This window comes from Buteo buteo, chromosome 7, assembly GCF_964188355.1.
Source record: "Buteo buteo chromosome 7, bButBut1.hap1.1, whole genome shotgun sequence".
In the NCBI taxonomy this organism is placed as follows: domain Eukaryota; kingdom Metazoa; phylum Chordata; class Aves; order Accipitriformes; family Accipitridae; genus Buteo; species Buteo buteo.
Genome location: NC_134177.1, coordinates 19,922,814 through 19,978,099, shown reverse-complemented (window position 1 = coordinate 19,978,099; position 55,286 = coordinate 19,922,814). Strand labels below are relative to the sequence as shown.

Sequence of the window (55,286 nt, the reverse complement as noted above, 5' to 3'; positions counted from 1 at the left end):
TGAAATCAGGGCTCAACTGTATCTGTAATCTATTGTAAACAAGGAGTACAAAGAATACTGCCTCTTAATGCACAATAGAGCAACAGATTTCACCAGCTAAAGATAAAGAGGTCTCTTTAGTGAAAGAATTGTTGGCCTTCAGTGTGACTTTTTAAAAAAGGATCTCGGAGGACGTTGTGTTCTCTTCCAAGGTCAAACTGACATGAACAAAAAAAGTCTAGATGAGTTACAGAAAAAAACCTATTGTGCTTTCTGTACAGACTCCTTAAAGGAGCATGCCAGGTTTGACATCATGGAATTGAAAACAAAATCTGACTCTTACTAACTGTAATTAAAATGTTATTTGTGTCAGCTAAGTACATAATGCCCTTAAAAGATCATTATCTTGGGATCTGTCAGGTTGAACTGTCTCTGTAGCAAAACCTGAGAGCATATTTCAAAACTTATTAGAACCCACTGAAAACCTAATAAATCCTAGCATATCCAACATATCCTGATAGTCAAATTACACTTAAAACAGGTATTTATTTCTCTAAAATTATTATAGTCTATCCAGCAGGAGTAGTATGCTCTGGTTTAATTTGTGACTACCTTAACTCTGTATTTGATATCTACATGTAGGATGGTCATACAGGCTACAGAACAGTCTTATTTTAGTGTGTTTCTCTAAGGGTGGATTTAAACAAACTTACCAAGAAAGCTAGTGTGGCCCCAGCTGTTCCCCCTCAGCAGGGTGATGTGAGTTCTGTGGACCCTGGCAGGGTTTGCTCCCTTTTCTTTGTGGTGCCTGCAAGATGGAACCCAGTGTTGCGAAAGCAGAGACAGCAGCAGTTGCCATTCCCAAGGACGTGCTGTGAGCCTTTCTGCTGCATCATGTGTATAGCATGTACAGTCCTTGATACCTCAGGGCATGGCTGGGGACAAACAAGGTTCAGAGGTGGATAGGGCCTGCTTTTTGGGTCTAGGACTGCCTTGGCTGCTGGACATCGGCACAGCCTGGATGAGTCCCTGCCAATGATTGCATTGTGCTCGGATTATGTTTCTTGACAGGAGAGAGAAACCTGGAGAAATCCAGATGGGCAGCACCAGTAACACCACAGGTGTGATGAGGTATGATAGTGCTTGACAACTGCATCATGCCTGTCGGTACTCAAGGGTGCATTTGAGCTGTTCTTGTCCTGACTGCTGCAGGTGTGAGTAGCTTCTAACATGGTTCCCATTGTTACTTGGCTTGGTTTTATAAACAAGGGTAAAATTATTCAGTCCTAAATAATTCCTGGTTCTTCAGGCTGATCTGTAATCTGGAGCTAATCTCAATCAAAGCTGAGACCAATTTATATCTATTTAAGGCTAATTCTAAGTGCATTCCTAGCACAATTTTCTTTCACTTCCTTCAAGAACCACTGTGAAATTGTCTGTAACTAATTTAAAAGCAATAACTGCATTGCTAGATGGTGTTCAAATGTTCTTGAAAAGCTTGGGAACAGAGACCAATTCCTGCTGCAACGTTAGAACATTGGCCAGGGCTTTTTATTGAAAAACACAGTGTATTCTTGGACTGGACTGTGGCATGCTCATTTATTTCATGATGGAACGTGGCATTTGAGAATGGAGACCAGTGCTGCAAAAGACAGGTTTCCTAATTAACCCTCGTCTCTAAACCCTACAGTAGGATCCTAGTCACAGCTTGTGGCAGCACTCTAATGTGTGGTTTTGGCATGCTAAAGTTGTCTATGGGAACAGTCAGAAAAGTAGTTTTACTCTGGATGAGCCCTTTTGCTGTAGGAAGGAAATGATCTGTAAGTATCAAGTCAATAAGAAGAACTTACAGGTGGTTTTATGTTCTTAAAGTATTCTCAGCGCACTTTTGAAGTTTTCAGTGAAAACTTTTTTAATAATGTACAGTCTCTTTCTTATTTTCTTTTAAAATCCTGGTTAAGCATTGCAAGAATTGTAACAAGTTAAAGGATTGAAATTGTATTTGAAAAGCTGGCTAATGGGGATTTGATGTCTTTTCTTGTAACTAAAATAGTTACCTGCAGATAGTGACAAGTGTTCAGAAATGCAAACCAGATTGAGGCAAATAAAGCATCATTGTGGAATTTGAGGTAAATAGAATGACATTTGGCATAAATGAGCTATTTCTAGAAAAAGCAATTATTCAGCTTCTCTTTTTCTAATAACTTTTTATTAAACTCATTCTTATACATGGAAATAATCTTTGCATAGTATATAATCATTCTCAGAAGAGATTATATCACAAGCATATTTAATAATGCTTATTGTTGCATTACACATTTGGAGGACAAATGGTCCTTTGTAATGAGTTTCCACAACATCTAGGGCAGCAAGACAGGGCAGATTTGCAATGTTAAAGTGAGCGAAGGTGAAAGACATAATTAAACAAAAAATTACTTGATCAGTGAGTATATGATCCTTGGTACCACACTTAATTATGTTCATGATCGCTTCCTTTACCTGTTTTATGGAGACGTGGTGGGGAGGAACAATTACATTTTCTCTTCCAAAATGGTTGTCAAACAGGTAATCATATTACCTCTTGTCACTGACAAACTTCTGCCATAATGGGGCTCAGTGCCCACTTTAAAGAAACAAACCAAATGCATGGGTTAGTTTAGCAGCTTGAAAGATAAAGCTCCTGACAAAATAAGGACTGAAATGAAATGTAATGGAATCTAGTTTAAGAAACAATCTGTACAAACAGACTTACAGCCACTGAAGCCAAGGGCAGCATATCAGTTTTATCTCTGCAGAAAGATCAGGCAGCTAGTCTTTAGATGCAAAAGGTTAATTCTGCATTACTGTGGTTATGTAGAAATTTGAGAATAAGATAAAGATTTGGGCTGCCAATTTAAACAGAGCAGACATCCAAAAGATGTCATTGTTACTTTAAGTTATTTACTACCTTTTTAAAATAGTTCAATGCTTTGCTTGATGACTGAGAAGGAATGTTCCCACTTAGCATCTATACCCATGTGTACAATTTATCTTTAGTTTAATGTTGAGAGGAATAAATCTTCTCATTTGAAAGCTTCAATGTAAATTAAGCTAAAAATAATGATTAAAAAAAGTTTCCTATTTAGCAAATGTTTTACATGGTGTTGCATAACTGGGCAGTAGGAAGAATAAAAGTATTACCCACATCTACTTTTATTTCACCTCAAACTTTTTTCCATCAAGAGTGAAACTTGTGGCATTCCTATACAGCCTGAGTAATTTGGCTGCATTGTGAAATCGGAACACTGTATGGTTGTTACTGGGGCAGAAGGTAATTGCATATACAGCTTTCAGAGACGTGGTAAGGGCAAAGGTCTGTCTTTAAAGGACTTCACCAGACTGCAGGTTAGCACTTTCAGAAAGGGATGATAAGACCAAGGAACATGATCTTTTTCTTTAAATATAAATGAAAAAAAGCACATTTAAAGAAATAGACAAGTGAGAATTTTGTTTCTTTTTTAAACTCATTTAGCTGTGTAATCTGATTAGGCACTTTCAAAAGCTGTTTCATCTAGGCATGTGCATCTTAACACTTCAAAATACTGAAGTCTTGCTTGGATGATTTGGGTTCCTTGTTTTTTGTCTCCTAAATGCTAAAGTCCTGTTTGAAAATAGGACACAGGTATGATGTAGGAATTATCTGCAAATTCTACTTGTGACACTTAAAAGAAAATGGGGGTTTTATTATTCTTTGCATGATCATTGTTTTTAAAACTAAATTTTAAAACAGCTGGGGAGTGTTGGTTTCTTTCTTTGTCCAGACAGGACATTGTGTGTGCATATCTGTGGATATGTCCCATAAATCATGTCTTCCAGCTCTGATATCCCTCTACTTAATAGTAATTTTCGTATAAAGATAATATCTACCAGAACATCTCCTGGCAGTCTCTTAGTCTCCTAATTATTCTTTAGATGAATTTGAGGCTTGCATGAATATACACTATGAATTGAATAATGATTGCTATGGAAAGTTCTTATGTTCTTTCTTTCTGAAGTAGCTCACAAGGCAACAGCTGAAATGTTTTGTATAATTAGACCAACCAGAAATCAGCATGGGGAGGGAGGAATCTCTCTCATGGTTCCTCACTGTTTGTAATCTTGCAGATCAATACTTTGTAGCTAAACATGCTGTTGTTTTCAGGCCAGTAATGAGCAATTGCACACTGTATTCTGTAAGGTGAAGTAGAAAACATAAGGAGTTGGTGTTCAAGCAGTAGAGGAATGAAAGTCTTCAAAAGAGTTGGTGAGGAAATATCAATAAGTACCTACCTGAGGTCTAATTTTCAGAACAGCAGCAGAAACACAAGACGAGTAGTACTAAAAACTCACCCTCTCTATAGGACATGTGTTTAATGATCTGCAAGATCCACCCTCCTTTCCCAAGGTGGGTTCCGCTGTTTCCGTCTGTGTTTCTTTGCTGTAAAACCTTTCAGTGAAGGCCACTTCAGTCCCTGCTGGCTGCCCAGTCCTGCACTTCTGAACTCTGCCTTTGGACAGCTTTTCCTTGTGTTTTTTTGGTGTTGTGTCCATCAGCTGAAGTCTTTTAGCCCCTAAATCTATCTACTATGGGAAAGGAAAGATTTCTTTTCTTGTCACAGTTCACCATGTCTGCCCTTCAGCTCTTTTTTTTTTTTAAGAGTAACAATTCCAGTTCACTCATTCTTTCCTCATATGCTGTATTTTCTAGGCCTCGATTATTTCTTATTGCTTTCCCCTGCTCCTTCTAATTGGCCTAGGTAATTCTTATAGTCTGGTGGCCACAGTGGAGCTAGTCCTGCCCCTGTGGCACCTGCATGATCAATAGAGCAAAGGGATTATTTTGTGTAATTCATACTTGCAATCTGCTATAACTCCCTGGTTCTTTTCTATACATCAGCTACTTGTACAATCCTATGTTGTTAATTTTTTTTGCTTAAGAAGAATAATCAGTCTGTTCACCTATTGGCTTGTATCTATCATTTTACTTTTGGAGGGTTTTTTTGTTTAGAATTCAAATTAATTTTGACCATCCAACTTCCAATACAGTGAGTAGTACCAGAACCAGTATGGACTCTTGCAGATCTCTGCTTTGATATCCCGTTCTTTCCTGAGAGTGAGCAACTGACAGCTGCTCTCTGGATATGATTTTCCAACCACCTTCAGAATCCTTACTAAATTCAGGGTATGACATCTACTGCTTCTCTTCTGTCCATAGCACCTGTAACCTAAAACAAATCATGTCAAGTCAATCCAGTTCCCTTCTGTTACAGGGTAATGTACAATGTGGATGTGTCAATTGCCATGTTATCCTCTAAGTATTTCTAAAGGGTCCAAGTATTTTGCTGGATATTGATGTTAAGCAAGCTGGTATGTTTTCTTTCAGCATCCTGACTCTGTTAAAACATCTGTTGATATAACTGACTCCACTTGCAATAGCATTCATGTTAGAAAGTATCTAGAATTTTACAGCTAATGATATGAATCTTTAGACACAGTGATGGATGGTTTTGACAGCAGCATTCACTTACTGTGACTGACTTACTGTAAGTCCTTACTGTAAGGACAAAGCAGTCCTTACAGCCACTTCCTGTGTATAACTTTATGCAAGGGCCTGAACTTTCTGAAACCAAGAGGAGAGTTTAACCTTCCTCTAAAGCAGCAGGTGCTAGCTTACAACTAGGAGGTGTGAAGCAAAGCCTAAGCAATAGTTTAATGTGAGTCAGTAAAAGCCATTTACAACATGGTAGGTTTTGCTACTGCCTACTGCAAATTTTTAATTGCACAAATAAATCATCTCATCTAAGAGTGTTTCTTTAGGGCTTTCTTTTCCCCTAACTTTTAGTTTAGTAAGTAAAAATAGTCCAGTATGCTAAACACAATTTCAAAGGCTACCCATTTCTGAATGAGTTGCTATGAGTTTCTAAAATAAAGGGCAAAACCATAGTAAGAATTGAAGTCAGAGTGTAAATGTTGTCTCCCATGTTAAAGTAAAAATACGTTCTTGGACTCAAAATATTCAGTTCCACAAACTAACAGCTGTAGCTTATGTTATACACAGACAGGTTGATTGTGTATACTTATCTAAAAGATTTCCATGTGTTTATGTAGAGTGAGGTGATAGAAGTGCCTGGAAATATATTACCAAGCTATAAGAGGAGGGGAATCTAATAACACCACCTAAATGTTCCTACACTTGGCAAACGGGTATTGTATTATAGATTAAATTTGCTAGAAAGCTTACATAACTCATGTAATTTGGCTTCCTAATTGAAGGGATTTTAAAAATTGCACTGATGTGTGAGAAGAACTGGATTCTGTTCAGCTACCAAGAATATTGTATCAAATAACCTGCTTCACACTAAATTTAAAAACATCAAATCTGAGTAATGTTAAATTCAGTAAAGGTGCTGCTAGATATGTACACATGTCTGTTAAAATCTGCCTCTAAAATGGCTTAAATCATTTAAGGAAAATGAAACAGATGTAGTCCAAAAAAACAAAAGATATGACAGGCTGCAGGTGAATAGCTAGAGCCAATTCCAATCCTTGGATATGCTTTTGACTTCCGATCATGAACATTAGAGAGCAGAATCTGGGCCAAATAGTAAGTATTGAACTAGAAAATAGGGTATAGAGAGGTATGAAAATAACAAAAGAACATCTGGCAAACACATTCTGTAAAACAATTGAGAATGAAGTTGAAGACAATGCACTTGAACAAAAAACCCCCGAGTTCTTGCATTCATTCCTTGAGTCTGTTTTTAAAGGAAATTTGAGCGCAGTGGAAAAATAATATACCTTTAAACACTTTCAGGGGGAGGGTGATGTCATTATTGCCATTCAGCTATATCAGTATAGCTGATTCAAATAGCAAGCTTCCAGGATGTAAAGTGCACTGTGAGAATAGGCTTACAGGACAGGAAGAAGTCGAGAAGAAATTGGAAATGAAAAACAAAAGTCAGATATGTAAATGGCTTGCACAGTTTACTTATTATAAAAGCAAGCATTCATTGCTTAACAGCAATAAAATACAGTAGTATTGTTACAAATTGTTATAGATGTTATAGGATGAAAAGGAAGATAAGTCAGCTGACAGTAGTATATAAAATGGTTTGAACAATGGTTTTAGGAGAGGTCAATTACCCTGACAATACTAAAAAGGGAAGAAGAACCCAGGATTGAAAAGGATTAGTGCAAAGATGCCCCATTTTTGTCAACCAATGAGGCTACATAAATAATTTATTTTTGGTCACTTTCACAGAGAATTTAGCAGTCAGTGCTTTAGGACAAAATGGAAGATTGTTAGTCTCGATTGGTCTCCTTGTGTTCAAAACCTTCTGAAAATCAGAGTAGATCTATGTTTTGATTGTTCTTTCTGTGCTTTTAACCAAGAAGGCAAAATAGGCCCAAGGAAATACAAAGATTTTACTATCATTGATTCTGTACAAACCAAGGTTTGTGCAGAGCAGTAGTATCTCTTATTAGACCAACTTATTCAGTATACAGGGATGTTCTATTCTGAGCAATTTGCAAAGTGAGGTTATTCTGTTGGTCTCCTGCACTTGCATCCAGTCAACTTGGACATATCACAATAAATCTGTCCTAAAGCCTAGCAACAACTTTGTAAGTGAAAGGATATGCCGCTTTTTCCTACTTTATTTTCCTGCTTTGGCACACTGAGTGCTAGAGATACACCCTCACAGATAACTTGTGCTGGTGTCCATGTGGCTTATGCAAGGCTTATGCATGTCCCAAGAAAGTCTAGATAACATCTAATCATGTATCAGACTCCTGCCTTCTGATGATAGTCATTGACTACTCAGGAATAAAACACTCTGTTGTGTTCATGTATAGAACAGGTCCTGTATTTGTAATTTGTCCACTAGAAGACTAGTGCCTGATACCCGTTAAAGACATTCCTTGTCTTAGTGGCGTTTAGCCCTTCACTATCTTCAAAGTCAATTCCTTGGGAAAATGGAGCACTAGTATTTCTTTCTGAGGCATTCCGCTACTTTGCTGCTTAACCAGGAGACTTGTTTGTGTATCATGAAGGACACGTGTGGCTTTCATTGAACTCCTTGCTGTTGGTAAGCAAAGGGGACAGATGTTGCATGTATCCTTTAGGGGAAAAAGAACACGCTTGTGCCTTAGGAACACTCCAAGTCAAAAGCCTGAACTTGGATTCCTCTTTCCACATGGAATCACGTAACAGAACTTCTGAGATTTCTGTGCTTCCCCCCAAGAACCTGGGTCCCACAGCCTCTTGGGAGAAACTCAATAGTACTCACAAAGCCTCTTTTGCAGACTATTTTCTTATAATCTTCACAAAGCTATTAAGTTATGTATTTTCTAAAATTATTATTTGAAGCTGAGATGGTGCTAGTTTTTCTTTTTAATATGCAACAGTTTAGTTGGAAAATTTCATGGTGGAAAGGTGCATAACCGTTAAAATGACTGGATCAAAGAAGAAGGGAGAAATTAATATGCAGTAGTGATGTATTTGTGGTGGTGTTTGGTTGGTTTTTAAACGCTATGATAATCTTTTCATTATGGGACACAGACTCTTGAAACTTTTGCATAATGTGAGGGTGTGATTGAAGAGGTTAAGGGATTTGCCTGAATGAGAAGGAAATTCAAATTACTGAAGGTTAAAAACAAGAGAAATATTCCATGAATCTGCTTTATTGCCATTTGAATAATTTTAAAGTGTGAATGTTCAAAACTTATAGCACCTACTTCATATGTCCTTTTGACCTGGCTGAATCCAGAACAGCCCTACTGGTTTAGGTTAATGGTCCCTCTGAACTAATATCTTGCCTTTGGCAGCAGCCAGCCAGCTGCACATGCTGACGCAAGGAATATAAAAATAGGGCAAACATATAATGAACCTTGCTGTAGACTACTAGTTTTTGGCAATATGTAGTCTTCTTAAGAATAAGACTTCATTTGCACCAATGTTTTCAATAGCCCTTTGAGGCTCTTTTTCCCATGAACTTACATAAATGATGTAGAAGTTAAAGCTCATTTGTTTCTCTCTTGACATTCGGTGCTTCTGATAGGGGTGTTTTGCAACTTTAGCTGCATTGCATGGAAAAGGTGCTCCCTTTGGTTTTATTTCTGAGCTTACCACTTAGTATTTTCATGGCTAACTCCTGGTAGTCAGGTGTTAACTTTGTCTATCCCTTATTATCCATCCCTTATTATTTGAAAATTCCATTACATCCATGGAACTCTCTTCTAGCTGTTTCAACAGAGTCCTAAGTTTTTTAATCTCTCTTCACATGGAAGCTGTTATGGATTTCTTATATTAGCCTCATCACTTTTTTCTAGTCTTTTTCCCTCTTCTGAGGTGAGGTGACCATAACTACACAAAATATCAAGGAGTGGCTGCACCATAGATTAGCATAGCAATGCAATAGCATTTTCTGTTTAGGCTCATTACACTTCTAATTGTGCTTTCACATCCTTTTGCCTTCTTGAGTGCTGCTGAGCATCAAGGTGCGTTTTCCACACAACTGTCTACATAGAATCCAATGTAATTTTCATGTTATAGCTAATTAAGCAATGATGAATTCTAATATATTTAGGGTCATTTTCCTTGCACATGCAATTTTACTTTGCATTCCACTTGTGACTTTATTACTTGTTTGTTATCACAAAATCCCTCTGCAATTTTTCAGTCATTTTAATACCTGCTCAATTATTTTGTAGAGTAACTTTTCTCACTGTTGAACAATTTATTTTTTTTTTCCTGAGAGGATTTTGCACAAATCCTCTGGCCGTTCAGCTTCCTAGTTTCCTTTAGAGCCCTTAATGTTTCTTGCAGTTTCAAGAGTACTGTGAGATGATGATTTGATATGTCACTTGCTCAATACCATCTTCAGGTAACTTGTACATTTGGGCAGTATGATATTTCTTTGTAAAAAGCATTCTCAGCTCTTGCCCATTACATTAGTGTGTTAACTAATTTTATCCTCTATTATTGTTTCGACCACTTGGACACATGCCAAAGATTAGATTTCCTGTTCTGGATGGATATTTCTGGGTCATGCCTGAAGCCTTCCTGAAAAGTGGTGTTTCACTACTGCTTCTGGCTGTAGTGTGGATTTAGGTGACAGGTGAGGAACAACAGGGTGTTGATGCTGTACCATCAACACTAGTTAAGTATTAAATCTTGCCTCAGTAATTCAGCATAAAGGAATCAGCACTTAAGCTTCTTTTGCAAGATAGAATGTGATGGAGGGAAACTAAGAGTCTTTGGGATTTCCAGCCTTCTTACCTTACTTCTGTTATCCCTTTTCATTCACTGGTGAGCTTTGCTATACATTAAAGACCCCCCTCAAAGACATGCAGGAGGACATTGGCTGTCTGAGAACCAGTATACTGTGCAGACAACAGAGGCAAGCAGTGCATCAGCAGGCCTTGATGTTCAGAGTAGGAACAAATTGGAAGGATGGACACATGGAGTCTAGTGATGACTTTATTTGTGTGGGAATGGTTATTTCTATAAGTCACCTGAATATGAATTTTCATGCTTTCAGAGAGCACATGTATTTTATAGTTTCTTGCTTAAAGAACTGAAAGCATAGGTCACATGCATAATTATTATTTTTTTTTTAAACCTCAGGAACATGATTTATCTTGTCCTTGGATTTTTTTTTTTTAGCATTTTCACATTCAAAGATGCTCATACTCACCCTTTAAGTAACCCTTCCTCTGGTTTGGTAAGAAATATCTCTGCTTTATTTCTTTCTTGACACAAATTTTCAAATGTTGAAGTCTTACAAACTCAGATGTCACTCTGAAGCACTGTAAAAAGGACCACCAAAATGATCACTGCATTTTATTACTCTGTTAAATGTCCAGCAGCAGAATAACACTTCCCCTGTGAGCACCTGGAATCGGATTTGTTTCTTTTAGGAAGTAAGTGAATTTTCATCAGATGGAGCTCCATTTATATTTGTTACCTTCATGCAAACTGAAATTAGAAACTCATCACCTTTATAAAGGTATATTGTTTTTAATTTGTCTATCAGCATATATACTTGCATTGTATTAATAAATATCAATTTTCCATGCTTTCTACATGCAATGTAACAAGTTAAACTAATTAGCAAGTAATAAAAGTTTTATCCGTGTTAGTGTTTTCTTGTAACTATCTTATCTCATTCGGTAGTAAAAAAAAAGTTAATGACTAATCATCTTAATATGACTTGTGAAGGTAGGAACTCAGCAGCATCTGTTTTTAATCCTAGATTTTGCAGTGGGAGAAACTTGCTTTGAGCCATGGCTTTTGGCAGGGAAGGATGCCTCCCTAATACAGATGTAACTCAATCTGATTAAACTCAGGAGGAAAATAGTTGCATTTGCAAATCCAGATTAGGCAACGGCTCTTTGGTGTCAGGCTGGCACGGGAGTGCTGCAGGACTGGTTGCAGATGGTAACTCCTGACACGTGTGGTCCAAGACACCCTCCCTTCTTTGCTGCTCTCTGCTTTCTCAGCCACTAGAACTTGGCAGGAGGTTGAAGGCTGGTGGCATGCAGTCCCCTCAGTTGCAGCAAGGAGCGACGCAGCAGCAAGCCTCTCCAAAGAACTGAGCCACAACAGTGCCCTGGGCACATGCTGGCCTCCTTGTAAGGAAACTTTTATGCAGAGCAACATGAAATGTTGCTTGTGAAAGAACCTAGCTCTTGGTGCCTTCGGGATGTCACCAGCACCCAGCTAAATTCTCATCTCTCAGGTTAAGATCTGTGCACTGTAAAAATCAAAAGGCTGTGGCACTGAATGCCTAGTTAGAGTCCATGGTATAGAGTGGAAATTTGGCTATTGGGTTTCTGTGGAAAAATCACTTAAAGATGTGAAAAAGTGGAAAAAAATATGTCTTAGGAGAAAAAAAGAAAAGTAAGGAAGTTTTTTTAAATAGACTTTAATTCTTTCTTGTTTTATTAAATCTGATTCTGTAATTAAAAACATATATAGTTGAGAAATGAAGGGGGCGATACCTTCCCCTGCTTTGCTTCCCCCCCCCCCCCCCCCCCCCCCCATTGTAGCCCTGTTGGAAGGAAAGTCTATGGGCTAGGAGACTTTTTGCATTTTGCTTTAAGAGAGTATTTGTTCAACTTGAATTTGGCCATGAAAATGGCTACAAGTGACTTTAGATTTAGGGGGGGGGAAAAATGTTTAACAAAGAGCAGAGATGTGACATGCATGCAGCTGCTTCTGGAGAAGTGACCCCGACTTGCTTAAACACATAGATATGGTGGATCCAACGTTTCAGAAAAACTGGAAAACACCGGTTACATTCTGTTAACTTTAGCTTCCCAATTGTCTAGCTTTAACGGTGCTAAGACTGGCACTGTCTGTAGTTTAGTTACCTGTAAAGTCTGTTTTGCTGCACCCTCTGTGGATGTATATGGTATTGCACCAGGTCCATCAGCAAGATACTTAACGTAGTAACCATAACTAGATTTACTATTTTATCTGTACAGCTATGCAAATAATAGAAAACTGTTTGCAGCAGCTCTTGTTGACCAGTACTAGTGATGCTGCTCACTTCAGAAGTTTTCAGTAATCCAAAGCAGAAGCAGAAACGATGTCATGGTATGTTTACAGCACACTTAGCCAAATAAACAGAGGTATAGCTAACAGATGGGTTTTGTTGACAAACTGCTTGAGGATCTGTAAATATGAGGCATACAAAAAATGAGCCTCTCTTTCTGGAAAGAGATTAAAATAATGGAAGAATTCATCGAAAGACAATGTGATCAGTTTTGATAGTTAATAATAAAAGGTAGTATGATAGTTCCAATATATAAAGTACTAGCTGAAACCTGCCTTGTAAGGTTGATATGTTGATACTTGGGAACGAAATTATTTTCAATAAAAAAGTTTGAGCCAGCTTTGTCTCAGTTGAAGTCCATAGTTGAGCATTCAACTGGAGAGAAGATATACAGAGCCCTTCTCTTCCCCTTCCATCCTCAAGCTCTAAAGGATTAAAGTAATCTCCACTATGGTGGTGTGTGTAGAGAACATGAAACTGTTGGTAATTTCCCTATACCCCCTTCTTGAGGTCCCAGGGGAAAGCACGCTCCTCACAGAAATAAGGCACTTCAGTTCTGGCAGTTCCCCTCCAGCCTCTCTCCTGAACACTTAAGCTCCTATGAGCCATACTTGGTTCCATAATGAATTCAAAGGTAAAATCAAAGTTTATCAGGCATAATGTTTCCTTTAATGTACTTGGAAACACCTACTGTCATGTAGTGTAGTCAGCATCACTACTCTTGCTTTATACTTTTGCAACTGAGAGAATTGTGCATTTTACTTTTTAAATTTTTGTTTTACATAAGCTGTAAAAGTTCAAGCAGATGTTAAGTGAAAATTCCTCCCTGGGATGCTGGGAAAACCAAAGTGCTCTTTACTATGCAGACTGTTAAATAGCTACATTATAAACAAAGTAACATTTTTTATTTTTTTTTTAAGCAAGCATGTTTTACAAATAACTGATGAGAACATTATTTCAGAAAAAACCCTATAGCTAGTCAGCAGCAATATTTTCAGTTGCATAGCCTATTTTGGTTTTGGCCATATTACTGCCATTTGGCTATCAAACAATCTATGTTTAAAAATTTGTTCCAGTTCAGCCCATGTTTACATATGTACCATTCTCAGTCAGCAGTCGGTTGTAACTTATGCAAGTTCAAAGTAAGTTTAGATGCTAAGATGAAAATGCTGCCTGTAAATAGAAGAATTAACCTCTGTCACCTAGGTCATTACTTTATAAATCTGTTCTATTTTGGAAAAAAGAAATATTTTTGAGCATTGTCTTCTTCAGTCTTATAAATCAGTGCTTAGTTGTACCACTTAATACATACTTTGTGTAATAATTATTTGGGCTAAATACTGTTTTCTTATTGCTGTCAACATAAGAGGCTGCTTGGACCACCTGGAATCTACAAACACACTCTCTTCTTTTGCATTAATTGCATGCAGCTGAAGGTACAACTTGATTCAGTGGGATTTTTGCTGAGGTCCTGAACTAAGTCATCAAGACATGCATGAAGTACCTACAACATAGATTTTTAAAGATCTATTTTATTCTGTTTCTTAAGCTAAAGCTCTAATTTCTAATATTTAATAGAACCAATTAATTAGGAAATGTACTGAGAGTTAAATGGCCATGCTGAAGATGTGCAATGTCATTCAAATAGAAATTTTGTATGTACACACAGATGTAAGATACTTGCATACTGTTCATACATACATAACATTATCACCCTGCTCTTCAGAATGAAGTCCCTGCCTCTTTGTAGATTTCAGCTGCAAGTTCAGAGCAGCAACAATTGCTTTGAAAGTAGCACTTGGCATATGAAAACTGTATGCTAGGTGTGCTCTTGAATGTTACAAGCTCTCAGGGCGGCATCCACAGGAAACACTACAAGGCTAAGAGTGGACAAGCTACCCTAGAGTATCTGGGCAGAAACTATACTGTGGTAAAATATTACTGTTCTTTATGGCAGCTGTATTAGGATTGTTTAGTTTTCTCTCCTGATGATGATAAGTGAAAGATTTGACTTTGGTCTGAATCACAGTCCTACGTACAATATCCTGTGCTACCTGGATGATACTTGGGTGTTTTTCACTTACAAATAGTTGCATGATTGAAGGCTAATTTTATACTAAAAAATCCCAACTTTTCTGGGAGCCCCCCCAAATATTATGACGGGAAGTATAATTTCATAAGTAAATTAACTGATATTCTACCTTGAATTCACACTCATTTTACCTACAGCACTGTGTGCCAAGAAAACTTTGAAACAAAACATAGTCTGGAGTGATGCAGAAGATCTTGTCCCCACTTGCACAAGTCAGTCATCAAGCCCCCAGTTAAACAGTGTTTTAGCTGTGCAAGTACAATTCCCATGTGTTTCAACAGGAAAAGCAGAACTTGGTTTTGTGTTCTTCAGTGAAGATAGAGTCCAAACCTACCATGAGTGAAGCCTAAAGCAAGAGGTTTTGGTTTGGGTTTTTTTTGGGGTGGGGTTTTTTTTGTTTTGTTTTGGTGTTGTTTTTTTTTTTAACTGGAGTAATGCAAATTCAAAGCCATAGAAGTATGGCCATGTATTCCTATGTAAAATGTTTTCACCATGCAATAATGGCAAAGGTCTGAAAACTAATAAAAAATTGACTCAAGAGAATAAAATAAAAAAGACATCTTACAACCATGATTTGTACATTGCCAATTTGTCCCTGGGCACAGAATGCAAAAATTGTATGTGAATCTTTTGGGGGGAGCTTAAAGAATTCTGTGTTCATAAGTAGTTAACTGTGTGCAATACAATTCTGTGGCAAACTTTGCCCTTGAATTTTTAACATATTAGCATTCATCATAGCATTTGTGTGTGAGACCATAGCTCTCGATCCTACCAAAGATGGAGAGTTCCAGTTGTTCTAAGCAAGGAGCTGTGTTTACAGCAGACAAAACCTATGGCTAATGCAAGAAGTGTGGCAGAGCTGAAGACCCATTAGATACCTGGCATCTGAGGGTGGGAAATGGGGAGGCAGCTGGAGCAGTTTCAGAAATGTACTGTTGCCTCCTTCCTGCAAAATAACCTGCTTCATGGCTGGCTGATTAAGGGGTGGAAAAAATTGTTGTTGGCCAATGAATATGAACAGCTAAAAGCTAATCTTGAGTCAATTTCTATTATAAGTCTCTTTTTCCTATACAAGAATCCTACACAAGCAGAATCCAGCTCCCTTTTGTGCCACAGATCCTGTCAGCTTGTCACGCTCCCCTGGGACAGGGCCTGGCCTGTAGTGAGATCAAATCAGGCAAAAAAAAAAAATAAAAAAAAATGACAGTGAGCCATTGATAGGAGAGACCCTCCTCCCACCTGCAGCCCTGGGATGCCCCACTATTTGGATGCTTCTTATAATTGGCACAATTAATTCTTCAAGTGGCATGCCTGATTGCTAGCTGCCATACTTCCACAATAAAGCAAACAACCACAATTACTAAGCACTTCAGCCAACAAAGATGCAATTTTAAAATAATAACACAAAAAAGCTGGATTTGGCAGAGCATTTAGGTACGTGCATAAATCCAAAAGATTTGATTTTGCAGAAGTTTTGTTTTCTTCAGATGATAATATTTTTGACATGTGAAGTTTGATTGTTTCATAAGGCCACAAGGGTCCACTCTGACTATCTAGGCCAGCCTCTTACATAAGGTGTGACACAACTTCACAGAAATCACTGCAACTCCTCTTGCCTGTGGTTGAGACCGCATGTTTATTTTAAGGTAATAGCTGGTGTGGAATCCTGACCCTGCTGAAGTCTTTAGAGATAACATTACAGCCTTGGCCTTCATAAAGGCAGAGCTTTTTCAGAGAGGCTTAGGGAACTCAGTAAAAGTTAGACATCGAAGGCTCCTGGATCTTTGAAAGTTTAATCTTCCAGTCCCACATGTGGCATATACATGATTATGCCATTTATGTAATGGTTCCTATAATAACCTCCGTGTAGAAAAATTACCTTATTTTCCAATAGAGAAAAAAAACCCCAAGATGTATTTTGTATTTTTATAAGCTAGTGTTGGAGCCCTCAACTGTCAGATGCTTTCACTGAGTATAAGGGCTTGGAAGCATCGACCATGCTGCCTTATTACGCTTGGGTCATTCTCTCAGAAATCATTGTGTGCTAAGGCATTATGCAAGACAGCTGCAACTTTTCTCGTGCTTTCCTAAGAAAATTTCTCTATCATTTCTGCTCTGTATGACACAAGGCCTTAGGTACAGCCCAAAATAAGTAGTAATTGCATAGTTCATAAAACAAGTGGGCGTGAAGAACCATCAGGGTATAAGGCAAACAAGAAGTTGTAATGTAAGAAACTTTGTTTTCTCTAATAATTTAAGGTTCTGGAATTCACTTAAACTAAAGTAAATTGGCTATAGTGTACTCATGGGTCCTCATTAGTGTGTTATGACAGATATAAGGACCCTGAATATACTCTCTCTTTACCCATGAGTACTGCATGTCTGCTTGATCAACTATTGTAGTTCCATTAAAATATTTTAACTTCACTGTTGGGGAATCTTCATCACGTTGTGTCTTGCTACAGCTGCCAAATCACCCAGATCTTTTCTGTTTCAAGGTTACCATTCCCCACAGTGAATTTGGAAAGTGTTTGAGGACTGGTAGTTGCAACTGGTATAAATTGTCTCTGGAAGACTGAGAAACATTGATGCTCTGTTAGTAAAATTCTGATTTGTTATATAGAATTTTCCCTAACAAGCCTGGTTGATCATGTCATGCATGGTGTCAGAAACATCTCACCTGAAGGCAGGCAATAACATTATTAAAATACCATAGTTTGCAGTTACTGTATAATTGCTGTAATCGCAATTGTTATTCCCAGGGTAAGGTAAACTAATTTTAAATCTTTTTATGATAAACTCTGTTTATAAATCTTTTTTTTTTAAATACTTTTTGTCTTGCTTTTCCTGGCATCTGTCAGGAAATAGCTGTTCTACTTTATAAAGCAATATTATTTCCAAGTACCAGATTACTGTATATAATCCACTAAGAAAACTGATTGTTTCACAACAACAGTTAGCCTTTTATAATACAGGAAAGACACCTTTATAGTTATTAAGTATATAGCTCTTGTTGAGACTGGCAACTGCATTAGGTTTGTCAGAAGTAGAGCACTGGAACCTACAAGAAATCACTATGGAGAAAATGCCTTTCGGTTTAAAAGTGAATCCTTAAAAAAAAAAAAAAAAAAAAAAAAAACAACCAAAAAACCCAACCAAAAAAACAAACAAAAAAAACGAAACCAAAAGAAGACATGACATCTTGATGCGACTGGAGATAATGCAAAAAAGTCCACAGACTGCAATGCAGTAAAGACTTCAAGGTGGTGTGGGTGCATGGGTGCACACACAAACGTGCATATGCTTATATGTTCATTTATGCATAAGTTCATCTAAAGTCAGTGGAAGTTGTCAACACTAGGTAGTGTCTTCAAGAAACTGTGTGTCATAGCAAATACAAAAAAATTCCGTAAAATAGTTTAGTATTACTAAAGATTTTCATTCTTTAACTGTCGCTGAGCTGTCTCTCATTCAGGAATATTTCTCATATTTATTGGATGGTGCACAGTAAGAAAGGATGGTTATGAGAATGCAGGCGTCCTAGAACTATAGTATGTTCTAAAAAAAATAGCCAACACTTTTGACACAGAAAGAAATTACTGTGATAGTACTATTATCAGGGGTACAATTCAGAGATATTCATTTTTCTGTATAATATCATTTGCTTTATTCAGAAAAAATGTGTGCAGTGTAATTTTCCTGTGTAAAATAGGCTTTTTAGTGACCTGTTAGTATCTATGAATTTAAATGGACACTTTTATAATTGTTTTTTTTCTAATAAAATTATAAGTACAGCCCAAAAGAGGCTATTTGCCTGAACACAGGTTATTGGCTCTTCAAGTGTGAGGGATGCATGGCAGAAAATAAAATAAAATAAAAGTGACAGACGTTTCTGCTGTAGAGTAGTCATACTTCATGGAGGTCTTATACTGTTCTATTCTACCTAAAACCTAAGAGGCTGAAATTTTCCTGGGCACTGAATTAATAAATTATGTGAGATTTCTAGCCACAGTGAATTTGGCCCAAGGAGACCAAGACAAGCCCCATACTTACCTCAGTGTTAACCCAATACAGAAGCTACAGAAGATGTAAAATCATGGTGTCGTGGTTTAACACCAGCCAGCAACTAAGCACCACACAGCCGCTCACTCCCTTCCGCCTGACCCAGTGGGATGGGGGAGAAATTCAGGAAAAGAAGTAAAACTCGTGGATTAAGATAAGAATGGTTTAATAGAACAGAAAAGAGGAAACTAATAATGATAATGATAACACTAATAAAATGACAATAGTATTAATAAAAGGATACATACAAGTGATGCACAATGCATTTGCTTGCCACCTGCCAATCGATGCCCAGTTAGTCCCTGAGCAGTGATCTGCCCCACCCCCACTCCCCTCAGTTTATTTACTGGGCATGACATCACATGGTATGGAATACCCCTTTGGCCAGTTTGGGTTAGCTGTCCTGGCCATGTCCCCTCCCAACTTCTTGCGTCCCTCCAGCTTTCTTGCTGGCTGGGCATCAGAAGCTGAAAAATCCTTGACTTTAGACTAAGCATTACTTAGCAACAACTGAAAACATCAGTGTTATCAACATTCTTCTCATACCTAACTCAAAAACATAGCACTGTACCAGTTACTAGGAAGCCAATTAACTATCCCTGCTGAAACCAGGACACATGGCTATAAATTGCAAATCTTCCTCTAGGAATATGTCCTTCTCTATCACTGGATCACAGCTGAAACTGGCTACTGTGTTTATATTTTAAAAAATCCAAAAAATAATATTTAGGAATGAAATTCTTCTCGATTTACCAGGGAAAGTCACCGAGACACAAACGTGAGAATTTAATATAGTGCATCAGTGACTGCCCAAGAATCAGAGATGAGAAAAAGGGAGGAACATTCAGCTTTTGCAACACCTTACCAGTCAAGGTGTTCTTTCAAATCACTTTCCAGTTATTTCTGCAGGTAGGATATTTGAGAGCCTGATAGTGTCACAGGAGGACTGGTGTTTGATCACTGCTCGCATTTGTTGAGGCAACTCCTCTGCACTCTTGTGCAGCCATTGGCATGCTCTGTCTTCTATTTTTAAAAAAAAAAAACAAACCACAAACCCCCTGAAACCCTGAATGATTTTAGTCTTAAGCATAGAATGGCAAAAAAAGCAACACAATCAAGCAGCTCCATGGGTTGCAGGGCTAAAGAAATCTGGTGTCCTATATCTGTCTCCCACATGCATTATCTGATGTTTAACAAGGAGTGAGCTCAGTTTGCCATATAACGTGCACTGGGCACTGATAGGGTCTCTCTCTGCCACCCATCTCCTTATTTTCATTGAATTTGTAGAAACTCAATGTCTTTGGGCTCTCTTTTGAAATTGTCCAGTGAGTACAAAGTTGCTGGTGTAGACTGACATGCTTATACACACAGCATGATTGCATAAGTCCCATTCCCCTAGAAAACCAAACTAAAAACCTGCATTCCTAATGATCCATATAGAGCAAGCCCCAGGCCCACTGAAGTCTGGTGGGAGTCTTAGTATTTGGTTACAGTGGGATCCAGATTTGGTTGCAGAACTTTATACTTAGTTAGAGTGGTTCTGTGCTTTGGTATTGATAGATGTGTAAGACATTTAATACCATGACACTTGCTACCTCAAAGCTTGCTTAATTTCTTACATGAAATCAGTGCTTTTCTTAGGTCCACAAAGACAGTATTAGAGATAGGCAGTCAGACCCTGAATTGTTCACTGCTACCTCACAGCATGGACCACGGTGTATAGCAGAAGAGGAAGCCTCTAGGAGTAAGAGGGACCTGTGTTTAGATGTACCTGGTGGCTCTATTCAGGACAAGTTTTTCAATTGTGTAATGCTAAATATGAAACTGTGTTGAATACTGACATATATTGTGGCTTAGAAATTAAAAATAGGGGAAGCGGCAGTGGGATTGATTTCAGGTACCTTGAACAAAGGAAGAAACAGTGCAGTTTGAGACATTTGGGTATCGAGAATGGGCGTTGGACAGGAGGTGCAATGGAGGACCTCAGGCAGACCTGCAGCTTTCTGAACAGCAGCGTGAAGGCCAGGCAGGCTACTTTGGGTATCTAGCTGGCACTAGATGCTTGCTGTCTGGCAAATAAACCAGTAACCTCTAATGATTCATACGTTTGCATACAGACATCTGAAGATTATATTAGCAGCTCTCTTCACTCCCTTTGCTCATGGCCAATTCAAGAGTAAAGGAAAGAACTTGCAGCATAAAAGAAATACAAAGGCAACATTGTGATGTATTATTTTCATTTGCCCGGGAATTATAGCCCTCCTTTATTCGTACAAAAGGTTGGAACAAACAAAATGTACTGTCTTTTGTTGTATTTGGAAAGGAAAAGAGTCTTCTCTCTTGAAACAGAATTGGAGTGAGACTCAACAGCTCTCTTCTCTATCTGAAATTTGAATGTTGAGGCAGTCTGAATTCAAGAGTTTTAATCAAAGGCTATTGACAGCTTACCTGGCTTTGCAGGCCATTTCCCTGTCTGAAACTCTAGCTTTGACCTGTTTCTCTGCCATAGAAACACAAATGGGGGGTCATGGTCCTCCATTGACTGCAGTAAAAGTGACTTCCCAAAGACTTCACTGTGGCAAGCTTGCAGGGTCACTGCATGGCAGCGATGAACACCCCTCACACTCACTGGTTTTACATAGGGACTTGGCAGAAGAAGTCCTATAGTTGAATTTAATGAAAGTAGAACTACTTCCTTCTGGATGTAGCTGTTGACTGTCAGCAAACTTAGCTTCAGTAGAAACTTTGACAATGCTTTACTCTAGTTATGAGTGCAAAAACTCCCTTGTTATGCTTGGCCAGTTTGTTCCAAATGGAGAGTAAGAGAGAATGAATGACACATAGCTGAAGCATTAAGACAGTGAACACGTACTGTGCCAAAGATGAAGCAAATCCTTAGAGCTTGAAAAAGTCTTCCACTTCTGAAGAGCTTTATGGTAGTGAGGACAGCATCTCTTGGGGAATGCATTCCTCACCTGGTGGCCAGAGGCTGTGGTGAGGTGGTTGGGCTTGGGACAGGATTTGGGGTGCTCCGTGTCCCCTCAACCTGCTGCATGGAGGAGGGCAGGGAGGATTCTGGCTTTGTTCTCCTTTTTTCCTCCTCCTGTCCCAAACCAATATCCTCCATGGTAGGATACTTTGCTGCTTCCAGTCCAGCAGCATCTCTCGGTGGCTGCTCACCCCCCAGATGCTGTGCAGAGCATGGGCTTCACCACCAGTAACTCAGAGCAAGGGTGCTGTGATGCAAGGGCTGAGTCCTGCCCATTCCTTTTGCTTCCGCCCAGCCACACTCCTCCTGGAGACACTGTATTGTGTTGCGTGGGGAGGATGAAGCCCTAAATACAAATACAAAAATGTGCCCTAATTCAGAAATTAAAAGCATCAATGTTTTTAATGTGGGGATAGGATTCGGGAGGAGGAAGGACCCAGTCTTTGGAGCAGGGGAGAGACAGTGGGAGGAAAGCTGTGAATATCATGTACAAAAGGACAAAGGTGGTGTCTGTCTGAGTAGGCTTAAAAGGCAGGTGGAAGGAGGCTATCTCCTGCAATGTAGCTTGTAACAAAAAACTCAACCCTTTGAAATCCCCATGAGCACTTGTGTAACAATATACTACGTGGTATTTGTTGGCAAGTCCCAGCAGTGGTTTTTAGCTGGCTGTTGAGTTCGTGTTTCAGTGTTTCAGTGTGGCTGTCCTGCTGGGGCTCTGTGTGTCTCCACCACATCTGTTGAGTCTCAACCACCCTGTAATTCACCTCCAGGTCAGACCTCATGTATGCATGGGGTGCTGGCTGCTGTCAGTGGTTTTCCAGAGCCTGCCAGTTCCATTGTGGGTACTTATCACAGTGCTGCTGCAGACAATATGCACCATGTTAGTTTTGGCTTTGTCTGTGTCTTGGGTACAAAAATACAGTCATCATCTCATGTCTAGGAGCTTTGCTTGTGTTTCCATCATGGCCTTTTGTATTACGGCACTTTTGCCAGAGTCCTTTGCTTTGACTCAGCCTTGAGTCAAGCTTTGGTCAGCCTTTTGCCTTTCTGCTCTAGTAATTCCCTGAAAGCATCTACATTGTGGGATATCTTACTGTGGCAAGGCTGAGTATGTGTCTTTGGCAAGTGCAGTCAAGTCTAAGAACTATGCATGGATCCGTGAAGAAACCCAGAGAGATACACGTGTCCTAGAGCACATACATAAACTTGGTATGTTGATGTCTGTAGGGCTACTGATAATTAAACAGAAAGTACATCTAGCCAAGGCAACCTCAATGCACTGGAGACATAGAAATATCAAGGCAGCTTAGTACAGAGTGTGTTATTAAGTAAAGGACTTGTGGCAGCAGACCAGCTAGGGCCACATGAACTCCACAGGGAACAGGCTCCCTGCAAAATGGATTAATGTCTGCTCTAAGGAGGGATGCTTAGCGTAGCCTGAGGTACTAAATCACTTTGAAAACCAGTCTGATGTGCGCACCAGCTACTTTAACGCAAGCTAACCACAGTTAAAGTGGTTCAACAACCCAATGTAGACATGGCCTAAAGCAGTGCAATAAAATTCCCTTCTTTTCCAGGCCATTTGTGGTTGTGTTGGCAGGTAATATAATCCTGGAGGTGGAAAAATTACTGTATTACCAACAGGAATTGGGAGGGGAAGTCAGTTAACAATATTGCTAGAATTTTTATTGCAGAATCAGCAATTACAATACAATTGTCTTGTTCCGGAAAAATCAAAGTGTGGACACGTGGCCTCAGTCCCTGGAATACGCCATCCCTGACATTTTGCATAATCCATTTTGCAAAGGGCTGTTCAGACCCATGGGGTGAAGACCTCTGTCCCTTGTTTCTCACTGTATACCTGTCATGGTTTAACCCTAGCCAGCAACTAAGCACCACGCAGCCGCTCACTCCCCCCCCCCCTCCAGTGGGATGGGGGAGAAAATCAGGAAAAGAAGTAAAACTCCTGGGTTGAGATAAGAACGGTTTAATAGAACAGAAAAGAAGAAACTAATAATGATAATGATAACACTAATAAAATGACAGCAGTAGTAATAAAAGGATTGAAATGTACAAATGACACGCAGGGCAATTGCTCACCACCCGCCGACCGACACCCAGCCAGTCCCCGAGCGGTGAATCCCTGCCCCCCCCCCTTCCCAGTTCCTAAACTAGATGGGACGTCACATGGTATGGAATACACCGTTGGCCAGTTTGGGTCAGGTGCCCTGGCTGGGCATGAGAAGCTGAAAAATCCTTGACGATAGTCTAAACACTACTGAGCAACAACTGAAAACATCAGTGTGTTATCAACATTCTTCACATACTGAACACAAAACATAGCACTGCACCAGCTACTAGGAAGACAGTTAACTCTATCCCAGCTGAAACTAGGACAATATCTTATTTTTCAACATTTTTCAGCACTAGCTATCTACATTTGGGAGAAAGGACTTCATATATTTCAGCACTATATAAGTTCATAAGACTTCTAAGTGGAACTTCAATAACTTATTTAATTTTACGTTATCAGTTTCATGACGCCTTCTGCAGGTTTGTGTTTTTAATCGCTTGTGCAGTTTCTCGACGGCTTCGATGTCAGGGTTGCTTGTCATTACAATAAATCAATTAAATGATTGCTATTAATGATTATCTAATGCAAGGGGAAAAGGCATTTCTTAGCCCAGGGCACAGAGAAGTAGGGACGTAGATGGTTTTGGTGTTGTAGCTGAAGACTCCTTGTTTTGCCAAGATGGAGACAATACATTCTCCTCTATTCCATCTTCAAAGAGTAAGGGGGATCATTAGGTTTTGGTAACCTTACAGCATGTACAGGACATTTGTTCTCCTCACTGAGAACCTCCAGATACTTGTGAATAAAATGAAAAATAAAGAATTTGGCCTAGGAAAAATAATGCATGTCTTACAAACTTGTGATTTATCATTGTGAGGCAAACACTGAGTGCCTTTTGTCTCTTATTTTTACACTTTAAAGTTAAAATGAGGATAGCACAGTTTATACTTTTACATGAGTGTAACAACCATGTCCTGCCTGTGTAATCTTCCATGTTATCAGCTATTTCTAGCAGACTCCAACATTTATTTACAATTTTTCATTTCATCTAGTTCACTTATCTTTGAAAGCCTACGCACCAGCAAGTCAAGCAGAGTACCTGCTCTGAAGTGGTCCCTGAAGCGTTGATCTAGCTCAGTGTGTTGAGCTATCCCAGCCAAAAAGGCTTGATGTCTAATGCACCCTCTGTGGAAACGGAGCTGGAGAACAGGCTCTCACACTTACAGATATGCAAAATGTTGGCATTGGGCTTGTAGCATCTAAATTCCACTAGTTTTGTTTAGAGACTTGAAAGCCTAGTCCAGCAGAATGGTTCACTGACCTTTCAACAAAGTAAGGACAATTTGGGTAATACCACTGGTCATTTAAACTAAATTTAACTTCGTTTTCTTAAAAGTGAGATCTGAAGTGGATCAAGGAAAAGGAGGAAGGGAGCAGAGGAGAACCACAGACACCTAAACTAAGTGGTGTGTACAAACTGCCTGTCATTCCTACAAAGTTAAAGTGTATACTGGAGTGAGAAATGAGGGAACATTTTTTCAGCTGTGCAGTGGGAAATTATGAGCCTTTCTGTATTTGTGACCAAGACCAACTGTTGCTTCAGTCAGGAAATACTGCACTGAGTAAACCTAAGGAAAACATACCACTGTTTTTCAATTTAATTTTATATGAAAATGAAATTTAAAACTTTGCCAGATTCTGCAAGAAATAGCTCTAAAATAATAATAAAAAAATCTAAGCTGATGGCTGCCTGCCAGTTACTCTACTTCCATTGATCCATCACTAGAAGACCTTCTGTGGTCACATAAGCTCATCTGCTATTAACATTTCTAACCTGAGGTGTTTCATATTAAGTGGTTCCCATAATAACAAAACAGTCTTTGAAGTGATTTCTTAAGAATCTGGAGGGAAAAAACCCCACTGATAATTACAGTATTTGAGGTTAATTACTTGGGGCTTGCTTCTTTTCAAATGGTATACATTTTGTACTCTCTAAGCATGTGCATAAATGGTGCAGCTTGTGAACTTAACAAAGTTAAGCTCCTTCCTTCTGATTTATATTTTCAATTCACTCTCAGACTCATTTAAAATAAAGGCTGCTAGGCTAGAGGAGAGCCAGAAGAGAATGACTAAAACAAATTAACAAGCAACCAAAAGCAAGAGAACAGAAATCCTGCCAGGTTCACAGAGCTGATGGAGAGAAAGGATGGATGAGACTTAATAGCTTATATGCTGTTCTTTAGACTCTATGCTGAGGCTAATGTGGTAATACGTCCTGACATACTGAACACAGTAGTATCTACAATATGGGAAAAATCTTCTTCTGCCAGGGGTCTATTTGTTAAAGGGAGCGGTTGGTTCAAGCTGCCTTGTGATCTTTCCATCAGCTCTTTGGGACAGCAGTGAACTTCTTTGGTTTGGGACATTATTTCAAGCAAAGGGAACTCCCAGTATGAATCCTGAGATAGAAGCAGTCTGATAGAAGTTGGAGGCTGTTGGTTGTGCTTTAGTGTAATATTAATTACAGGTGTGGGAGAAATAAGGTTGAATGGAAAATATAAGCTAAGTCATGGATATGTTTCATTTTATACCCTAAGATGTACACAGCTTGTATTACATAATTAAGTGGGTGTGCATAGGTTACTCATGATTGCAGCCTTATCTCTGTTCTAAAGCTTAGCTGTGGTATGTCTACCTGTATGTTACAATAAATTGGATGAGCAAGCTCATTAGGCAATATTAATAGATTCTTTTTCTGGAGTCCATCATCAACATGGCATTCCGTCTGACGCCTCAGGACTTTCTTGCCTGTTTTTAAATTCCCTTCTGTATTTTCACATTCAGACCATCTAGTGGTAGTGATTCATCAGTTTAGAAATTCTGCAGGTTGCTTTTGAATTGTGTTTGTAAGGAATAAGACTATCCAGCACGAAGAAGCATACAGCAAAACTGCAGTGGGAGGCAGCTTTCCATGTGAGACACTCAACCTGCAAATCAGCTGCACTCTCCTGGCAGACTGCAGCTTTCTGTTCATGTTAGATGTTCTCTGTGATAAAGGACATTGTCTTCAGGACAGAGACATCCCTAGCATTTTAACAAGTCAGAGCAACTTAGGCACCCTTGCATCTGATATGCCAGAGCCACAGGTGTCAGTGAGCTATGTCCTGGTGCTCGCCAGCTATGTCGAAAGAGAAAGCGGTGTACTTCTGTGATTTGGGTGCCCAGCCTGGCCCTCAAGCACTTCCCTGCTACCCAGGGGAAAGTTGAACTGGCTGGGCTGCAAAATCCTGGACCTGCCATGCTTACTAAAGAGCTTCACCCCAGGAGACTGTCTGTTGTTCCTAGCTAGGTGATATATGAATAACATCAGAATTTTACTGCCTGCTGTATTCACAGGACCTTAAGGTAGTGCACAATTTTAAAGAAAGATTATGACTTGCAGCCAATGAAATGATGTGATCCTATTCTTACTTTTATGTAGGTGATCAAATTTTAAAATAGGTACATTCAGGCAAGTGACTACAGCAACTAAATGCTTTCTTGCTTGACAAACGTTTGTGGCTTTGAAATGAGATCTCTGAATTTCAGTGACAAAGGGTGCCTGCTGTTTGGTTTTAATTGTTGCTTCTGACCAGCCAACTAATGGGAGAACTAAGCTTTTTTCCAGTTATCTATGGATGTTCTGGATGAAGTTCAGATGAAGACTTGTTTTCCTTGATTTACTGGGAGCTGTACATGAAAAGTTATTATTGCATGTCCCATTAGCTGATGAATGTCAAGAGGGCAGAATAAGCAATTTTGAAAGAGTTGTTGAGTTGAAACAGGAAGCAGACAATATGGGAGCTTGTTTCCCTGCAGACTGAGCATTTGCATATGGAAGTGAAATGGACTAGAAACATTGAACCTCTACTATCAGAATTTGACTTTGTTTTACAGCTGTAGGGCTGGATATAGCTGTGGGTGATCTGACTCTAGCTACATTTACATAGGCATACATTCACGGTTCATCCACTGAAATCAAGACTTTAATATCATTTAAATTCAAATCGCTGCCAAAGAGATCAGACTCAGGTCCTATGGTTTCTACATACCTCTACAGAGTCTGGCTGAGCCCATTTTTGCGTGGACTTTTACCTCATATAACCCCATTACCTTCACTAGGACCACACAAATGTAATTCAGTGAAAAGCTGGCACTACGTTTCCTGAAACTCAGTCTGTGAACTTGAGTTTCTGGGTGGATAGGCACATATTCTAATTCCTTTTGTAAAAATTGCATGTAATTAATCATGAAAACAGAAGACCTCTCTTTTCCCCACTGGTATTTATGATCCTCTGACCCTTTTATACAGGAATATGAGTTTGCTTTGGTGTCACTACTTAAAAACTTTCCTTCCCTACACTGGTATGCACATTTTGTGTCTTTTAAAAAAAAAAATAGCTAGATGTATTAGCACAACTGAAGAACACATTCTTTTTATTGTTTTTTACTAACATTACTAAGTTTGTTGATTCTTCAGAGTGTTTGATACTCTCTTAGGAGATGAAAACTAGATTACCTCTGTTCTAATGATGATCAAATATATTCGTGCTTCCATTGCCCTACAACTAACAAAACAGTTCAGTATTTATTTATCAGGCTTCTGTCATTAAAGTAACACTTTTATAGTGATTCTAATCCACAAAAAGGTGCTACTTCATAAGGCAGAAATACTGTTCCATAGCTCTGTACAGCAAAACAAATAAATTTATTTCAACCAGCACAATATATATTTGGAAGCAATTATTACAATGTCACAAACAAACATCACTTGGTAGCTGATTACTTGCATATTACTCTTTCCATAGACTAAATGAGGGTATACCCAGCATAATCTATTTTATTTTCTCTAATTTTTCTAGCTGAAATCAAGGTCCTAACAGAAAGTACTTCAGACCTTTGCACTGTGGGAAGCCAAATAATTTTACCTTTGTCTAGCTACATAGATTTTTCACAATTGCTCTCCCTTTGTTGTTGTTGCAGGTGCAAAGTTGCACCCACCTATTTCGCTGCCAAAGAGTGCAGGGGTTTGTTGGGTTTTTTTAACTCTAACTCACCAGTGTGACAGCAGAGCCCTTTGCACTGACTGTTGTCCCTTCTTGGTGGGCACAGGAAGGAAGTGGTCAGCTGAAGAATCTCCCTCCACACCTGAGGAAGGCAGGTGCTGCTGCTGGCTCCCCAGGCTGGCAGTCAGCACATAGACCCAGGAACTATCCCAGTATGGTAATGTACCCAGGCTACTCTGGGGGTCAAAAAGAAGCAACCCACAAGAAAATCAGCAAGTGTAGTTAATCCAATGGAGATGCAAATATGTAAAAAGGTGTTATGTCCCACAAAAACAGACCCTGAAGGTTGCTGAAAGCATGGATAGTCACATCCACTGATAAGAAGTATACGATTGAAAAGAATAGACAAGCAAATATGGCAGTCTTTGTCATGGACAAAATAAGGCAGAGGAGGCCTTCAAAGGATCTGACTGCATTTTCCTGCATTGTTGCTGCAGACAGTTTCACTAAGGAAAAATTTTGTTTGCACATTGGGGATGCAAGGTGGTACCATCTGCTGGGACCTTCCAGCTTGTTAATGATAGGGAGCCCTTGCGTTGCTTGAAGAGACCAGAAAATTCATCAGTCCCTTGTACAGGGCTGATTTCCTCTCAGCTTACACACATTAAGCCTATTTGCCTAAGGTGGCTGGATTTCACATATGAGAAACACTTACACAATTTTTGGTGACTGCACTCTGCAGCTTTTCAGGGGTTTGGGCACTGACAGAAATCCAAGCATAGCCAAGGTTGTTCTGAGTGGCTTATAGAAGTGATATATCACAGGATTCTTAGAATCACATGTTTTGGCTACATGACAATAGGTGCCTATTTTCCACTTGCATATTTCATTATTGAAAAGTTTCTATCGTATTTGTAGCCCCACAAAATAAAAAGTTTGGAGATGGAAAGAAATGTTTCAGTTTTGTTGTTTCAACTCTTTAAGCTGCACAGAATCTGTTTCTGTGGTCCTGGTTCAGTTACCTAGGAAACAGCTGTAGGATGGAATTTATTTATTCTGTCTGAATAAGTGTCTGTGATATATACAAGAGGCTTATCCTTCTTGTGTCTGTAGAAAATCAGGCAATGCTTTTATTACTACTAGGCTGATACCAGGTATCTCCAACTACATGAGGGCAATTATTGGCACTATTTAAATGGTTAACAAAAATCCTCTGCAATTCCCAAAAGAGAAGGGTGAAAGAAGAACGTTCAAATATATTATCAAGCATTTATGATGTTGGGTCAGAGAGGGAAGCCACAGGAGACCACAGCTGTCTGAAGCAAGCGGGGACCAGAGTCCAACTGGCCCCTTCCACAGAAGACAGCGGCGTGCATCTGGAGCATGCTGTGAGCCAGGCGGACGGCTGCCCATGGCTCACCAAAGCAGGAGGTATGGAGAGGAACAGACATGGGGTCAGATCTCCTTGTCCAAATCACATCCGAGTAGCCAAGATAGTGAGTTTGTGAACTCGGTCAGCCCTGTCCCTTGGAGCCCCAGTAAAACACCAGTTCTTACAGGAGAGGATCAGGCAGAAGTCCATGTGCTCTCATATCCTGACTTTGTTAGCTGTTACTGTACAGCACAGGGTAGTGACCCATTCATGGGCTGATGTAGAGGCAGCGCCCCATCTTTCACCTTTGTCTGTGCATCCTCATCACCCCCTTCCATGCCTGTGTTTCCAAGCTAGAAGATATTTTCTGATTCATTCCAGCTCCCAGTGGGAACCATCGCTCTTGTTGGCTCCTTGCCCTCATCCATTTCATTTATTTTTTTGACAAGAACACAATGTTTTCCCAGAGTGGCTATCCCAACATGCCCTGTGAACTTGGGGAAGGGAGAGAAGATCACCAGCTTATTCCTTATCCCCATCCTTCCTTGCTTTCCCAAAGCTCCCAACCATGATGACCTCCATGTGGACAACCTCCACCCTTGGTGAACCCGCATTGCACACCAGCACTGTGTCCAGCCTGACATACCCTGATGTAGGTTTCATGTTTTATACTACTGGGAAAAGTTAGATGGTGGACAGATTACAGCCCACGCTTCTTACAGATTTTTTTAAAATGGTCATTCAGGCATTGTTGGTAGTCCAGGAAGGGCTCTTCCAGCTCCCAAGGGTGACTGTGTGTGTAGCAGAGATGCCCACGTGTGGGCTTGGAACAATAACGCTATGTGAGGTTTTTCACTTCTGTTTCCCATTGCAATTGCTGTCATTAGTATGAAGGCAGAGCATCTGTGTCTACTTTTAGTAGTTGGTGTAGCTGTGGCTGCACTGGACACCAGCAATTTCTAAATCAGGGTAGTCTCAGCTGGATTTAGGACTCTTGAGTCCCTGGGGCTGAAGCTACACCTCCCACTTCACAGCTTAGGCAGTCCTGCTGACATTGCACCTTGTAATCAGCTGCAAGCACTGGGCCTGCAGTAGAGGTCAGGCTTTTGGCTGCAGTACTTCAGCCAGCATGTTGAGAAGAAAAATCTTGTATTTCGGTAGGGTTCAGTTAGATGGCACAGGGAAATTTTGTGTGAATAGAAATGTTTTCAAAGGAATTTAGCAATTTTAATAGTAAATAAGCCTTTGATGACTACCCACTCTAAACTCTCCTACAGGGTGCACCAGCTGCACGCCTATTCTAAGATCCCCCCAGCTGTGTTTTTAGATTGGTGACTTTTATTCTCCTTTATAAGCTGTGTTGTGATGCTGGTACTGCTAAGTGCAAAGAAGGCTGCTTGCTCGTCTCTGATTTATGCACCATGTAGTTCTGATTTTAATAGGATTAAGCAAGAGGGAAGTAAAGGCAAAATGTGGTAATTTGTTGTATTTACTGTGTGTGTATCTTTATTGTAGTGTTTTAGTATTTCATCCAGAGATCATAAAGTGCTTTACAAAGATGGTAAAATTATGAGCCATGGTCTATGGGTGGTAAAACTGACTCTGGTTAAGAGAATTTCCCAGTGTCACACAGTCAAGAGCAGGAAGAGATTCCAAGTTTTTTAACTCTACACTCTCTCCTTTAATTAGTATATTATTTATGGTAATCAATATAGGCTTTTCGTGGTACTACATTAGCATAAAGCAATCCAAACCACTTGCAGAAATCATTTTTAAAAGCACAGGAAACTGTTAAACTCATAGCATGAGCATACAGGAAATTAAAGCATGTAAGAGGTTTATGAATTTAACCAGATGGCAATCTCTCAGCTCTTGGTACATATGATGCTACAAGTTTTTTAGGTTATTTATTTGAGAGGAATTCATTACACTACTAGTGTGGAGTATTCTTAGGAAAATCTTGCTTTTGCCTCTAGATGGCTCACCTGGAACTGCCACTGCAAAAATGTTATCCAAAAAGGAATTCCTACAGTATATTCTCATGCTACGATGGCTTGCTTTTACAGCAGCAATTGAGAGTCAATCATGTAAATGTATTATATCTGTGTAAAAACATTCTGCCAAATTGTTTTGCCTTTTGTAAGAACAAGAACAACAGATGGATTAGGGACAGAGCAGATTTATGAGTAAAGTAACTTTCTATTAGTCATTATCATGAGTCACATCCTAAAATATCTTAGGGAGGACTGTCTTCCTGGCTATAATAACAACTTTCCAGGTGCAATCCTTGCTGTGGGGTAGGTGATATGTTAGGCAGTGATCACGTTGTCGTCTGTCTATTGTATTTCTGCCCTGTAAATAAGAAATGGCATTTTTCTTGGGGGAGTAGGATGCAGACTACTGTATGTAGTCATAAGACTTCAAATTATATAGAAATAATCATAAATAATCTGTGTTTAACCTAGCAATTAAAAAATACAAAAGCACTCGGGGAAAGAGCTAACAAGTTCCACTTCTCTTACAAAGCAATATGGTTCATACAGATTTGCAAAAGTCCAGGTTGAAGTATGTATTTCTCATTATGTCCATAATAATTGACAAAGAAATGAAAAAGGACAGCTGGTGGCTGAGAACACAGTAAAACCCACCCAGCTTCCATAAGCGGAATTCAGAAAGGGCTGTCTGCGCACTGAAGCTCACAGGTTTTGTGTCGTGAGAACTGCAGTGTTTAGGGGAGTCCCGTCACAGCCTGCAGATACTGTGAATTTGATTTAGAGTGCTCAAGGGACACAGAATCATACAAGCAACACAGAAATGAGTGTCCTGTTCTTGAGGAACTTCACTGGAGTGTGAAACAACTTCCCAATATTTTTATTTTATATCCTATGCATTTGGGTTTTTTTTTCAATGGTTTCTTTAGGGTGAGATAAAAATCAACAGGAAAACCATTTACGTCACACCATTCCTTCAACTGCAATGGAGGCTGTATTTATCCTTCATCTGCTGAACAGGAGCAGCCCCACCTTTTTTTTTTTTTCAGCGGTGCCCCGCACCATTCCTGCTTGCGCATTCCACCTTTGTTCTGCAGGAGGAACTCCCCTTGACGTCGATATGTATTCCACACACCAGGCGAGTGCAGAGCCGGCAATCGACAGCCTCTGTGCTGCAGCCTGGGGAGAAGAATATTTCTCCAGATCGTTCCTTGCATTTTAATAGTCCCGATAAAGTAGAAATCTCCATTTTCTGAAATGGAGAGAGTAAATAAAGGAAAAAAAAGAAGGGTCAGGTAATGAAATAAGGATTAAACTAATTTGATTTTTTTTTTTTTTTTAAATTCTACTATTTAGTCACACCAGCATCTGAGTGATACATTAAATGTTAAGAATGTAGCCTCAGATTGCATAGATGAGACGGAGAGATTCACCAGACACTTTAAGCAAAGAACTGGGACATACAAAGATCATGACACATGCCCAGACTTACAGCGAACTGCAAACAGGACTGCAATGTTTTGCAAAGTCTCTCATGCCTTTCTGCATGATTTTTGAGGAGAATTTGTTAATATAGTCAAAACTGGAAAAAAAAAAAAATCAGAACAATATTGCTCACTGAAACCTGGCTCTATCTGAGCCAAATTGCTTATTTGTTGTAAGCTAGTAATAAAAAGATCATCTCCAAAATTAAGTCTTTAAATGATGTTAAAAAGAGGCTGTGCCTGAATAGCTGTTATGAGCTTTGATAAATGTGTGTCCTTAGAAACAACATTAATTTCTCAGGGCGGTCCCATAACGTATGTCTGTGTGCCTGTGTTGACCTCCTGGTCACAAGTTTTTACTGCATATGCAGAAATCTCACCCTCTTTCCTCATATTCTGGACTGCCAAGCTCCTCTCTACCCATTGGCATTCACTTCAAAAAACTTAACTGTCAACTCTGCCTCCACAAATGGACATTACACACATTTCCCCCCATGCACACATTTCAACCCACAGTCCACAATATGAATGATGCTAGATTTTTGTGCCTCCCAAATGAGATGCTGAGAAACAACACCCAGAAGTGGCTCTGCTGTGTTTGTTTTTGTGTTTGTTTTTTTTCTTTTGGTAGGGACTCCACTGAGATGTGAACTGCGGAGCCCATTTAATCTTTGTGGTGTTTTCTACTTGCTCAGGTCTGTAAGTTACAGTAAGACTGAGGTAGGCTACAACTGGACAAGCAACGTGTTTAGGAGAGGCCATTTATTAGAAGAAATTCTACCTCTTTCCCCAGCACACATCAAACCTGAAATCAACCCAACCCTACTGCTCCTTGAAGAATTCATCACAGTTCACACAACTAGTAAACCCAGCTCAAGAAAAGTGCAGAGCTACATTAACACGGAAACTAAATACGTGCTCTTGGGTTTTTGTGTGGAAGGGAGGGTCCCTTTAGGTCAAGGGCAACAGCTGAGCAGAGATGTGGCTGCCTGCACTGTCGCTACTGTGCCTTTTGTATGTACATAAAACTTTGGTTTCCAGGGGTTTGCAGGCACAAACATCCCCCTGACACCCAAACAAATAATCAGAAATAAATAATTTAGGAAGCTGTTGATAATAAACCTAGAGAATGGCCATTCATAGAAATATGCACTATATCACTCCTCCTGGCTGCATGGTGATTCATCGCCATTTCCCTTCTCTCACCTTTTATTCTTACAATTATCTTTGCTCAGGGATCCCTTAAACACTTTCCACCTAATTTTAGATACGTTTTTGTTTGAAATGCTAGGTCTTGGAAAAAGCCCTTCTCAATAGGAGTATTTCCTATAAGTAGGTCACTGCAGTAAAGGGGTTAGACGTGCAGCCTTTGCTGACAAGATACTTTGCTTTCTAAAGCACTTAATGCTGCTTTACAAAAAAAAGGAAGGAAGGGGGGGGGAAAGAAAGAAAAGATGCCCATTTGTTGACCTTTGTCTGGTGCTGGGTAAAGTGTCTTTCTGACCAGCTCAAGAGAGAGACATTAAACCAGTGATGTATAGAACTATATTTATACTCTGAATAAATAGACTAAAAATATCCCTTCAAACAGGGTAAGCTGTAATTTTAAATTGTAGCACTTCTAAAGAGCTTTCGCTGATATCAGACACTCCCAGGCTCCAAGCAGCACAGCACTGCATTTTAATCAAATAACTGTGAAACCATTGCCACAAAATTGCAACCAAAATGTTTGTGTAATGTTATGTAGCTACGGAAACAAACTTGGGCTTCTAGGATTACCTTATTAACTGGTTCATAGCAATGGGCTCATCGCAGTGTTTTGGCAGAGTAGCACGTTAGGCTGTGCAATGTCTCCCCTCGCCCCAAAGATGAGTAAACCCCATGTAGATTCAAGAATGGGCAGACACGAAGTGATAGTAGGCCTTATTAACTTTAGATTGATGAAGGACAGAGCAAATTCCTACTTTATTATTAACAGCTGGGACTGGTAAATCAAAGGTTCTTGAATACATGCAAGTACCACATGGTGTTTATAATGGTATTTCTCATCTTTCTTTTCAGACCCACTTCATTTCAGTTCTAGCTACTTTAGGTACAAGTAAAGATACAACTTTTTGGTTACTATGTATTATGCACTTCAGAACGCATGACACTGAAGTTACTAGATTTTCTCTAAAAAATATGAATTACATTTAAAATAATCTATTTACAAAGGCTTATTTGTGTTCTTCTCTACTAAGTTCCATTTAGGCTTTGTCAGGAACTACTGATATCTAGGAGTGTTCAGGGATCAGGAGGTCCCTCCACCCTTTTCCTTCTCCTCCACCCCCTCAAATTTTTGGTGACAAAACACCAAAAATATTTGTGTGGACTGTACTCTCCTGCCTTACAGTCTCCCTAAAACAGGACAGTTTAGTACAGAGTATTCATTTGCTCTGTGAAAAAAAAAAGCAAATATTAAAGGAGATACTAATTTTCTGCTGGGGATAACACAGGGCTATATTTTAGATGAAAGCCACTCTTTATGTACCAATAAGCAGTTATCAAAGGCTAAATAGTCTATAATTCAGTCATGCTGGAGATGACTTTCAATATTATTCTGTCATTTTTTTCTCTTTTTTAATCTGACATAAAATGTCATCAGTATCTATTGAAATCTTTCTGTATGGAGGTGGAAGGCAGAAGAAAATTGCATGTTGGTGACAGAATAATTTTGCATGGTGTTTATTTAATGAATCTGTATTTGGGGTGAAGAATATCCAGGCTCTAGAGTGGTGGCCATGGTGGTGCTCCCACAGGCACATGGGGAAGGGCAGCAATGTCCCAGCTCTGCCTGGCCGGCTCCCGGGGGGGCTTGTCTTGACTCAGAGCTGGAGGGGGGTGGCAGCTCTCAATGATCAGGAACTGCCTCTTGTTACTAAGCTTCCCAGAGAAGCACCAAGCATGGGTAACTCTTTCTGGTCACAGAGCAAGCTATGAAACACAAAGCAACCCTCAGGCTTATTTTCAGTCCTCTGTTTTCATTCTCCTTTGGAGGCTTTCTGTTAGTTGCAAAGGGCATGGGTGTAGCCGGTTGACCTCTCTTTAAGACCAACTCACTTTGTGATACAACCTTGCTAAGTCATCTGCTTTCAGCAGACAGAGGTAGTAACAAGCAAAGTCTTTACCAGGGACAATTCTTCAGGTAAATGAAGTACCTGAGGGTCACCAAGCTCCACTCTCCACTCCTGCCCTCAGAGGACTGTGTTCATGTCATCCCTTCTGCTGTAGCCTTAAGCAAATGCCAGGAAAAAAAGTGCTTGGTTATACTTATTGCGTATCTCAAGAGAGCAGAGAGTAGTACAGAAACTTTCTCTCTTTCTCTCCCAGCAATATGAATATCAAACATTACAGAAAGCCTCTGGAAAGCAGGGCATACTTGGGGAGCTCTGGGGAAAGCAAGCTTCTGCAGATGGGGAGGCAGGAGAAACCCTTTGCAGAGGATCACAAATGGATCCAACAAACTATCTATTAGCTGCAGCCCTAACAATTGCACTCTGAACTCACGTTGTGGGTATCTGACAGATACCGTACTGGTCCTTTACACTTGCCAATCCTGCCAAGGAAGGCAGACTTGGGGAGGGCTGTGAGTGAATCCAACACAGAGGATTAGGCAAGCCTGGTCTGGGACAGGGGCTTGTGACATGCATTCAACGCCCAGCTCTCCCTGCCCTCTCAGCCCAGCCAGAGACCTGTCAGGAAAGTGGGTGAGCTGAGAGGGCATTGCCATTTGTCCACAGGCAGCTGAGAAGTGAGCCATGCAGTGAGAGCTGAAAGCAAAAGTCAGGGCAGCTGCAATAAGACTGGAGATGGCTATTACCCAGCAAAGTTTAAACCTCTGTGCTTTCCTTTCTAAATCTGTTTTTTCTCATTTCTGCCAGCAGCAAGAATCAGCCACAGTTCATGTTTAAATCTGGAAGAAACTAAATGTTTGCTCTTGGGTGAGAGTCAGAGAAGCTGAAGGTGCAGGTTGCTCTGAACCCAGCATAAGGGCTCTCAGCACAGTGCTGATACCAAAGTCCAGCAGTGCTGATAAACGCCCATCAACTTCAACATGCTTTAAATATGAATGTGCTCTAAATATAAATATTTGCCTCCTTCACTTTAGTTGTGGAAATTCAACAAGTGGGTCATGATCTAGAAATAATGTGAGAAAAAGGAATTGTTCATGATAGTTAGAAAGGACTTGTGTTTATGGTCTTCACAAACTTGTATTAACCAGTCATAAAACTACAGCCCCTAAAAAAATTTGTAAGCCTGCCAATTTCATACAGAAAATATGAAGACTTAGACATTAACATGAAGGCTGTTTTGCAAAGATGAAGTTAAGTATTAATGCCAAATCAAAGCATTCAAATTCTGAGTCAGGTTCCCAAAAAGTATGAGATTGGCTTACTGTCTTTTTTCCTTTTTCTTATTAACATAAAGATTGTAGATGTTGTTGTCTTCTAATTATGTAATCTACAATTCAGATTGTCAAGCTTTCTCTGCAACTATGAGAACGAGAAGCTTACCTTTTCAAATGTGTAATCTGAGATTCTCATCATAAGTCCAGGATTTTAGACCTTAAAGAAAACATGAAATATTGTCAGGTTTATGATAAAATCACAAGAGCTGGCAGTGCTGCTTAAGACTGCGTTTTCTCAGCGTTCCTATGAACACAAATTACAGGATGTTCCTAAGGTTTTCCTGGAATGGAGACCTGTGCCAGGAGAACACTGTGCCATTTACAATGGTAATATTCAGACTGGCTGGTAATTTCAAAATTGGTTGATAGTATCAATAAATAAAATATTTAGAGTCTGATTTTTTGGAAGATTGAACATCCACAGTTGCCATTGACTTCAGTCAGGGTTTTGATTGTTGGTGGCTCTAAAAATCACACTCAGACCAACTTTTTTTTTAATAAGGACATCAGAATAACTGTACTGAACCAAACCAAAAGTTTCTCTAGCCCATTTTCTATTTCTGACAGCAGTCAATAACCTCACTGAGACAGAGCAGGGCAGGCATACTTCAGTGATGCACTCTTCCAGCCTTCAGAAACAAGCAGATCAGAAACTTTCTGAGTCACAAGCATCATCAACACATTTTACAGCCCCCGATGGACTGTTTTTATACCAGAATCCTTGTAAACTTTAAGTATCTTGTATTACACATTGTGTGAAGAACCCAATCTGGTGTTCTGAGTAGGCAAAACATGACCTGTCTCTATCACAGAAGGCATGGTAAGATTCACAGGTTCCTTTGCTAACTCTCCTGGAGCTATGTGATGAAGATCATTTAAGCAGATGCTAATTTTTCACATATGGGTTGGATTCCCTTTGGACCAGAGGATGATTAGAGTTGTGACATTTTCCACATGTTTTTTAAAATCACATCTGTATCTTCAGCAGCCACGCTCATCTTCCTTCCCGCATGTCTGCCCTCTACTATATTGGCTCTAGAAATGCTTACCAGATGCAAGCACAGTATGTACCAAGAAAGAAAATAATTACCTAGCAAATTCTGTAAGAGACAACCAGATGCAATTCTTTCTTGGACTTATTCACCCCAGTAATTCTGGAGACAGATGCCTTAAAGTAAAACTAGGGCACTTCTTACTTATGAAAAAGTTGTTGGTGTGGTCATCTGTTTCACAAATTAGAAAAACTCAAAGAAATTGGAGATAAGCAGCAGCTACCTCTCCCTAGAGATGTTTGAATATTGTTTCCCAGCCTTACAGCCTCTGATGAGTCTCTTCAGCAGGATTTTTTGTTATTATCCACCATAAGTCCAGCTTTTTGGCCATATTCATCCAACTCTACCAAGACATGAAAATATATAAAAGACAGGTGATTACAAAATTAAGTGCCAGGACACAGTTTATTCTTAAGAACTTCCATTTCTGAGCAGTTTTAGTCTCTAAGGGAAGCATCCTCAAATGGCATTCTCTGCTATGCTTGGCCTAGGTGCAAATCTTGCCTGGATCCCACAAAGGGCAGGAGGAGCTTCCTGTGCTCCTGCAAAAGAGCTGCCCTTTTTCCCATTCCCTTGGGGACCAGTGACAGCAAGCTGTCATGGTTCACGGCATGGAAACAGCATCCTGAAATGGGCTGGGATGGTTGTAGTGGGGCAGGCACACTGCCCAGGGCTGAGCACACCTCTGTGAAAATTAGTGGATGTCAATAAAACTACTGAATGGGCCTTGGTAAAAGTTAAGTAGCGTTGCTCCCAGGTGATGGAGGGATGGCATCTCCCAGTCCTGTGCCATCAGCTGTTGTCTCCTTTAGGTCTTCTTTTCTTGACAGCTTTCCCTTCAGTCAGAGGCAAGCTGGAATCATCCAGCATAACTGGTGTGGGTAGATTTGCAACACCTCGAATGAAGCATTGATGATCCTTTGAGGCCTTCTATGCACACAGTAGAGAAAAGGAGACACCTCCAAAGGATGCCTCAGAGCAGCAGCCTAAGGTCAGGGATACCATCCCCCATACCCAAAGCTCCTCGGTGACAGAGGACCCCATTTGACTTACTCTTGGCAGGAAAAAAGCACAGCTATTCCTATTGATTAAAAGTAAGAAGCCATCTTATAGCTGAAACATCTTTAACGGGCTGTGATCATGGTGCTACTGTAACCTACTACACCCCCACCCCTGCACAAGTTACAGCCAGTTCAGGAGAACTTGCTTTAAAAATGAGTACCGACTGTAGGATATAGGCTGAGGAGCCAGGGCTGTGTCATTCCCAGATGGCAATACAGCAATTGGTGTAAGCTTTCAAAATCCTTTTGCGAGGGCTAAAGAGGCTATTTTCTCTGAGTAGCTTGAATTCCAGTTTTCATCTGTGCCTGTGAACATAAGGGACGGGTCTGAGTATTTAACAGATCTTAGTAGCATTTTACTCATGACAAAGTAAGGGTTTGTAATGTAGATAGACCATACCTTCTAACATAATCACTCTGGGACATTTGCTCACGTTATTCTCGTTGTTCCTTTATCATTTTGTTCTAGAGGCCGGACTTACTTTATGTGGAGGTGAGAGAAATGGTTGTTTGCGATGAAAGCTTGATTGCTTAGGACTAGAACCCAGGAAGGTCGTGGAATTGCATGATAAAGATGCAAATTTGCAGCTTCTCTTGGCATTTGTTTACAATAGGACTGTTGCTTCTTTTCCTAGGGTTGTTGGAACTACAAAGTTACCAAAGTTATTACCCTCCCTTTACACCGGACACACTGTGATTATCTCTTTTGAAAGATTTGAATGAAGAAAATCTTCCAAACAACATTACATGTAGGTACTTTTTGCGCTGCGCTTTAGGAAACATCCTGCAGCTCCTCTCTGAGACTGATATATTTTTAGTATCACATGCTGTTTTCAGCAGCCACCACCACCACCACACTGTGCACCTAGCAAAATGTAATTACTTAGTCTGTGAATCCTGCATAGGAGTCAAACACTGTGAAGACACTGGCGTTTCTTGTACTGCACAGTATCTGAACTTTAAGTACAAACAGAAGATGTCATCAGAGAAGCTGTGTGTCTAGTGTCTCAGCTATCTACGTAGGTTACATGAGATTATTTTTGGTTCTTTCTTGAATTTATGCACTCATGCTACCTCTTTTGGAGTGGAGTGTTAATCTTGGTTATGATTCTTAGCCTCAAATTGTAGAGCTTATATTTGTAAAATCTGGAAAACACATTGAATGTATGGTCACAGGCAAGCTGCTGGTTGTTGGTCCCACACTAAATCTACACCAAATAGCACCCCTGTGGGTCAGTATCAATGATTCATACCCACAAGCCCTGGATCACACTGCTGAATAGCTATAAGTTGAAAGTTGTTTACTTAAACTGTTCCTCTCTCATCTGTGGTAAAAATGTTCAGCCCAAGAGACATGGAATGGGGAAACCTTCTTATTCTCTTGCAGATGAGCTACAACACTATGTAGTATTGTATATCAGCTGTGAGGACTTGTAGTGATCCTGGAGTTCATGGTTTATTAAAGATTGCCAAAGAAAATGCCTGAAGTGCTGTTTATCTGCCATAAATTATTTCAAGCACTTTTACTAGTGCTGTAGTATTAATGTTCTATGTAATATTTTTTATATAAATATTGTATTTATTGCTAGTAACTTGAACAGAAGCAATGCATTAAAAAATTCTGGAACTCTTACAAAGGTAGCTTTTATTTCAGGACTCCATTTAATTGATTCATTTAAAGTGTTTGGTATAGATATATTTAAGTATGACTTAGATGTCTGTAAATGGATAACAAAGAAGCCAAGTCTGCTACTGAAATTAAATTTTTAAATGCAGTGGCCAGTAACAATTTTTTTACAGCACTTATTGCTCCTCACCAGACCTCTGTGAAAAAAGACACAAAATGCATGGGGAGAAATTCTGTTCTGGTGATTTCACAGAAAAAGTATAAAACATAGGAAGAGCAATGAATTATTTATTAAAAACAAAATTGAATTTTCAGTTCCTGCAATTTCCAGCAAAAGATAAGATAGCAAATAGTATCATTCTTAGGAAAAAGAAAAAAAAAAAAGCTGATACGTATTAACCAGCTTTTTTCTTTCAATATTGACACCTGCCTTAGGCACAGATCCTCTAAACACTTACTGTGATTATAACTTCAAGCATAAAACCAGTCACAAAATCTCTCTAATGGGATTATTCACATGCTTACAGTTAGGAACACAAATATATTTCCAGACCTGTTCATCTTCTGAAAAAGAGAATTCCAGGCCTTAAATCAGACTATATCTCCTCTTGTATGGCTGAAGCAATTAGTGCTAGATTGCTGTTCTGGGGAAACCATCTATAGAATTATTTCCAACATCATTCAAATTGTAGGTCTTATTTTGCTTGTTCTGTGGTCCTTCACGAATATTACCATATGATAAGTGTTGCACATGAATGTCAGTAAGAAAATGGCGTGGCGATAAAAATTAGTTTTGCTTGTCTGTAGCTCTGTGCTGCACAAAAAGCACATCCATCTCATTAGTGTGTAAGAAATTGGCAACTTAGACATCGTCCAAAAGCAATTCTAAATACCATTTTTCAGTTTGTGCCAATCGGGTGGTTAATAGCGTCAGAACTGTAAATCAGCACAAAATATTATTTCCAGTAAGAAATACTTAGGAAGTCTCTACGTTATGACTGTTTTGAGGCTACTCACTAGTGAGTGCAAACACTGCCAAATTAAAAAGAGACTGAATTAAAAAGGGAGGCTTTACTTCTCACTTGAGAGCCAGCACTCAGTTTGGGAGTTGCTCTGTATTGGGGTTCCAATCAAGAGACCCCAAAGCTTAGGTTTAAGACCCACATGGTGCCATCATGCACGGTGAAGTTCTTAGCAGAACATTTCCACAGTTCCTGAATTTCTACATAGTGTGTAGTGTCTTCCAGCACAATTTCTGCTTTTGAAGGGCAAAAAGTAAAGATACCTAGAAGCTAATGTTGTGAAGTTGTCCTGGTTTCAGCTGGGATAGAGTTAACTGTCTTCCTAGTAGCTGGTACAGTGCTATGTTTTTGAGTTTAGTATGTGAAGAATGTTGATAACACTGATGTTTTCAGTTATTGCTCAGTAGAGTTTAGACTATCGTCAAGGATTTTTCAGCTTCTCATGCCCAGCCAGGGCACCTGACCCAAACTGGCCAACAGTGTATTCCATACCATGTGACGTCCCATCTAGTTTAGGAACTGGGAAGGGGGGGGGGGGGGGGGGGCAGGGATTCGCCGCTTGGGGACTGGCTGGGTGTCGGTCAGCGGGTGGTGAGCAATTGCCCTGTGCATCATTTGTACATTTCAATCCTTTTATTACTACTGTTGTCATTTTATTAGTGTTATCATTATCATTATTAGTTTCTTCTTTTCTGTTCTATTAAACCGTTCTTATCTCAACCCAGGAGTTTTACTTCTTTTCCCGATTTTCTCCCCCATCCCACTGGATGTTGGGGGGAGTGAGTGAGCGGCTGCGTGGTGCTTAGTTGCTGGCTGGGGTTAAACCAGGACAGAAGTAAAAGCCAGTCATAATCTTCCCTGGTGGGTGAGAGGAACTCACAGTATAGTCTGTTGGCTTACCTTTTATACTAAGTTGCAAAAGTTGGAAAGTTACAGGGTTACAGTGATACTAGAAGAGGAGACCAATGTGACCTAAGGAGTATTTTTGTCACTCACAGCTTGCTTCAAGAAATCACCATCAAAGAAGGGAAAGCTGAAATTGCCACTGCTTTTTAGCGGAGAGCACCGGCCCGTAAACTTGTACTTGAAAGGCACTAAGATAAGACTTTTCCCCAGGCTTTTTGTCTATATTGCTTCCTTCTGGTTGTGCAAGGTAGCTCCCTGACTGGCATTCTGCATCCCATCAGAGATGCCTGCACTCCCACGCTCACTCTGGGCAGCCCAGCAGTGAGGCATGGGGTTTGGTCCCTGTGGGGAGGAGGGAATCTGATCGGCTCTTTGGTGATGGTGTCCACATATTTTGCTGAGAGCCCCTACATATTTTTTTCATTACCTTCCTCTTATATGAGTGCCCTAAGCACATTAGAAAAGTTGTTGTCCGGGAAAAAAATTCTACAGGATTGAAAGAGTTTTCTTTATATTGGAGCTGGAATGGAAGAAATTTCTTAACTCTTGCCCATTTAAAGTATTCAAAGGTCTCTCTGAATATTTTACTTTCAGTCATAGCAATACAAATGATAGGTCCTATTTCTCTGCTCACTGATTAAATATATAAGCATAATAGTTTGATTGGATCACTTTTTGCCATTTATCACATAATATTTGATTATTAATTACCTATAACTTACTTTTGCTGAAAGTAAATGAATTGAGCTAATATTTGTTAATAACTACAACTGGGATAAAAACATTATTTTGGATTTTAGATAAGTGTTGTGTATGTTATACGTACTCACTGAGGCTTGACACAGTGCATGTAGAGCAATATTTCATATTCTATGATGGGACTGGTCAGTTTAGGAAAGGACAGAGAACAACAGTGTGGGTCTTTCCCTATCCTCTCCATGAAGGCTTCTATTTAAGCTCTACATTTCTTCCTTTTTGTATTTCTTCTAAATGATTCTCTGAATCAAAAGTTTCATTACTTTGATAAATGTGTTTTTCCACCTGAGGAAGGTTTTTCCTCTTCCAGTCTGCGTTTTATGTGGTTGTTTGTTACTGAGACCTACACAATGACTTAATCAATACAAAGTACCCTCTAGGCAATGTGAGACCACAAGAAAGTGCAGCATCATTAAACTGAATTACAGACAAGCACTTAAGGAGACAAATAAGTATTTTGTTACTATAAAGCTTCACTTTTTTATAGCTATGATGATTGAAAATGCTTACAAAGCATGCATGGTACAGTGGTGGCAGAGGAAGAAGGCTGAGGAAAGTGCTCTAGTTGAATGGCAGCAAACTTCTGCTGCATATTGAAAAATGGGTTGGGAGCTGAAAACCAGAGCTCTCCTCCTGGTGTGTCCAGAGAGCCACTGAGACACAGCCAGCTCACAGAACTCTCCTGACAAGCAGCCCCAGCTTGGGGCCGAGGAGGAAGCAGTTGCTCAAACACTGAGCAAGAAATGCAGTTCCCCTCTGGTGTGAAAATGTTAGGGTAAATTCACAGATGAGAAATGGAATGTTGGTCACCAAGGAGAAGTGCACAGGTCCCCAGGGACACCTTACAGACAGATAAGTAATTTCTACTTTACACAATTGCTGCCTTCTGTTTTCTCTATTTATTTCTAACGAGCTCTTACTTAGCTACTGAATATTAATAGCTGTGATGATTTCTATTGAAGTAATTTGAAAAAGTCATCAACCCTTCTGTAAAAAGTTGCTTGTCTGATTTCCAACATCCTCCTAATCAAGTTTTCCTTTCCTGTTACTTAAAAAAAAATTAGATAAATCGTGCAGTTCATCTAAAATTCCCATGACACAGGATTGCATATGAACACCTTCCTTATAAAATTGAGGAGCAATACTGAAATCTCTCTTTCAGTTGATGTAGTCTTTGGCTCATCTCCCTTTGTGGGAGATTAGCCTTCTGCTCAGGCTGGGATCATATATTTAATCTTTATGGTTTGCAGCTGGCATAATTATTTAGAGCAACAAAATACTGAGTAACTTTCAAGATAATCTTACAGCACAAAGATTTTCTGTGAACTAGAGCCTTCTTTCGTCTTTAAGCTGAAGAAGAAAGATGTCTGCATAAACAAGAAAAGTCACCTAACAACAAAAAATGTTTTATTCTAGCCCTCTTCCCCTCTGCAAAAATATGTGGGTAATGGCTTATATATGAGCTGAGCATACACTTGAATTCCTCATGCAAAGAAATCAAATGCCTGTTTGTGAAAGGATCGGGGATGTGTCCATTTTGCTAACTGCATGTAAACCACTCTGTCCTGTTTGTGCAGAGAGAGCAATTGCATGTTGGAACTGTGTGTCTGCATTGCTTGCAAATTTATACAGGCAGATCCTTAATGGGAACTGAATGGCTGGATAAGACTTTTGGGTGAGTTTTTCAAAACTGTTTAGCATTGGCTTAACTTTGCTTCAGTTGACAGAAATCCAAGAATTCATTATTGACTTACAGGAGACCAAATTAGGCTTGTGATGAATGCTTTGGAAATCACTTTTTTCTTGGTCATCACACACATTCAAATTGTGATCCAAAACCAACTAGTAGCCTAAAGTGTGTTGAAAGATGTGGCTATGCACATAGGTCTGGACCCTCCTCTTTACTTCTGCCGATTAAACTGCATTACGATTAGCTACAAAATTTTTCTTCTCATCAGTTAATGACCCTACACCACACTCCCAGTTCCTTTCAACCTTCCTTCCTGGTGAAGGAGCAATCACTGGTATGAAGTCTGGGCAAACCTACAAAAGCATGGATTCATTAGGGGAGGAGTGGAGCTAAATGGTTTTTACCCCCTCATTAGCACTGGTGTAATACCTACTCCTGGGAAAACCCATATACACATTTATTTACTCCTAGCCTAGAACTAGAGCTAGTCAGGGAGTGCGCTGGACATCTCCCAGTTGCAGAAATCTTACACACAGTTTGTAAAGAGCTGCAGAAAGCAAATCCTGCTGCCTGCGTAGCTGCCTGTGCACTGGATCTTGCAGGCCCCAGTCTAAATGATTACAAGGCTCTGGCTATAATTGAACACTTGCTTACACACATAGCCATATACTTTAGAAGACATACACCTAAATACTTTTTTGATTGTAAGGAAGTTGGTATAAACAACTGTAGTTGTTGTACTACTGGTAGTTAACCAACAGGGAGAAGTGATCTGTGTTGGTCTCCCATGACACAAGAGATGGCCCATAAAACAAACTGTTAACAGTTCTTGCTGTGAAAATGTTTGGTTGCTCCCTGACTAGAGAATGCAGCACAAGAAGGAATTAAATATACTTTGTGTTTATATGCAAGCACAATTGTCATTACCTATCAGCCTCACAGGTTATGGCATCTGTCTTTTTTCAGCTTAATTTGTAAAAGTGAGTTGGCTTAACAATATGATCTGAAGGATCTACAATGTATTAGAGCTGTCAACATTGCTAAATATCAGAATTAGAATGAAATAACTTAGTTTCCTTAAATTATGAAGTCAGGAAGGCCCCAAGAGGGTTTTGTTATTAAAAAATTCTCCTTTTTATCTGAACTTTGATTTTCTATTCTGTTTCTGCCACCTTGAAATGGGTGAGGCATGGTGAGAAAGAGGACAGGACAGGTCCCATTCAAGTAGGTGCTCTGCTGGTCAATGCAAACTGGAATTTGTGTCAAGGTCATGGGAAAGGTCAATGACCTAATTTGTTTTCCTCCTTTCAGCAGAGCACTTCATGTGCTCCAGAAAGAGGGGAGAAAAAGGTTCAGCTCTTAGGGGCAATGCCCTAGCACTATGAATGAAGTGCTCTGTGTCATCCACCAAAACATTTTCTACATCTATGAATACAAGAAGCCCTCAGATCTCACTGCAGCCATTACCATTAATCCCTCACAAGCAATATGATTTGCAGAAAGATTATGGTTCCATAAGGAAGCTTGGTACAACAGAATTCCTGTTTAGCAACATACTTTCTCAGTATGTTATTTGTATCTGGATATGACTTAATCTAGGTAAAGTGGGTGTACTTAAACAGGGCAACACTATGAAAACACCTCTCAATTCTAGAGGAATTTGCTGGCATTTAGACTGAGGAAGAGAGAGAACATCTTGAGGATCTCCTAAAATTTTCTAGAATTTGTACCTGTGCCTTCTGTAAATCTAGCCTCATGTAAACAAAAGCGGCTCAGTCCGTAACTTGGTAGTTCTTCAGGTTTAAGATCAGTTGCACACAGCAGCTAAAAAGAAGACTTAGCACTGTCAGCCCATCAGATACTCAGACACCAGGATTAACTCTCACTGCACTGACTTCTTATACTCCCATGCCTGAATAGCATTAGAGTGAGGTAAAAAGTAAGAAAATGCCCAAATCCTGCAGTATTCAGGTAGTAGGCAACATTTTTGCTTGCCTCTCAGATGGCGTTATTGCTTTCCCAGTACATTGTCCCATAGGAAGGAGTCTGGATTTAGCACCATCCTGCATCCATATATCCCCTGAAATGCACAAGGATGGGAGAATGGTAGATTACAGAAAGCATAAAACCCGCTTTCTGTGCTTTAGAGCAGATTCTGGCAACTTTTCAGTGCTGGTTGGCCAGACTGTGATTTCCCTTCCCAGTTCAGGGACTGAACCTACCAGTACAAAGCCAGTGGGAGCTAGGAGATGCTGCTCCTCAGTGGGCTCGTGGGCACTCACTGTGCCACAAGGAGGGAGCTGCCCACCCACACCAGTTCGGGGTGCCCATCTGGGGATGCCCAGCTCCCAGCCTTGCCGCATGGCACCTGTGACAGGCGTTGCTGATCCCTGTGCCAGAGCCCTGCCCGGCTCCTAGGGTGCCTGCCTCTCCTCCTTTCCCTCGCACAGCAGTAACACCTGATCTCACTCCCAGGGAGACAGCTTTGGAAGCAGGAGTTGCCCCAGGAAGCAGAGAAGGTTTATTTTAAATATACAACAAAAGAAAAACTAGCAGCATTTTTTCTAGTGTGAGAATAAATGTCTTAAGAAAAGAGGTTTTGTTGTCTGCAAAAGCATTGGCCTGTCTCCCTCTAAGGCTTGGCTGGCATCAGACAGAGGTGCCATGGGTAAGGAATTAATTGAGGTGGTTCATCTCAACCCCAATAGAAAGTAGATTCCATTCTTTTTTTTTTTTTTTTTTTTTTATCTACATAAAATTGGTTCAGTTTATCCTGTTTGGTAAACCAGACTTAGCAAAGCAACTTAGAAAGGACTTGGCTAAAAATGTGACACTTTCAGTTCAATGAAGTCTTGAGTACACTGGTGCAGCAAGCCTGGTTGTATGTTTCTTTATGCTCAAACATTTCAAGATCTTTCTTTTTCCCTTTTGGCTGGTGTTTCTTCCTCCAGTTAGATAAATCTTCACAGACTTATTGTCCTAGGACCATCGCTTATAGCATTGTATAGAAGTTTGTTTTTAAACTTCTTTAAACAAACTTGCATAGAAGCATTGTTTTTTAAAGTCAGTCATTTCCATAGGTATCAGAAAGCTCACTGAGAAATCATTAGCATCAGGCACTTAAAATAACCTTTCTTTAGTGCACTCATTAAGTCTTCTTTTAATTCTTTTAGTTCTTTTAATCGTATATATTATATTAGCACATGAATGTGTGGCTGTGCCTTTCATTTCTTCATGAACTTTTTGGTTAACTCTGTAAATGTTTTTTTATTTCCTTATTCCTCTTGGAAGGAAAATAGTAAGCTGCAAAGAAGTGGTATGAAATAGAATAAAATGCCTCCTCACATCAAGGGATTGCATCAAATCCTGCATGCAGTTTGGTTTTCATTTTCCAAAGGTGTAGTTACTAGGGTGTTCCCTAAGTATTAGGTAGTGTTGAACAGGATTGAGCTAAAACAATTCAAGGTGGCAAGTATCTGGTCTTGAAACATACAATTGAAGGCAATGAAGCTCCTTGAGGGCCAATTCTACTACCAGTCCTGGAAGGCCTGGGAGTCAGAAAGGCTCAAGAGTGCCAGCCCTGAAAGGAGAAGGGTTGGGTGCCTTCAGGAACTGCCCATGTTGTGGAAGGTTCACTGCTCACCAGGCTGCAGACCCTTGGCAGGGATTGCTCAGTAGCCCCTGGTGTGCACAAAGGGAGGGAAGAGCGCCTTCCATCACAGACTGGGTCACAGACCTAGGAAAACTAGCTAGCAGTTCAAGGCAGGTCTTTGGCAACTCAGGCTAATTAGAAACATGGTTTATTGACTTTGCTGTTAGACACCCCAGCTTTTGCCATTTTAGGGACATGCTTTTCTCTAGTATCAGTATTGCTCACAGTCTGTTTCTCAAATCTGGGGTTGTTTGCCATCTGTGAGATTACTTATTTATGTAGATAGATTAAATAGCTCACTCTGACACACTACTTCCATTTCTATTGTGCTAGTTTATAAATTTACATGGTTACAACATTCTCTAATTCAGTGTTAAGAATAACATCTTTAGACACAGATGTTAGTAACATTAACTCCTGCCTCCCAAGTATGGCAAGCAACTATTAGTAGCATTAGTATTCTATTAGCAGACATTTCACACAGAATGAAATTCACTTAAATTAGAGCTGACTGAAAAAGGTAATACATGCATTAAATATTAATATAGTTTTCTCATGAAAATATTCAGAGGATACATCAGAATTGTCATTTAGCTTTCCCTTCTGTTTGTGGAATATCTGTGATCATAATTTTCTTCCATTCATTCCTTATTTAATGAATTGATTATGAATATTTGAAAGTCAAGCTGTGCTGCTCAGTTGTTATCCATCAGAGAAGTCACACAGTACTTTTTACATATTCAAGCATTTATGAAGCAGATCCTCACATGTGCCAGTTTGAAATTTTGTTTCCACAAGTTCCCTGCAATGCAGCTTTGAAACTTCTGTTTTAAAAACTGTTGAACACAAATGATTGCTAAAACTCATGGGAATTGTGCATTTGGGGGTGAATTCAGCAACACAGGCTCTATCAGATGTAAACGTCCACATGCAGGACTGACCCAGTAAGACAGTAATAGAAATGCCTGTCTTCCCAAGTGGCTGCTTGTGTTTAAAAGTAGAATTATATTCTGTTTTTTAGCAAATCTAGGGAGAGATTTATCTCAAATAACTGTAGCACCTCCAAAGGACTATTCATTGCACCCTCTCTTAGACATCTCTGGATATATCAGTCTCTTTGCAGTGAGTAGTAAGGCAGCACAGACAAGCATCTTAGGCCATTTTTAGATAGCTAATGCTGGGTGAAATGAATGTAGTGGAACAGTGCAAGTCTCAGATGTTGCACTGGTTGGTTGTTGCAAAAGTGAAGACAGTTATGAAGAGTACTGCTTGACACAATTACCAGCACCTGCTTCTCTGGTTTTTGTGTTAAATTGGAGGTCTTAGGGAGTTTGTTTATTTATTAACTGACGTTTTCAAGTTCAAATGAAGCCATTTCTGTGCACTCTCTAATTTAATTCTGTGTGGTACTAAACACTGCTTATTGCACTTGTTCAGGCTATTCCAGCCTCATTATCTAAAACTATTGGAATGACTTGCAAAATTTGAACCTACAGAAAAAATAGTGTGCTGCTTGTTTTGCCTTTGAAAAAAATCTGAACTTGCTATATATTCAAACTGAGCAACAGGGCTTCTGACTTGACTAAGCAACTCCAAATTCAAGATATGTTAAAATCTCGTAGAGCCTCTCATGAACTCTGGAAGGAGAAACAAGTAATATTTAATCAGTAGTGAAAGAGATATAATGGGAAGTAAGCTCTACAACATCTCAGAATATTGTTGTATGAGGTTTTCAAGCACTTGAAATATTCATATATTTAGGCAATTGATAATTCTGGAGTGCCTCCCAAAATAATATTGGATTTTTCATTTAAGGCTTTTCAAAGCAGCACAGAGTACTCACTCCCAGAACATCCAGCATCTGTAAGGCAATTTAGACTAACAACCCAAAAATGGAGGCACCGCTAGCTAATATTAAAAATTTAGATCTTAGCTACATTGCAAGGAATCTGATGAATTGTAGCACGGCACACACCAAGATGCCAACCACTGATCCTTTTTTTTAGAACAGATGTAGCCTCATGCTGTTGAATCTTCATATTCAAATAGATACATGAGAAATGCATAGCATTTAGCACATTCCTTCAGAGCAGTAGCTCCAAGGGCGAGTTAAAATAACTAGCATTATTTCTCTGACTGTTAACAAAAATAAATTCATACTGCACATTTTTGTCTATCTCTCAGTACAGCATAACACATTTATAGGGCCTTTCTGCTTGTTTGGTTCAAAGAATATGCAGTGAAATGCTTTCATTTGCAGTGTGGGCAATTGCAAGGACTGTTCAGCTGCAGATCAGGGATTCTCTATGCTGTACAAACAAGGCACAAGGACATGCTGTCTAAATGGGATGAAGCAGATAGGCACTGTGTTTGAGCTTCACAGTGCTGTTCCTTTTAATAAGCTTTTAATTTTCTGTACAGCACTGGAATCTGCAACTTGGCTTTAATAGTAACACAGAGCTGAAAATGTGACAAGGACTTTACAGACATTAGCAAGATGCATCCTGGGTTCCAAAGGGCTTTCAGCGTCACTGGCCAATATAGCAGCTTCAGGATAAGCACTGAAAGAAAGGCATCCAGCCTGTCATCTATCCTGACCATGACTCTATTTTGTTGAACTCTGTATTCTGATTCATTCCTTGTGTTTAAATTGGGAAATTCTACTAACAGTCATTGCCACTTTCTTCACTGATTTTGATGCCTTCTTTTAAAGACAAGCCAATACTTGAAGGGTTGGCCAGCTGGTGAACTAGGTGATGATAACTCCTCCAGAAATAATGATTTCATGAGCTGCAGAAACAGTGTGGAAGTTCTTTTCAGAAATAAGAAAATGTTTAAAAGGGACCATCTTACAATTTTTTCCATTTAAAAAAGTCTCTAGCTTTCAGCATTAGACAGCCAAACTGTAACTATTAATCTGATAAATTCCAGGTCTCTATTTATTGCAGAGCTAGAAGAGACATTGGCTTTTGTAGAATTTATCAACTATTCACAAGTGTTAATGTTTACAAAGTTGCTAGGTTGGGCTATGCATCTGCACAGCTATTTGAAGAGAGATAAAGGCAACTTTAAAAAAAAAAAAAAAGCCCTATCTCTCTGCTATGATATTATTAGATGATCTATGGGTGGGTTCTTGCTTGTCTAAGGTTATTCCATTCCAAAGATCTTATGTGTTGTCCTCCAGATACTACTGTCCTTGGAATCAGAGTGATGACAGCAGACCATTGTTTTCCTGAATTAAACATACATTAACATTTCTCAGATCCCTATGCCCCTCTTTTTCTTTACATCTCTCATTTCTGAGGGCATTTCATGTAACTTCAAGCCTGTGTAATATAATTGGCCAGAGAACAACAGTTCCATTCTATGATAACTTAAAAAGTCTCAAACTTCTTTTTGTTCCACCCTGGAACACATAAAATATGGTCTTTGGAAAATATCACAAAACAGAACTGATGCATTTGACTATTTTAAATTGGGGGAAAAAAAAACCCCACATTTTTTAAGTCACTGTTTTTTCCTTTTCTCTCTCTGGTTGGAAGTGATCTGCACCACAGGGATACTCACATTTAAAGCTTGTTGAATCTGTACTTCAGAATTTTTAATGCTTTGACAATGCGGACTAATCCATGGAAATATATTTAGTCAGAAATTTCTGGCCATTTATTTTGTTTCAACATTGGGGAAGGTCTGGTTATAGGGAAGGACTTCTGATATTTGCTGATGCATCTGCCAAGTGTGATCTCTCTCTCTGATTTATTCATCAATTTTTACTGCAAAGTCATCATGCCATGGATGATTATATCATCCTGCCACTTAAAGTAGTCCAGGACTCTTCAGGAAGAGCCTTTCCCTAGAAGTTAATTAGGAAAGTGTTAGTCTATTCATTCGTCCTGGTGTATGCTAGCACGTGCCACTCCTCACCAGATTAAAATGAGAAATGAGATTAGAACTTTCTCAGAACTCACAGTATTCTGTGACTTCTCTCCTGTTTGCTCCCTGAACGTGGGCTCTCCAGGCCATGTACTTGGTTGTCTTGCTTGTGCAGACTCCTGGCTCTGTGTGGGGTCTGTGCACTCCCCAAGGGCACCTGAGTGCTGCTGGCTTTGCGATACCACCAGAGCTGTTGGAGCAGGTGTCCTCCTCCAGCTGTTTCAGCCCCCATGTTTTCCGTTCCAAAAGCTGGACACACCTTGCTCCTTCCACTTCATCAGACACCCCCGATCACCCCGCAGCAGCACAAATGGCTCATCAGGCCCTCACACACAAGTCAGCTTGCAGAAGGGACCTTTACTGCTGCTGTCTGTCGATCTCAACCCAAGCAGCAGTCCCAGGACTCAGACTGACAGGGGAGCCAAAGGGTCAACATATTAGCACAGTTGTACTCTGTGCTAAGATATGACCGTGCCTTTTCATTTGCCAGCATCTTCATTCTGACCTTTCCATTGCTGGCACATCTCACAAGCCCAAAGTAGCTCGCTGGACAGGTGGTCTAAATGCTACTCACAGCTTATTTCTCCACATGTGGTTGTAAGGCTTTTGTTTGCGTGTTTGCTTAGAGCTAACATTAGAAGAGGTTGGAAAGGCAACTTCTAAAGTAAATCCTAAGTGTATTTACTATGCATGGCAAATTTACATACATCCACATAATGAGGTGTGGGATCTTTGCAGCACTTCCTAGGACACATAAGCTCTGCCTCAAAATGGTGACATGCATAAATAAACAGATACTCATAAAACTGCATTGACACTCATTGATCCTGTTACACCAAAGATTCACATGGCAGCCTACCGTGTTTCTGTCCTGGTGGTTGTAATTCTTGCAGAAGGTCTGCCAGTCACCTGACCTCAGTGTTTCAGCCTTGCTTGAAAAAGGGGTGGGAACTTGGCCTCATTGATGTCAATGGTAAACCTTCATTAATTTCACCAAGAGAAGATTTTCGCAGACTTTTTATATAGCTCTAAATGAGGGGTTTGTGTCTGTGTCTTCAGCAAAGCAGGCTTTTGCATCTCTAAAGAGAGCTGTGTTGCAAAGACAGCACAACGAGAGACGCTACCCACTGTAAATTACATAAGGGGACTAAAAGGCAATGGCACAGAGGCTTCTAAAGAGAGGCAAAGCCTGAGGGCTGTTGTGTTGAAGGTTGTAGCACATATGGGGTTCAGCCCAGGGCCTGACCACACAGCTTTCTCCCTGCTTGTGTGAATGATGTTCACCAACAGCAGGAGTGTTTCATCAGGTCTTTGCTAAGGTCACTGATTTCAAAGAATGCAGTTAATGCAACTCTAATGGTTTCCTGAGAGATCCTGGATGGCAGATTTACTGACTGATATTAATTGTGCAAATTCACAAACGTTATAAACAAATGCAAAGCTCTCCTCTGCTGCACAGAGAATAATGCAACCA

At 39.8% G+C, this 55,286-nt stretch overlaps 1 long non-coding RNA gene across 1 annotated transcript; it reads right to left on the bottom strand.

Moving 5' to 3' along the window:
- Positions 1 to 10,696: 10,696 nt before the first annotated feature.
- On the bottom strand, positions 10,697 to 54,006 carry LOC142032774 (uncharacterized). Its single transcript, XR_012650985.1, has 3 exons — positions 53,848 to 54,006; positions 38,220 to 38,270; positions 10,697 to 10,806 (listed from the first exon to the last, which is right to left on the bottom strand). It is a non-coding gene; the product is annotated as an uncharacterized LOC142032774 (long non-coding RNA).
- Positions 54,007 to 55,286: the final 1,280 nt, after the last annotated feature.